This window comes from Hordeum vulgare, chromosome 7H (assembly GCF_904849725.1).
Source record: "Hordeum vulgare subsp. vulgare chromosome 7H, MorexV3_pseudomolecules_assembly, whole genome shotgun sequence".
NCBI classification, from domain to species: Eukaryota; Viridiplantae; Streptophyta; class Magnoliopsida; order Poales; family Poaceae; genus Hordeum; species Hordeum vulgare.
In genome coordinates, this window is record NC_058524.1 from 582208951 (window position 1) to 582281039 (window position 72089).

Sequence of the window (72089 nt, forward strand, 5' to 3'; positions counted from 1 at the left end):
AACTATCGCCTAGCGTGCTAGATGAAATGGAAGAGTTGGTGCCGGAGTTGATCTGCAAATTAGAAAAGATCTTTCCACCAGGCTTCTTTAATCCAATGCAACATTTGATTTTGCATCTCCCGACCGAGGCAAGAATGGGGGGGGCGTTCAAAATCGATGGTGCTACTCAACTGAGAGGATGCAGAAGACGCTTCGAGCTAAGTGTAAAAATAAACGTAGAATTGAAGCATCGATGGCCGAGGCATTCATTACTGAGGAGGCGGCAAACTTCGTGACAGCACACTACGAAGCCAAAAATCATCATTTGCATAACCCGAAGCCTCGGTACAATGATGGCAATCCAAAAAAAAGTTCGATCCAACCTCAGCCTATTCAAAGGTAAGCTCGCACCATCCGGTGCTTCGAAAGGGAAATCATTGGATGTCGAAGAATGGCGGACCATTTCATTGTATATCTTCACCAACCTAACATAAGTGCGGCCATACATCGAGTAAGTTCTCGGTAATTTATTGTTCCGCAACTTCTAATTGCTTTGAACTACTCTTATTCCCGGATATTTGATATAGTCGATACGTCGCCGAATTCTCGGATGGAGCGGTCATCGAAAAGGATTCCGTCGAAGAGTATGAGCTTCTTGCAAAGCATGGAGGCGACTATCCCGGTTTCATCTGTTGGTTCAAACAAAGGGTAATTAATTACCATTAAGGGCCCATTTGATTTCTTGGTGTAATTTGCGGCTAATGCATCCATTCTTTCGTATTAAACTTGTAGGCTGATGCAGAGTCTATGGACGCCGAGTTGAGACAAGTCGCTAATGGTTTTGACTATAAGGTCCATTCATTTGACAAATACAACATCAATGGGTATCACTTTCGTACCTTTGGCAAAGAGCTATCTATGCCCGACCTAAAGACTACAAATTGTTCTGTCTCTGCTATCGGCGAAGGAGACACCGAGTATTATGGAAGAGTTGAAGCAATTTATGAACTTCTATTCTATGGTGAAAACCCACCGTCCGTCGTAGTCTTCAAATGTTATTGGTTTGAGCCGAGGGAGACTAGAAGGACTCATGAACATATATGACTAGTAGAAATCAACCAAAACACCCACTTAGATGTTCCCGATGTCTATATTACGGCTCAACAGGCGACACAAGTTTTCTGTCTACCGTGGGCCTGCCAAACTGATCCAAATCTCAAAGGTTGGGATGTCGTTTATGAAGTGCCACCACATTTTAGACCACCTACCCTCAATGAAGAGGATTACGAACCTCACATTAACCCAGACACATATGAAGGAGAATTCTTCCAAGAAACACGTATGTCCAAGAAACGTTTCAAGAACCGCTCTACTTCACCCCAGAACATTGAAGTAGACAGCGACAGTGAATCCGTCTTAACCCCTTAGCCCGAACAGGAAGAGCTGGAAGAAGAAGAGGTTACTGCTGCGGATGACCTGTCACTTCTTGACCGATTACATAATGGTGGCCTTCCACATGTTCTTCGTGATAGTGATGATGATGATGCATTTATTGATGATAGTGATGATCATGATGCATTTATTGACCCCGAAGCATATATAGACGAGCACGATTGTTATTAGTTCATGTCAGGTATTCAACTATTATACTATATATAAATTTTGAGTTCATGTTAGGTATTCAATTTTTATTAGTCATGTTGGTATTTATGACGATGATACACTTAAATTATATACATTTTATTACTCATGTTGGTATTTATGTTGTACTAATTTCATTTACTCTTTGTCATGACAGGTGTTCAAAGATGGTGGGAAAGGGTCGAAAGCACTCCGCGGCTCCTTCTTCGTCGGCGGGTGATGGGATGGGTACTTCCATTCCTGCCTCGCCTCTTCGGAGAGCGTTGCTCTCTACTCTGCAAGGAGCGCCCCCCGTGAGAGGAGGTCGACCCCCCGCGAAGCCGAGAGGTACTAAAGGTACACGTTGTATTCATGTTGGTATTTATGTTGTACTCATGTTGTATGCATATTGGTATTTATATACATTTTATTACTCATGTTGGTATTTATGTTGTACTAAAGGTACACGTGGCCGCGGGAGAGGTAGGGCGGTGGCTGCCACGCCTTCTGAGGTGGCGGCTACACGGTCTCTGCCACCACCCCAAGCTAATTCACCTGAGCACGGGACTTCTAGGGTGGATTCGTCTGAGGTGGAGGCTACACGGTCTCCGGTTCATGAGCCTCGGGTCGACGAGCCTTCGACCCACGAGACTCGTGTCCCAGAGGCTTCCTTCCAGGCGACTCCGGAGCAAAGCAGGGATGAGGGGACGTCCCAAGAGACCCAGTGGGATGCTGGTAGCGACGAGGAGCTGGGTGAGGGGGCTACCGTCTACCAGCGTGGTAGTTCGGGGCTCCCGCTCGTGCCAGCGACCCCCGAGCAGAGGTGGTCGATTAGGCCAAATGGGGACAAGTAAGTTAATTTACTCTTATTTAACCTTTTGCCTTCACGTTTTCTCAAATATCTAATGTTTTGGCTTTAATTTGTCATACTGTAGGGGTTGGATTGTTGCCAAGGGTGTCCGCAAGCCCAACAGCGTCCTTGGTGTTCTTTGCCGAAAAACTTCCCAGGGTTTGTTAGGTTGCCCGGTCGGGAGCGAGAGGTAGGAATGACCTGGGAGCACTACTTGGGTGCCCCGGCCCCGCCGGAGGTGGAGATCGATGGTGTTTTGTGCGACACGAGGGCGGACATGGTGATCCGAAAGTTCTGGGTAATTTCTCCTTCACACAATTATAAATCAAACCATAGCTATTTATTGTACTAATTGGTGTTGTCTCGTTTGCAGACCTACTACAGGTGTGAGGAGGGATACGAGGAGGACGCGGCAAAGGTTATCGAAATCGAATGTCGCCGCCTACTTCAAAACTTTCGACACGAGGCTCGGGTGCAGGATGTTCGAGACTACTATGCCACGCGGCGTATTAGGATTGACAAGGCGAAGTGCCGTGATGCTAAGATGGAGAAGGAGCATTACATGAAGGTAATTGCATATTATTAAGGCTTTGTAGTTAGTTTCCTTGATTTGGTTCTTACGCGCTCAAATTTCTCTTTATTAACTTAGGTGCCCCCGAGATGGTGTGTGGATAAGATGGATTGTTGGGAGGCCTTGGTGGATCAGTGGTGCTCCGAAACGTGGGAGGCCAGCCACAACAACGCCAAGGAGAGGCGTGGAAAAATGGTTGGCGTGCCACACCATCAAGGGAGCGTCAACTTAATCCAATTTGGCGAGAACTGGGTATGTGGTTTGCTTCATGCCTCATGCAATTCATTCTTAATGCTATCTTGAGCCCTTTACTAATACAATTTTCCTCTCTCTCTCTTTTAGGCGCGTCACAATAAGACGGAGGCGCCACCGATGTACGACCTGTATGCGATGGCCCATACTGCCTCATACAAGAAGGTCAAGGCATTCTCTGAGTCTGACCTCGAGCATCCAAAAAACTTCACCAACATCTCCTCCCACCACAAGCTCGTGAAGTACAGAGATCACGGGAAGGCGAGGAAAGGGGAGGACTTTAACCCGAGCGAGGGGCCTATTGATCCAGAGCTGGTGATGATAGCTGGCAACGGGAGGCCCCATGGCCAATCGCCATTGGAGACGGCCTTATACGTTGTCCTAGCACTCTCTGGCAGATAAAGGCACGCCAAACGAGCTCTTGTCCGGAGATAACACGTCGTCCACGGCCAGTCGAGCTCGCCATCGAGGTTAGTTTAATGGACTCAACTATCTTTCCGCATTATGTTGTGCGTTGGAACCAATATGATTACATTGCTAACAATGAGTTGTGTTGTAGGCTGCTATTCAGAAAGAGAGAGAGGCAATGCACGCGGCTATGGCGGAGAAGGATAAGGAAATTAGGGAGCTGGAGGAGAGGACGACTGCATTGGTGGAGGCGGAGACGGCACAGAATGATGCGTCTAACAGGGCCATATACGAGCTCTTCGTGGTAAGTTTCTTCTTCATGTTATTTCAAATCTTGCATTTGAATGTCCGTTTCATTAATAAATAAAAAATTTGACTTGTCGAAACCAAATGTACAGTCTATGTGCGAGAAGAGCGGCCAAGTCCCTCCGTCGATGCCAGTCATTAACGTGGCGGGGACGGTGAGTTTCATTTCAGTGCAGTGACCTTAAGAGTGTCCTCATGCTAACTACACATTGCAAACGATGTTTGGTGCAGAATATCTCCCGAAACGCATCGCACGACCCTTCTACAGTCGAGCCTTCTCCAGGGCAGCCTTCTCCAGGTGAAACAAGCCAGAGCCACCGTGCTTCACCGCTGTGATGACGATAATGGTATGTTATTTCTAGTGTTTTAATAAAAAATAGCTAGACTTCCATCTAAATGACATAATTAGCTTAGTTAGCTCCAAGAAAGGCTAAATTGGCTAATTATCCTACGAAATGACATAATTAGCTTAGTTAGCTCCAAAATGACCTATTTAATAAAAAATGACCTATAGTTAGCTAAGTTCTCTCCTAAATGACATAATAAGGCTTATGTAGCTGCAAGATGACCTATTCCCCCTAACTTAGGTATTAAATGGCCTATAATTAGCCTAGCTAGATCCAAAATGGCTTAATAAGCATAGTTTGCTCCGGAATGACCTATTTTACCCAAGTTAGCTCCAGAACAACCTATAGTTAGCTAGGGTTCCACCTAGATGACATAATTAGCTTAGTTAGCTCCTAAATGGTCTATTTAATAAAACATGACCTATACTTAGCTAATTATCCTCGAAATGACATAATTAGCTCCAAAAAGGCATTCTAAGCCAATTTAGCCCGAAGAAGGGGACAAGAGGAGAAGAAAGAGGTAAAGTGAAAGGAAGGAAGAAGAAAAAGAAGAGAAGAAGAAGAAGAAGAAGCAGGAGGATAAGAAGAAGGAGAATAAGGAGGAGGAGAAGGAGAAGGAGCTCCTCCTTCTCCTTCTTCTTCCTCCTTCTTCCTCCTTCTCCTTCTCCTTCTTCTTTTCTTCTTCTTCTCCTCTTCCTTCTCCTCCTCCTCCTCCTCCTTTTACATCTTCTTCTCTTTATCTTCTTCTACGTAGCTTAGACTCATCCAAGAAAGGCTAAATTGGCTAATTATCCTAATAAATGACATAATTAGCTTAGTTAGCTCCAAAATGACCTATTTAATAAAAAAATGACCTATAGTTAACTACGTTCTCTCCTAAATGACATAATAAGGCTTACGTAGGTGCAAGATGACCTATTCCCCCTAACTTAGGTATTAAATGGCCTATAATTAGCCCAGCTAGATGCAAAATGGCTTAATAAGCATAGTTTGCTCCGGAATGACCTATTTACCCAAGTTAGCTCCGAAACGACCTATAGTTAGCTAGGGTTCCACCTAGATGACATAATTAGCTTAGTTAGATCCTAAATGGTCTATTTAATAAAACATGACCTATACTTAGCTAATTATCCTCGAAATGACATAATTAGCTCCAAAAAGGCATTCTAAGCCAATTTAGCCTGAAGAAGGGGACAAGAGGAGAAGAAAGAGGAAAAATGAAAGGAAGGAAGAAGAAGAAGAAGAGGAGAAGAAGAAGGAGGAGAAGAAGAAGGAGAAGAAGGAGGAGAAGAAGGAGAAGGAGCTCCTCCTTCTCCTTCTTCTTCCTCCTTCTTCCTCCTTCTCCTTATCCTTCTTCTTTTCTTCTTCTTCTCCTCTTCCTTCTCCTCCTCCTCCTCCTCCTTCTTTTACTTCTTCTTCTCTTTCTCTTCTTCTACGTAACTTAGACTCATCCAAGAAAGGCTAAATTGGCTAATTATCCTACAAAATGACATAATTAGCTTAGTTAGCTCCAAAATGACCTATTTAATAAAAAATGACCTATAGTTAGCTAAGTTCTCTCCTAAATGACATAATAAGGCTTACGTAGCTGCAAGATGACCTATTCCCCCTAACTTAGGTATTAAATGGCCTATAATTAGCCTAGCTAGATCCAAAATGGCTTAATAAGCATAGTTTGCTCCGGAATGACCTATTTTACCCAAGTTAGCTCTGGAACGACCTATAGTTAGCTAGGGTTCCACCTAGATGACATAATTAGCTTAGTTAGCTCCTAAATGGTCTATTTAATAAAACATGACCTATACTTAGCTAATTATACTCGAAATGACATAATTAGCTCCAAAAAGGCATTCTAAGCCAATTTAGCCTGAAGAAGGGGACAAGAGGAGACGAAAGAGGAAAAATGAAAGGAAGGAAGAAGAAGAGAAGAATAAGAAGGAGAAGGAGGAGGATAAGAAGAAGGAGGAGAAGAAGGAGAAGGAGCTCCTCCTTCTCCTTCTTCTTCCTCCTTCTTCCTCCTTCTCCTTCTCCTTCTTCTTTTCTCTTCTTCTCCTCTTCCTTTTCCTCCTCCTCCTCCTCCTCCTTGTTTTACTTCTTCTTCTCTTTCTCTTCTTCTACGTAGCTTAGACTCATCCAAGAAAGGCTAAATTGGCTAATTATCCTATGAAATGACATAATTACTTAGTAAGCTCCAAAATGACCTATTTAATAAAAAATGAGCTACAGTTAGCTAAGTTCTCTCCTAAATGACATAATAAGGCTTACGTAGCTGCAAGATGACCTATTCTCCCTAACTTAGGTATTAAATGACCTATAATTAGCCTAGCTAGATCCAAAATGGCTTAATAAGCATAGTTTGCTCTCGAATGACCTATTTTACCCAAGTTAGCTCTGGAACGACCTATAGTTAGCTAGGGTTCCACCTACATGACATAATTAGCTTAGTTAGCTCCTAAATGGTCTATTTAATAAAACATGACCTATACTTAGCTAATTATCCTCGAAATGACATAATTAGCTCCAAAAAGGCATTCTAAGCCAATTTAGCCCGAAGAAGGGGACAAGAGGAGAAGAAAGAGGAAAAATGAAAGGAAGGAAGAAGAAGAAGAAGAGAAGAAGAAGAAGGAGAATGAGGAGGATAAGAAGAAGGAGAAGAAGGAGGAGAAGAAGGAGAAGGAGCTCCTCCTTCTCCTTCTTCTTCCTCCTTCTTCCTCCTTCTCCTTCTCCTTCTTCTTTTATTCTTCTTCTCCTCTTCCTTCTCCTCCTCCTCCTCCTCCTTCTTTTACTTCTTCTTCTCTTTCTCTTCTTCTACGTAGCTTAGACTCATCCAAGAAAGGCAAAATTGGCTAATTATCCTACGAAATGACATAATTAGCTTAGTTAGCTCCAAAATGACCTATTTAATAAAAAATGACCTATAGTTAGCTAAGTTCTCTCCTAAATGACATAATAAGGCTTACGTAGCTGCAATATGACCTATTCCCCCCTAACTTAGGTATTAAATGGCCTATAATTAGCCTAGCTAGATCCAAAATGGCTTAATAAGCATAGTTTGCTCCGGAATGACCTATTTTACCCAAGTTAGCTCCGGAACGACCTATAGTTAGCTAGGGTTCCACCTAGATGACATAATTAGCTTAGTTAGCTCCTAAATGGTCTATTTAATAAAACATGACCTATACTTAGCTAATTATCCTCGAAATGACATAATTAGCTCCAAAAAGGCATTCTAAGCCAATTTAGCCCGAAGAAGGGGACAAGAGGAGAAGAAAGAGGAAAAATGAAAGGAACAAAGAAGAAGAAGAAGAGAATAAGAAGAATGAGAAGGAGGATGATAAGAAGAAGGAGAAGAAGGAGGAGAAGAAGGAGAAGGAGCTCCTCCTTCTCCTTCTTGTTCCTCCTTCTTCCTCCTTCTCCTTCTCCTTCTTCTTTTCTTCTTCTCCTCCTCTTCCTTCTCCTCCTCCTCCTCCTCCTTCTTTTACTTCTTCTTCTCTTTCTCTTCTTCTGCGTAGCTTAGACTCATCCAAGAAAGGCTAAATTGGCTAATTATCCTACGAAATGACATAATTAGCTTAGTTAGCTCCAAAATGACCTATTTAATAAAAAATGACCTATAGTTAGCTAAGTTCTCTCCTAAATGACATAGTAAGGCTTACGTAGCTGCAAGATGACCTATTCCCCCTAACTTAGGTATTAAATGACCTATAATTAGCCTAGCTAGATCCAAAATGGCTAAATAAGCTTAGTTTGCTCCGGAATGACCTATTTTACCCAAGTTAGCTCCGAAACGACCTATAGTTAGCTAGGGCTCCACCTAAATGACATAATTAGCTTAGTTAGCTCCTAAATGGTCTATTCTTAGCTAATTTCTCTCCGAAATAACCTATATATACACTTCTTCATCTTGTATTATTCTTCTAACTTTCTTATTTGTCATTTTGCAGATTACCTTCGCTTCACGGGAAGCTTGGATTATATTGATGGAATGCTTGAATTTGATTTCTTGTACCATGGATTGTATTGAAACTATTGTAGTATATGGATATATATGAAACTTTGTATGCATGTGGATGAAACTCGTGTAATATATGGTTTGGTACGGATGCAACTTGCATAATATGTATGCACTATGGATGAGAGTTATTTCAATATGGTTATGAGTACGGAAAGAAATTTATTTATGTCAAATATATATATATATATATATATATCCTGATTATTGTTACAAATGCTGGATATAATAAAAAATAAATAAAAAAGGGGCTGGTTCCCCCCTTTGACGTCTGCCCCCACATGGCAAAGGGGGGATGGCAGACGACAAAGGGGGGAATCTGCCCCCCCCTCTCTCCCCTCTTTGCCGTCTGCCCCCACATGGCAAAGGGGTGTAGGAAGACGGCAAAGGGGGGGAATCTGCCCCCTCTTTGCCGTCTGCCTCCACATGGCAAAGGGGGCGGGCAGACGACAAAGGGGGGAATCAGCCCCCTCTCTCTCCCCTCTTTGCCGTGTGCCCCCGCATGGCAAAGGGGGGATGGCAGACGACAAAGAGAGGAGGCCTGCCGTTAACACTTAATGGGGCCGTTGCACTATGTGCCGTTCCATTTTGTTTGCCGTCTACCCCCTCAAAGATTCTTTGTCGTCCGCTTTACAAAAGCAGACGGCAAAGAACCTATTCACCGGATTTTTTTTGCCATCTAGTTTGCCCTCTGCTGACCGACGGCAAAGCATTTGCCATCCGTGGTTCCCCCCTTTGCCATTCGCCATGGCAGACGACAAATTTCTGAATTTCAGTAGTGGCACCCCCGATTTAGGACACCCTCATCCGGCTTTCCTTCATTCTTTTCCTTTTTGAGAAATACATATGTGCTTTTCAGAAAAGCAAATGTATGTTACCACGAGATGTAAGTTTATGCATCTCGTGAAAAAATCATTTTTTTCTCTTTCTAAGTATGCTTCTAGCGGAAAAAAAAGACAATTGTTTCCTTTTTAAATAAGCACTTCTCGTGAAATCAAATCTTTACCTCCACGAGAAGCAAACCTATGCTTCTTGTAAAAGCATAAAAAATCACACAAAAATAAATTCATGATTTTTTTCTTTTTCTCTCGTCAAAACAAGTATGTGCCTCCTTAAGAAGCAAATTGGTGCTTCTCATACAAGCACAAAAAATCTCAAAAGAAATAATGATTTTTTTCTCTTTCCCAAGAAGTAGAGCTCGCTTCTTACGGGGAAAAGATATATGTGCCTCAAATACGATCTTCTCATGGAAGCAAAGGAAAATACATGCAAAAAAATCGCGATTTGCTTTTTTTTGTGAGAAACACTATGTGCTTTTCATGAAAACAAAGGAAAACTATTAAAATCAACTGACTCATTTGTCACAAACATAAACCGCACACAACACTTGTCACATGTCTCTGGGACTATCCACCGCTTTCACCTCCTTCACCTACCTTATCTTTTCGCTTTGCATCTCTCCTCCACACATCTTTCCCATCCCCCAACTCTGTTCGTCCCAGCTCGAAGAGTAGCTCCCATGGCAACATCATTGTTGTGAACCAAAAACGGAATGACAAAATGCACCAACAGCTGCATCACCGTCACAGACGATGGCAGTGAAGCCCCGCACGCCACCATCGTGGTGCTGTAACCCTGCATGCGGCGACGTTCGACACACTGCCGCAACGGAACACACAGGCTAGAGGGCGGCCACTCGTTTAATGGTGCCGACGATGTGGTGCGATGCTCGTCGGCGACCATGGGTGCTAAAACGTAACAACACGTCCATGGTCGCGGTCTGCGACGCAACAACTCGTTCACGACGTCGTGCTGTGATGCAAACTCGTTCAACGTTCCTTCATGCTGATGGTGGTGCATCTGCCGAGTTGCTGCTTGGTGCGTTGACTGGATTCAAGGGGTGGCGAGGGTTGGATCCGATGACTCAGGACCAGCCTATTGATTTGTAGCAGCGGTCGAAAACAAATGTGTGTCTTCACGTGAAGCGTCTCCTAGGCAATATATGAGAAGAAAAAAGTCTATTTTAAACCCTCAATTGGTAGAGGTCCCACGAAATGAACCCTCAAATCAAAATCCCGGTCGATTGTACCCTAAACTATGCAATCCCGGTCTAAATCAAACCCTAGCAAAATTTTAACCGGGATTTATCTCATAGGCTGGCCCGCTTTAGTTTTTTCCGTTTAAAAATAAAAAATTCAAAGGACTTACACCACGATTATGCATGATTAGGCCGACCAGAAAAAAACGAAAGGAAAAAACCAGGAAAAAAATTAAATGAAAGGAAAAAGAACGGGAACATTTTATGAAATTTCAAAACAAAACTCGGGAAATGCAAATATTTTTAAACTCCCCAGTAAAATTTGATAAAATATATTTCTAAACCTGGCCGCTCTACTGTAGCGAATATGAATCACTTAATGTAGCGAACTAGAATAAGTTGCTGCAACAATATTTTTTGTTTGAAAAAAGTGTGCTTTTTTGAAGTATACATTTTGGAAATGTGCAAACATTTTCTGAATTTCTAACAAATTTAAAAAATCAAAAAAAGTTCCCGAATTTATAAAAAATTATGTGTTGAACAACTTTTGCATATGCATTGAACAATTTTATTAAACTACTAGTGATTTATTCTCACAATTTCATCACGTTTTTTCAAAATTAGTTTATTTTTTCAAATGCATGAACTTTTTGCCAAATTCGTGAACATTTTCTTATTTCCGTGAACTATTTCAAATTTCTAAAAAAAACAATCCCGGTCATCCTTTACAATCCCGGTCTGATAAACAGTCCTAGGGTTCGATTTAGACCGAGATTGCATACTTCAGGGTGCAATCGACCGGGATTTTGATTTTGGGGTTCATTTCGTCGAACCCCTGCGAATTCAGGGTTGAAAATGAACTTTTTCCATATGAGAAACACAACGTGCCGCAACAGATGAGAAATAGCTTCGCAGAGGCCTAGCAGTCCAGCAGCCCAACAGCCGAACGGCCCACCCAAGTACGCAACCGAGCGAAAAACAGTGCAGCGCGCAGCCGCACCCCCGCTCCCTCCCTCCAATCTAACCTAGCCGCCACAACCCCCACCCGCGCGGCCTCCTGCCGGCCGTCGTCTCCCCCCTCGACGACGCGGCCCATCCAACCGTTGGATCGGAATATTCCGCCTCCCGCGCGGGACGCCACCGCCCCCTCGCCCCGCCCCGCCTCGCCAGAAGCTAGGGTTCGCTCTCTCCTCCCCGTCTCCACGCCGCCGCCAACGCCGACGGCGATGGCCCAGCGCTGGCGCTCCAGGGCGCGGCGCGACCCGGACCTGGACGACGCCGGCACCCCCTCTCCTGCACGGCGCCCCGCGCCCGTGCCCGTCAGCGACGACGAGGACGAGGCGGGCAACGAGGACCTCACCCTCGAGATCGTCGCGCGGGCGCGGCGGCGCGAGGCCGCGGGAGGCCAGCCCGGGTTCGCCGAGGTGCTCTCCCTGTCCTCCGACGAGGAGGTGGACGAGGACGCGGTCGTGGAGCTCGGCGAGGCCGACCCCAGCAGGAGGAAGGAGAAGAAGAAGAAGAAGCAGCGGCGCAAGGAGAGGAGGAAGAAGCAGCGCAAGGAGGACGCCGCCCCCGCCCCCGAGGAGGAGGTAATTGTTGTTTGGCCTAAGCTTAGCTCGTGATTATGCAGTATCATTGTGTTTACATTAGCAATCGAAATATCGAACACACGCATGATAGAGGCTTTAGTAACGATGTCCGGTAGAATAACTTTTGACTTGGTAACGATGTCCTATAGAATCGCTTTTAATTGTTTGCCTTTGCAACGTTTGGATCTAGAGGAGCATGCCCGTTGCATCTTCTTTGCTAATGCTGCATTGTTGCTAGGATCATTTGGTTAACTATATGCTTTACCAGGAGTCGACGGTCGGCAGTACCCAATTTCCTTCTTTGGAAACGGTATAAAAGGCAGTATTCTGTTTCCTACACAGAAGGCACACATACTTTTGGTTTCGTACAAATCAAAGTGATGCAATGTTTTTGTTTTTATCCGTTATAAAAGTAAGTAAAGCATGTGCACGCTAAAACATTCGTGAATTGAATAGTGGATTGAAAACCTTGGCTTGTGTAGTGCAACAGATTTTATCTTGGTGGATCGACATCTGTGTTTGATGTTCCTTTGTTGTGAACAAATATGATAGTCTTCCTGGAGCTGCGGTTTATGAATGCATCTGTCCCTTTCAGCCTCAGGTTGCTGGAGCCCAGGAAGGACAAACCGGGACAGCAGAATCAGTGCTCATCCAAAATGGCGTTGATGTCCCTGTATCCGACAACACAGTTCTGCGGAAGCTTCTTGTAAGTGCAAGTGGGTTTTTCCTTGCAGTGAATTTCCTTGTACATGGATAACTGTGGTAAAGTTGATAGTTATTTTGCTTCTGCTCATGACCAGCGTATACCAAGATACTTTGATCCTGGGGAAACTATATTGGAGACTTGCTTTAACTGTGGTGAAGAAGGTCATGTAGCGGTGAACTGCCCAATGGAGAAGCGGAAGAAGCCTTGCTTCGTTTGTGGATTGTTCGGACACAATGCGAAGCAGTGCACGCAGGTTGGTCTCTCTAGCTCGGACGAATTATCGCTCCGTGACTTGGGTATGTCCACTCATACCCTTGATGAGCTCACTGTATATGGTTTCATTTGCCAGAGATTGTTTCCTTGCTTTTTTATGTGTCTGTCTCGTTTAGGGTGCCATCATCTCATTTAGGTTGCCACCATGCAAATTAAGACCTTGATTAACCTGTCATTCAATATAACTTAGACGACAAGTTGTTGGGTACTTGATCGTACCCATTTGCTGTATTCCAACTTCAACATTAAATGCAAAACGCCAAAAACATTAGAAGAACGTATTCTGTTCAAATCCAGTCTTCAGTTAATCTTAATTTAAACAACTCATTTCTACCCATCATGCATGTTCATATTTTGCTTCAAGTAGTCTATGCTTTCCAGATCTATTTGTTCACTGTTGTTCTTGTGTCATACGCATCATACCATTTGAAGGGGAGTGATACCCGTGTTTTATATCCTGTGATTTCTTTGGAGAGATCTTCCTTTCAGACTGATCCATGCATGCAGGCATATTCATAGTTTACAATTTCATTTTTTGTTAAATCTGAATGCTTGATGTAATTTTTTGGCATGCAGATATTCCAGTAGTACAGTCTGCATTGCCTGTGTCCTGGGTTGCACATGTAGATTATTCTGGGATCACATCCTAAATAGCCTTAATCTGCAAATGCTTCTTGCCAGTGGTTGTGATGGTCGTGGGTTGCACATGTAGATTATTCTGGGATCACATCCTAAATAGCCTTAATCTGCAAATGCTTCTTGCCAGTGGTTGTGATGGTCAGGAATCAATTATCTCTTAATTCTTTTTGTAGGGTCAAGAGTGTTTCATCTGCAAAAAAGGAGGTCATATGGCGAAAGACTGCCCTGACAAGCACACAAAGAATACTCAGCAGTGCACCGCATTATGCTTGAGATGCGGAGAAACAGGCCATGATATGTTTGGATGTTCCAATGATTATCCACCGGATGATGTCAAGGTGAGTTCTTTGTCGCCATAATTATCTTCTCAAATTTTCATCTTGCTGCCTCAGATGAGTGTTCATATGCTGGTTACTTGCTTCTTTATGCAAGAAACGAAGTGCTGCTTTGGGTTTTCAGAATATGCTTATGAAAGCCTGAAAGATGTTCTTTCTCCAAAATTTTGATCTAAAGAAAAAAGGCATATAAATGTATTGTGCCTTGAGCTGGTTGATTATGTTGGTAGGATACACTTGTTTACCCTGTTAACTGTGCGGCTCATAAATTATGTTAAATTTGTAATTTGATTAATCGGATCATTTTTATGTTAGGCTTTTCCTGCCATTCTATGCTAATCCAGTCCCTTGATCCGTACATGTAAAAAAATTCCATTTAATAACACACAATACAAGATAAATTATTCTGTATATGGTTGAACAGTCTCAGTCAAGCTGCAACTTTGAAGTCGCTGAAGTCTAGTCATGGAAATTGCAAATTTGCCCCCCTCCCTCCTAACTATCCATCTTGGTTGACCATGCAGGAAATAAAATGCTATGTGTGCAAGCAGAATGGTCACCTCTGTTGTACCGACTTCGCTGATAGTTGTTCAAAAGAAGTTACTTGTTATAACTGTGCCCAATCTGGTCATACTGGTTTGGTAAGTTTTAATCTTTCTATCCTCATGTGTATCTGTCTGTTTCTTTTCATACCAGTTGATTACTAACCAACATTTGATCATAGGGATGTGCCAAGCAACGTAGGGAGACGAGTGTTGCGACAACTCCGACCTTGTGCTACAAATGTGGCGAAGATGGTCACTTTGCACGTGGTTGCACAAATAGTGCTAAGGTAAGCATCTCATGATTTCCTCTGCTGATAAGAATGGCCTGGGTATTCATCTTGTGCACGCTATTATTTTTGCAGCCCGGTCGGTTCAAGGGCGAGTTGTCATCGCATAGTCGTCGAAAGGACAGATGGAAAAACGACTCTGGCCCTAGATCAGCTCCTCATGGTTCTCACAAAAGAAAAAGCCCCCTATTCGATGATAGATGGGAGACACCTCATGGTAGTGGTAAATCCAGAGCCAGGGGTGGTTGGATTCCCGAGGACCATGACGATCTGCCATCTAAGAAGTACAAAGGCAATGGGTGGGACTCCCAGTCTACTCCTAAGAAGCACTACAATAATCACCACCAGCGCTCCTCAGGCGGTGACTATTCAAGTCCTCAAGGACAAGATTTTTCATGGCACAATGCACAGTATTCGACAAGTGCGAGGAAACATGGGTCTTCTTCATCGTCAAGATTTGCCAGCAACACCCATCACCGCTTTGAAAGAAGTTAGGCTGGAGCTTACCTTTGGTTTTGTTGTTCATTTGACAGTAGGTCCCTTAGGGATGTACTCTGCCTGTAATACCCGGTTCCCTGAAAGAGCTGTTTTCTGTATCTTCAGAGCTGTATACGTTTTGTCCATTCCTGGTCTGGGCATGTTTTGTGTTGCACTTCCAATGCCTGTCCACTGCAAACACGGCATGTCACTCTGCACTCTGCGCCGCTACACAGCGTAAGTTTCTTGTCTACTAATGCAAGAGTGCTATATTATTTTTGACAACCCAATGATTTTCTGCCACTGTATCTGGACATTTTTGCAGTGTTCTATAAAGTCGAGCAACTACCATGGTACTCCATCTGTAAACTAATATAAGAGCATTTAGATCATTAAAGTAGTGATCTAAACGCTTTTATATTAATTTACAGAGGGAAAAGTAGTGATCTAAACGTTTTTATATTAATGTACAGAGGGAGTACTTCGTACAACGCGAGTTGAAATATAAGACAATGTACTTTCGCATGTGGGTGCAAATAAACAAGGGTACAGTTCCATAGTAGATCCAGGCAAGCGTAAGCGTCAATGAGCCTGGGCAAGTCATAACCATTAAAAGCATCTCTAGCAAAGGTGCTATAGTCTTGATCTGCAAAATCCGTTTACAGTTCGTCCTAATTGATTTTCTGGCCACCTTTTGCCCGATGCAGAACATATACCATAAATCACTCGCAAAATTTAAAACTGAATATAAACATGTTCCCGCTACATTTTAGATAGTATGGACCTCCCCGGAGTTCACACACACATATAATTCACACATTATACACAAACAGACTAAATCCTAGACAGAGTGCGTCGATGGCTCATGGCTTCACACCGAGGTGGTACGTGGGTTTGTAGATGGCATAGGAGAGCTCGTACTGCGCGTGCGCCGCCTCGAAGCGTGCGGTGGCGTCCTCTTCATCGACGTCCAAAACCTCCTTCGTGGCGAATCGTACAACCTCCGCCTCACGGAGACATTACTAGTAAAAATCATACAGACAACCACCTAATAGTAGCACGAGCAGGAGGGCCGCGATGCGGTTAGTTAGCAGCAATGCGTGGCAACAGGCTGTGCTGCAGGTAATATATAGCAGGAGCACGGTCAACGTGATCCCGCACTACTACTAAGTGGTCCCCATCATGCCCCAGGACAGACCACGCCAATAGCGTGGGATCTAAAACCTGCGCTGCAGCCGACGAGATAGCAGAAGCGTGGGTGCCAGAGGCCGCGCTACTGCTACGGATACACGGACCCAACTGGTGGGCCCTGTTAAACATGATGTAACGTCATGTAATAGGATAGATTTCACGGCTGCGGTTAGGAGGTTGTTGATACCCTAATGAGGTTTATCTTCTTCAACCGTAGCTGGCTCTATCTCCTCCTTCTATTCATTGATTCTCAAGTTGTAATCCCAACCGAGTGTATGTCACTATCCAGGAAGGTGCGCCCGTGCTATATAACACACAACGGGTCCCTCTAACGAGGTAAGACGTTTACCGCAAATCTCACATGGTACCAAAGCCTCCTCTTCCAATCTCTAGCTCCAAAACCCTGAACCAAGCACTAGCCATGTCTTCCTCCGGTGCTTCCCAGCCGAGCCTCAACGGGCAGGTCACGAAGAAGCTCTCCCGCTCGAACTACGTGTTGTGGCGTGCCCAAATCACGCCGCAGCTAAGGGGTGCCGATGTCTTCGGCTACGTCTATGGCACCTCACCGGAGCCGGCCAAGTTTCTCGTTGCCAAAGACAAGGACGACAAGGAAACCGCTGAGCCCAACCCTCCCCACCCAATCTGGGTCCGGGAGGATCAGCAGGTGCTTGGTTACCTACTGAACAACCTCACCAAAGAGGTTCTCATCACGATGACCGCAGTCACCTCAACGCACACGCTCTGGGGGGTGCTGGCAAGCATGGTCTCGTCACAGTCCTTGAGCCATGTCACAACATCTGCACTGCCTTGATTAATGCGCAGAAGGCAACCAATTGGTGGTCACCTACTTCGCCTTCATGTGCGGCCTCGTTGACGAGCTCGCAGCCGCAGGCAAGCCGATCGAGGATGATGAGCTGATCTCCTACCTCTTCCATGGGCTGGACATGGACTACTAGTCGCTCACCTCTGCCCTCGACGCCCTCTACGCCATGCTCAACAACTTTGACCAACGCATCACCCAGTTTCAAAACTCGGACGACGGCTTTAGGTCCTCCGGAAACGCGGCGACTCACGGACGTCTTGGCTTTTCCTCCCGTTCCCGTGGCTCTCCTCGCTCTAAGGGCAAGCCCGACAACACCAACTCCCGCAATAGCCACCCCTCCACCAACAACACGGGTCGCGGTGGTGGCTCCAACAACTCCTGCCCGGATCCTGTGCGATGCCAAATCTTTGGCAAACCTTGGCACATCGCCAAGGACTGTTGGTATCGCTTTGACGAAGATGAAGCCTCCTCTGAAGATGATGCGAAGGTTGTTGCTGCTGCCGATGGATCCTATGGCGTCGAAACAAACCGGTACCTTGACAGTGGTGCCACGAACCATCTCACTGGTGGACTTGAAAAGGTAACTCTCCGAGAGAAATACCAAGGGAAGGACCAGATTCACACAACCAGCGGTGCAGGTATGCGATTCTGTCACATTGATCATTCCGTCATTCGTACCCCTTCTCGTAGTCCATCTTAGGAAAATTCTGCATGTCCCTAGTGCACACAAAATCTTCTCTCCGTTCATCGCATCACCATTGATAACCATGTTTTCATTGAGTTTCATCCATTTTTATTTTTGATAAAGGACCAGGCCACGAAGAAAGTACTCTATCAAGGTAGATGTGTTCGAGGTCTTTACCCGATGATTCCGGAGCTTAGAAGATACAATAAACAAGCTTGTGGTGTGATACATCTCCAACGTATCTATAATTTTTGATGGTTTCATGCTATTATCTTGTCAAACTTGGGATGTTTTGCATGCCTTTTATATATTTTTTGGGACTAACTTATTAACTCAGTGCCAAGTGCCAGATCCTGTTTTTCCCATGTTTTTGACCCCTTCCACAGGAGGATTTTGAATGGAGTCCAAACGGAATGAAACTGCCAATTTTTTTCCGGAACAAAAAAAGATCGGGAAGCCGGAGAATCAGGGGAGGGGGCCACGAGGGACCCCACAAGCCCTCATGGCGCGGCCAGGGGGCGCCCCCTGGCTTGTGGGTCCCTGAGCCTCCTTTGCCCTAGGTTTTGCGCCTATATATTCCTAAAATCCCATAAAAAATCAGGAGATCATCGAAAGTACTTTTCCGCCGCCGCAAGCTTCTGTCTCCGCAAGATCCCATCTGGGGCACGTTCTGGTGCCCTGCCGGAGGGGGGATTCGGATACGGAGGGCTTCTTCATCAAGACCATGACCTCTCCGATGATGCTTGAGTAGTTAACCATAGACCTACGGGTCCATAGCTAGTAGCTAGATGGCTTCTTCTCTCTCTTGGATCTTCAATACATAGTTCTCCATGATCTTCATGGAGATCTATCTGATGTAATCTACTTTTGCGGTGTGTTTGTCGAGATCCGATGAATTGTGGATTTATGATCAAATTATCTTTGAATCTTATTTGAGTTTCTTCTGATCTCTCTTATGCATGATTTAATATTCTTGTAATTCTCTTCGAGTTGTGGGTTTTGTTTGGCCAACTAGATCTATGATTCTTGCAATGGGAGAAATGCTTGGTTTTGGGTTCATACCGTGCGGTGACCTCATCCAGTGACAGAAGGGGTAGCGAGGCACGCATCGTGTTGTTGCCATCAAGGGTAAAAAGATGGGGTTTTCATCATTGGTTTGAGTTTATCCCTCTACATCATGTCATCTTGCTTAAGGCGTTACTCTGTTCGTCATGAACTCAATACACTAGATGCATGCTGGATAGCGGTCGATGTGTGGAGTAATAGTAGTAGATGCAGAAAGTATCGGTCTACTTGTCTCGGACGTGATGCCTATATGTATAATCATTGCCTTAGATATCGTCATGACTTTGCGCGGTTCTATCAATTGCTCGACAGTAATTTGTTCACCCACCGTGATATTTGCTATTTTGAGAGAAGCCTCTAGTGAACACTATGGCCCCCGGGTCTACTCCACACCATATTTTCAGCCTTACACTCTTTCTTCGTTGCACTTTCCGCCTTCAGATCTCACTTTGCAATCAATCTTGAAGGGATTGGCAACCCCTTTATAGCGTTGGGTGCAAGCTCTTTTGTGTTTGCGCAGGTACTCTGGACTTGACGAGATTCTCGTACTGGATTGATACCTTGGTTCTCAAATTGAGGGAAATACTTACTGCTCCTGTGCTGCATCACCCTTTCCTCTTCAAGGGAAAAACCGACGCAAGCAAGAGAAGTAGCAAGAAGAATTCCTGGCGTTGCCGGGGAAGGACTTTTGTTCCCGTAGCAGAAGAATTTCTGGCGTTGTTGCCGGGGAGGATCAAGTCAAGAACTCATCCAAGTAGGTGTCGCAAACTCATCTCTTGCATTTACTTTGTTTGCCAGTTGCCTCTCGTTTTCCTCTCCCCCACTTCACAATTTGCCTTTTTCATTTGCCTTTTCGTTCACCCTTTTTCTCGCTTGCTCTTTGTTCGCTTGTGTGCTTGCTTGCTTGCCGAAGTCACCATGAATGAAAACACCAAACTTTGTGACTTCTTGAATACTAATAATAATGATTTTATTAGTACTCCGATTGCTCCCGCCACTAGTGCGGAGTCATACGAAATCAATGCCGCTTTGCTGAATCTTTGCTGAATCTTGTTATGAAAGAGAAATTCTCCGGCCTTCCTACTATAGATTTCAAGGAATTCAATTATGATAGTTGCTCCTTGATCGAATGCATCTCCTTGATGCAATCCATGTTAAACTCTCCACACGCTTATAGCCAAAACAAGGCCTTTACCGATCATATCGTCGAAGCTATGATATAATCTCTTGAAGAGAAACTTTAATTGGAAGTCTCTATCCCTAGAAAGCTTCATGAGAGTGGGAACCTACTATCAAAATCAAAATAAAAAACTATGAATGCAATGCTTCGTGTGATTTGGGTGCTAGTGTTTCCGCGATTCCAAAGTCTTTATGTGATGTTCTGGGTTTTAATGAGATTGAAGAGTGTTCTCTTAATTTGCATCTTGCGGATTCTATTGTCAAGAAACCCATGGGAAGGATCAATTATGTTCTTATTATTGCAAATAGGAACTATGTACCTGTGGATTTCATTGTGCTTGACATTGATTGCAATCCTACATGTCGTATTATTCTTGGTAGACCCTTCCTAAGGACTATCGGTGCTATCATCGATATGAAGGAAGGGAATATTAGATTTCAATTTCCTTTAAAGAAGGGCATGGAGCACTTTCCTAGAAAGAAAATAAGATTACCTTATGAATCCATGATGAGGGTCACTTATGGGTTGAGCACCAAAGACGACGATACGTGATTCTATCGCTTTTATGCCTAGCTAAGGGCGTTAAACAATAGCGCTTGTTGGGAGGCAACCCAATGAATTTATCTTTTTCTTTCTGTTTTGTTGCGTCCACACCATTATAGTTCTGTTGTGATTGTGTTTTTTGTGTTTCTTTTTGTGTTTGAGCCAAGCAAATCCTTTATGACTAGTCTTGGTGATGGTTGTTTGATCCTACTGGAAAAAGACAGAAACTTTTCGCTCACGAGATGATTTTTCATTTTTATTCAAAAAGAGATTTTGAGTTGATTCCTTTTGCTTCTGGTTGATATGCCTTTTTCCCAGGCAGTCGTAATTTTCAGAATTTTTGAGGTACCAGAAGTATACGAAGTATACAGATTGCTACTGACTGGTCTGTTTTTGACAGATTCTGTTTCTGTTGAGTTGGTTGCCTGTTTTGATGAATCTATGGTTAGTATCGGGGGGGTACTAGCCATGGAAAAGTTAGAATACAGTAGACCAACAACAATATAGATAGAATTCAAGTTTGCTACAGTACCAAAAGAAGTGGTAGTTTGCTTTCTTGTGCTAATGTTATCACAAGTTTCTGTTTAAGTTTTGTGTTGTGAAGTTTTCAAGTTTTGGGTGATGTTCTCATGGACAAAGAGATAGGAGTGGAAATAGCTCAAGCTTGGGGATGCCCAAGGCATCCCAAGCCAAATTCAAGGACACCAAAAAGCCTAAGCTTGGGGATGCCCCGGGAAGGCATCCCCTCTTTCGTCTCCAATCCATCGGTAAGATTACTTGGAGCTATATTTTTATTCACCACATGATATGTGTTTTGCTTGGAGCGTCTTGTATCGTAGGAGTCTTTTATTTTTGTTGTGTCACAATCATCCTTGCTACACACCTTTTTGAGAGAGAGAGAGAGAGACATTGACTCATCATGATTTTGCTAGAATGCTCATAGTGCTTCACTTATATCTTTTGAGCTAGATACTTTTGCTCTATGTGCTTCACTTATATCTTTTAGAGCACGGCGGTGCGTGAGTTGGTAGTTGGCTTATGCTATGAAAGTAGTCCCAAAGGTGATAGGTACCCAAAGAGGATGCAAAAACCTCCATCTTCATGTGCATTGAGTAGAAAGAGAAGTCTTGATTCCTCTCAATTAGTTTTGAGACGTGGATTTGGTAATATTAAGAGCTATGTTAGTAGGGTGTTGTGAATCTAGAAATACTTGTGTTGAAGTTAGTGATTGTCGTAGCATGCACGTATGGTGAACCTCTATGTTAGGAAGTCGGAGCATAATTGATCTATTGATTGTCATCCTTTGTGTTGAGGTCGGGATCGCGCGATGGTTAACACCTACCAACCCTTCCCCTAGGAGTATGCGTTTAGCACTTTGTTTCGATTACTAATAAAAACTTTCGCAACAAGTATGTGAGTTCTTCATGACTAATGTGAGTCCATGGTATAGATGCACTTTCACCTTCCACCATTGCTAGCCTCTTTAGTGCCGCGTAACTTTCGCCGGTGCACAAACACACCATATGCCTTCCTCAAAACAGCCATCATACCTACCTACTATGGCATTTTCATAGCAATTCCGAGATATATTGCCATGCAACTCCCACCGTTCCGTCTCATGACTTGTGTCGTCACTCTCATATTGCCATTGCATGATCGTAAGATAGCTAGCGAGATGTTTTCAACATCATACGCCAAGCTAGATCGATGCACATCCCGGTACACTGCCGGAGGCATTTCCTATAGAGTCATCATCGTTCTAAGCTTTGAGCTGTGAGTAAATGAAAGTGTGATGATCATCATTAGAGCATTGTCCCATGTGAGGAAATAATAAAAAAATAAGAGAAAAAAGAGGCCCAAGAGCCCAATCAAATAAAAAAAAAAGAAAAAGAGAGAAGGGACAATGCTACTATCTTTTTCCACACTTGTGCTTCATAATAGCACCATGTTCTTCATGATTGAGAGCTTCTTGCTTTGTCACTACCATATGCTAGTGGGAATCTTCATTATATAACTTGGCTTGTATATTCCAATGATGGGCTTCCTCAAAATTGCCCTAGGTCTTCGTGAGCAAGCAAGTTGGATGCACACCCACTAGTTTTCCTTTTGAGCTTTCACATACTTATTGCTCTAGTGCATCTCTTGTATGGCAATCCCTACTCATTCACATTGATATCTATTAATGGGCATCTCCATAGCCCTTTGGTACGCCGAATCAATGTGACCAACTCCTCCTTTTTGTCTCACAACCACCACCAACCTCTATTCCACCTATAGTGCTATATCCATGGCTCGCACTCATGTATTGCGTGATAGTTATAAAAAGTTTGAGAAAGTAAGAGTGCAAAAACAATTACTTGGCCAATACCGGGGTTATGCATGATTTACATTAGTTGTGTGAGGACGATGGAGCATAGCCAGACTATACGATTTTGTAGGGATAACTTTCCTTGGCCTTGTTATTTTGAAAGTTCATGATTACTTTACAAGTTTGCTTGAAGTATTATTGTTTTCATGTCAATAGCAAACTATTGTTTCGAATCTTACGGATCTGAACATTCATGTCATGTGAAAGAAGTTGCAAAGGACAACTATGCCAGGTAGCATTCCACATCAAAAATTCAGTCTTTATCACTTCCCTACTCGAGGACGAGCAGGAGTTAAGCTTGGGGATGCTTGATACGTCTCCAACGTATCTATAATTTTTATGGTTTCATGCTATTATCTTGTCAAACTTTGGATGTTTTGCATGCCTTTTATATATTTTTGGGACTAACTTATTAACTCAGTGCCAAGTGCCAGTTCCTGTGTTTTCCATGTTTTTGACCCCTTTCAAAGGAGGATTTTGAATGGAGTCCAAACGGAATGAAACTGCCAAAAAGATTTTTTTCGAAACAGAAAAAGATCGGAGAGCCGGAGAATCAGGGCAGGAGGCCACCAGGGACCCCACAAGCCCTCACGGCGTGGCCAGGGGGCCCACGGCCCCCTGGCTTGTGGGCTCCCTGAGGCTCCTTTGCCCTAGGTTTTGCGCCTATATATTCCCTAAAAATCCATAAAAAATCAGGAGATCATCGAAAGTACTTTTCCGCCGCCGCAAGCTTCTGTCTCCGCAAGATCCCATCTGGGCCATGTTCCGGTGCCCTGCCGGAGGGGGGATTCGGATACGGAGGGCTTCTTAATCAACACCATGACCTCTCCCATGATGCGTGAGTAGTTCACCATAGACCTACGGGTCCATAGCTAGTAACTAGATGGCTTCTTCTCTCTCTTGGATCTTCAATACAAAGTTCTCCATGATCTTCATGGAGATCTATCCTATGTAATCTTCTTTTGCGGTGTGTTTGTCGAGATCCGATGAATTGTGGATTTATGATCAGATTATCTATGAATCTTATTTGAGTTTCTTCTGATCTCTCTTATGCATGATTTCATATCCTTGTAATTCTCTTCGAGTTGTGGGTTTTGTTTGGCCAACTAGATCTATGATTCTTGCAATGGGAGAAGTGCTTGGTTTTGGGTTCATACCGTGCGGTGACCTCACCCGGTGACAGAAGGGGTAGCGAGGCACGCATCGTGTTGTTGCCATCAAGGGTAAAAAGATGGGGTTTTCATCATTGGTTTGAGTTTATCCCTCTACATCATGTCATCTTGCTTAAGGCGTTACTCTGTTTGTCATGAACTCAATACACTAGATGCATGCTGGATAGCGGTCGATGTGTGGAGTAATAGTAGTAGATGCAGAAAGTATCAGTCTACTTGTCTCGGACGTGATGCCTATATGTATGATCATTGCCTTAGATATCGTCATGACTTTGCGCGGTTCTATCAATTGCTCGACAGTAATTTGTTCACCCACCGGGATATTTGCTATTTTGAGAGAAGCCTCTAGTGAACACTATGGTCCCCGGGTCTACTCCACACCATATTTTCAGCCTTACACTTTTTCTTCGTTGCACTTTCCGCCTTCAGATCTCACTTTGCAAACAATCTTGAAGGGATTGACAACCCCTTTATAGCGTTGGGTGCAAGCTCTTTTGTGTTTGCGTAGGTACTCTCGACTTGACGAGATTCTCCTACTGGATTGATACCTTGCTTCTCAAACTGAGGGAAATACTTACTGCTCCTGTGCTGCATCACCCTTTCCTCTTCAAGGGAAAAACCGACGCAAGCTAGAGAAGTAGCAAGAAGAATTCCTGGCGTTGCCGGGGAAGGACTTTTGTTGCCGTAGGAGAAGAATTTTTGGCGCCGTTGCCGGGGAGGATCAAGTCAAGAACTCATCCAAGTAGGTGTCACAAACTCATCTCTTGCATTTACTTTGTTTGCCAGTTGCCTCTCGTTTTCCTCTCCCCCACTTCACAATTTGCCTTTTCCGTTTGCCTTTTTCGTTCACCCTTTTCTCGCTTGCTCTTTGTTCGCTTGTGTGCTTGCTTGCTTGCCGAAGTCACCGTGAATGAAAACACCAAACTTTGTGACTTCTCAAATACTAATAATAATGATTTTATTAGTACTTCGATTGCTCCCGCCACTAGTGCGGAGTCATACGAAATCAATGCCGCTTTATTGAATCTTGTTATGAAAGAGCAATTCTTCGGCCTTCCTAGTGAAGATGTCGCATTCCATCTCAATACCTTCATTGAGCTTTGCGATATGCAAAAGAAGAAAGATGTGGATAATGACGTGATTAAATTGAAGCTTTTTCCTTTCTCGTTGTGAGATCGCGCAAAAACTTGGTTTTCTTCTTTGCCCAAAAATAGTATCGATTCTTGGGATAAGTGCAAAGATGCTTATATATCCAAGTATTTTCCGCCAGCTAATATCATCTCTCTCCGTAATGATATCATGAATTTCAAGCAACTTGATCATGAACATGTTGCACAATCTTGGGAGAGAATGAAATTGATGATTATAAATTGTCCCGCTCATGGCTTGAGTCTTTGGATGATTATACAAATCTTCTACGCTGGCTTGAATTTCGCTTCTAGAAATATCTTGGACTCCGTCTCAGGTGGAACGTTCATGGAAATCACGTTAGGGGAAGCAACAAAGCTCCTAGACAATATCATGACGAACTACTCTTAGTGGCACACTGAAAGGTCACCTACTAGTAAGAAGGTACACGCTATAGAAGAAATTAACTCGTTGAGTGCTAAGATGGATGAGTTAATGAATTTGGTTGCTAGTAGAAGTCCTCCTTTAGATCCTAATGATATGCCCTTGTATTCTTTGATTGAGAGTAGCAACGCTAGCTTGAACGTTAATTTTGTTGGTAGGAATAATTTTGGCAACAACAATGCTTTTAGAGGAAACTATGTTCCTAGGCCTTTTCCTAGTAACTCCTCTAATAACTTTGGCAACTCCTACAACAATACTCATGAAAATTACAATAGATTACCCTCTGATCTAGAGAGTAATATCAAATAGTTCATCAACTCTCAAAAGATTTTCAATGCGTCCATAGAGGAAAAACTACTCACAATTGACGATTTGGCTAAGAGCGTTGATAGAATGTCTAGTGATGTTGATGCTTTGAAAGTTAGATGTGCTCCTCCCAAGATCAACATGGATGAAACTTTGAAAGCTATGCGTGTTTCCATGATTGAGAGCAAAGAAAGAACCGCCCAAATTCGTGCTAGACATGAATGGCTTAGAATGGCTTAAAAAGGCGTGTTCTAGTGTATCCCCTGCCATGCAAGAATTTATGTCTTGGATAAGATTTGTTTTAGTACTGAAAAAACTATGAAGGTAAAGAGAGTTCACTTGAGGACCGAGCATAGTTATACTTTTGCCGTAAAGTTGTACAATGGAGACACCTACTCCTATTCTGAATGCACAAATTGGCAAGCACTATACAAGGCTTATGCATTTGAGCCTAATATGCTTATCACCTTTGATATTCGTCCGGAAGATGAAATTGAAGGTAATATCGACATCTGGGTCGATGTGCAGACGCCTCCAGTTCTACCATTATGTGAGTTTCTCAACCATATTTATTAAGTAATTTATATTGTTTATTTAAAAATAGTTGACAACTTATTTCCATTGACAGCTTATTTTCGTTCTTCAAAAAATGTACGAAAGATGGTAGACAGAACCTATTACTAAAATGATGAAGCAGAATTAACTTGTAAGGAGAAATATCATCTTGTCGCATTTATCAATGATCTTGAGAATTACAATACCTATCAGCAAACTCCCCCACATTATGGTCAATACGTGCCAATAGTGCACGTGGTGAACTACGGTAACATGCATGGAGATTGCATGGTAAGATTTTCTATTATTACGACATCCATGCATTTTTTGCATAAATTCTTGTAGAACTAAACTACATTGCTAGCTACAAAGTTAATACTATGTTTTTCAACAGAAACTCCCACAAGATTGTGTGCCTCATCTGATGTTACCAAGAGGTCGCGTTGATGTTATGAGCATACGACCAGCACGGCCAGGTCAGCCTAGGTATCTGCATCACTCCTGTCCATACCGGATTTCTAAAACCGATGAAGTGAAAATCAAAGATTGGAAAAAATGTATGGTCAATCGTAGAGAGCTACTTGGAAGCAACATTGTGCGTAGGCCAAGAATGGGAGACAAGATGATTTCCATTCTCCATAATGAAGAGTCGGGGCCTATCTTGTTTTATGATATTCTACCTAAGAGAGGGTAGAGTAGGTCATATGAGAGAGGAGTAGGTCCTAGGTACAATGTGTTATTATGTGCTACAATGTGTTATAGTTGATGACGATGAGGAGGAGGAGTTGTGATTATGACTAGTGACCAACTTTTGTTATATGATGTCTCATTGACGAAAATGATGATTAAATAGTGTTGGTGGTAATGACTATGATGATTATTAGCTATAGTGATGCAAGAGTTTTTATATTAATATGATGATGATGTTGATCATGATTATCATGATGATTTGTTATTATGATCATGATTAGTTATTATATCATTGGGGGAAGGAAAGCGGATTAGATTCATGTGTGGATGAATCTTCGACGTTGGGTTCATTAGCCCAGATGTCGTAAATGAATGGTCGGTACACCACAATACCTAAGAGATCGAGGATAACTTGCTAAAGTCGTTACTTCTACATCACGGAGAAAGACAGGACACTTTTCTCTATTAGCTAGCTAACACAATATGAAACTCCTAAATTAACCCTCCCAAACCCCCAACCCCCCCCCCCCATTCAAAAAAAACTCCACCTCCTGATCCCGGATGGTATTTCCAACCGAGACTATAGGCCCTCCTGCCTGGGCTCCCCGCAGAGGCCACGTGGAGGCCCTTCTGTCCCGGTTGGTAAAGGAACCAGGACTAAAGGTTTTGGGCTTTAGTCCCGACCCTTTAGTCCCGGTTCCGAAACCGGGGCTAATGGGCCTCTGGAACCGGGACAAATGTGCCATTTTCTACTAGTGTCTTTTTATAGCTGCCAATTTTTTTTGTAAAACATTTAGAATTAACGAGTTGTTGGAGTTTTTTTTCTCTTATGCCCGTTCATGCCCTAAAAACGACAAATGCCTAAAAATAAGGGCAACGCTACACGTCCGTCGGTGGATAATCTAAAAAGATCCACCATCTCAGAAGTAGTTAGATCTAGTTCGTCCAATTGTTTGGCCATGTCCTCGTTATCGTAACAAAATTAATGTTGCAGAACTGTTTGCAACAAAGCACATGTTGTAGAAACATTTAATATGGATTGTGTCATAGATTTTCTTTTCATCTTCAGTTTTTTGCAACATATATGATGTTACGGAAAACTGTTGCAACATGAATGATGTTACACAAATTAGAGGTAAAAAATAGTGTAGAACAGGAGTTTGGGAAGAACACGAGAGACACCTACCCTCAAAGGATTCAGATTTAGATCCCGCAACATAGGAGGTGTTGCGGCGCGTAAAATGCAACAAGTGCTAACTTGCCCAACCGTAAGCTAGCTGAACCCACATGAAACACGCATCGCACGGACGAAAGACGATTGCACTCAAGGGATCCAGATTCAGATCCTGCAACATAGAAGGTGTTGTGGTGGGTAAACTGCAACGAGCACTAAGTTGCACAACTGCAAACTAGGTGAGGCATTTACCCTCAAAGGATTTAGATTCAAATCCTACAACATAAGATGTGTTGCGGTGCGCAAACTGCAACAATCATTAAGTTGCACAACCGCGAGCTATGTGCGTCCAAATATGCCCGCATGCAATCCGTCGGCTGGAGCAAAACGTTTCCTTAAAAATAAGGGTGTTATTGGAGATGCTCTAACTTACGCCTTTTAACATGTTATATACAAATGATAACTTCCTCCAAACGAAAAGAGAAAAAAAAAGATATTACCAATTCTAAATTTCTAATTCACAGGATACACACAAAACTATGCACATACACACACCAGGCCTGCTCACCGATGTCATACACACACCGGACGCCAAAATCGCCGAATGCAGCAAAAACGGAAAAAATACATACATGGACAGAAAGCTACAACAACCAACACCCAGGGTCCATAGTGACAATTGCCTCATAGGGTACTGGATACATACATGACAAAGCTATGTATGTATATATGGGCAGTGGAGGTTCAGACGGTGTTCCACTTGATCTCGAGCTGCAGCTTGCCGTTCCTGGAGTTGATGAGGTGGTACTTCTCGTTGATCCGCCCGTTGTTCACCACGTCCACCAGGTTTATGTTGACATGCCCCAGCGACTCCTGCAAACCAGACCAAACACACATATACAAGCTCCTCCGGCGTCAGAGACTGAGAGGGAGCGGTGAGCGGCAAGGACAAAGACAAACTGTTAGGAAAAACTGGGAGCAGCAAACCTGGTTGCGGAACGGGAGGAGCCTGCGGCGTCTGCTTCTGATCTCGATGTGGATCTTCTCGTCCATGGGGGCCTCGTCCACCACGAACTGGAACTCCTCGTTCCACCTCGGATCTCGAGCCTTCCTCATCACCTGCAAGCAAGGCACATACACACATACATCCGTGAGTCAGTAGCCGGCGATATAATCAGTGACTGGGTTTTGGTAGATGGGCTGCGAGTTTATATTCAGAGACACTTCCTAGATTAAAACGGACTTCTGCATTCAGATGAGTCTGTTTTAATCCATTATACCTGTTTCCTCTGAAGTTTTTTATTCACACTTGTTTACAAAGACAAGTCGCCATTAGCAAATGTGGCGCACTTTTTCGGTTAATTGTCAGACACTTGGTACACCATGGACAGGATCTGGACCTTTTTATTTCATGACACTCAACTTATTCTACGACCTGCTCTACATCTGCAGTCTGAAGGCTACTGTACTTTTGAATCCAGACATGGTTAACATATTTGTAGGGTTATCTGCAACTTGAAAGTCTCACAACTGTCAACAATCATCAGCCTAGCACTTGTCAGTTACTACTACTATCGCAAGGTTTCACTTGCAGAACGAATAACTGATAACAGAGGCCTGGCTAAAAAGTCTGGCAACCTCCCTCGCAAAAATAGAATAACAATCCAGTTTCTGCAAGTTAACATGCAGTGCTAGTCCTAAGAATTACCACTCTTCTTCCATCCAGCTCTACATAATGATATATTGCTCTGTTCTGGCTAAACAAATTAAGCTATCATTTTCTGTTTAAGAACTGTTCCACTTGTTACGATCCTCGTAAAAATGCTACTAGTTGTAATGGTACGTAGTTGCTCTAGGAAGCAATTGATGTATTAAATCATCTAACTCAAGAATAGCAAGTATGACACATAAAACACAATGGATGTTTTGAGAGGGTGGTAGCCTTGTCTACCAACTGGATCTAATAACAAGATCTAAGGTAGGTTTGAACTTAAGAAGCAGCTTTGCTAGGTTTGACAATGGTCATTCAAAATAAAATAATTCATGGAAGTAGCAGAAAAAACTAACCTTGGTTTCCCTCTTTTCGCCCCTAAAAAGAACGACGGCATATGGATTGGTGTGACGCTTCCCTTCGACATCTTCTGCATTTTCGACCGAAACTAACAACACCCCACCACCATCCGGGACATCCCTTTTCAGACTGATATTGCCTTCACCATCTGAAATCAGAGGACTCGTGTTGTTTTCCTCTCTAAAAGGATCAAATGTCAGTTCCACGACGAGCTTTCCTCTATTCTTCTTGTTTTGCTGATCATTTGGGTTCATGCTTCTGAGAAGGTCTAGTGTGAATAACTTGCTCTCGCAAGGAGTAAGCAAACGGAGGGGAATTACTTGCACGCCCATTTTATCGTGCATTTTGACCTGCACAATTGGAACGGCAGAACTTGTTGGTATGTGATATCTCTGGCCAATTCCAAAAGCAGAAAAAACATAGAAGATGGACCATGTTTCAGAATGACAAGGGAACTTCTCTTCAGCTCTATAGTGTGAGGTTTTAAGAAATACTTTAAAAAAGACAGAAGGTAATTAAAGTTGCATACAGCATGCTAAACCTTTTCCCAATCAAACATCTGGAGCTCGAGGACTTGCGTCTCAGGATCCTTGACTACGAGCCTGAAATGTTCATTCCATTCAGGATTCAGGTTGCTCATCTTAACAGAGGTTTTCTTCGAGGGCAGTCTCTCGCCACTCAGACGAAGCTTGACATAGGGATCAGATTTTCCAAGCAAGTCCATCTTGGGAAGATTCATGGCACGAATTACCTTGACCTGCAATATTCCCACTGGTTTCTTTGTAGCACCACTGCAGCATGATTCAGAACTTTGTATCAATAACTAATGCTCAAGTCCAAATTACACGAAGAAAGCCCATAACCAAAAATAAGGCCTGGTTCAATTGTAAGAAATTGTACAAGCACAATTGAATAAAGATAAGTATATATCTCTGCTTATGCCAGATCCAAGGGTCGCTGTTATTAGCAATTTTGATACTAAACTTTCACCCATCCAGATACAATGTTATTTCCAAATATATGGGATATAGGTTTTAAGAATAATGTGTGTGGAATATAATGGCTGGCTCATATATCAGTGTGGCTGATGATAATCAACCGGGCTTAGAATTCACATTTATCTTGATATGGAAGCAGGATATCGATATGCAACTTAGTCTGTTTTAGCGCCGACACTGTTGACTTTATATCAGCAGAAGGATATTCAACTTGATATATATCAAACTTTAAAGATGGTAGGTAATTGTTAAGATATCATTAGAGAATATCACCTTGCTCCATCTAAAATGGGAACTTCTATAACCTTAGGCCAATGATACAGGATTGCAATTTGCTTTGATATTTGGTCCTGCGAGAGAGAAACAATATAGGTAACTAACTAAGTCCAAAAGGTGCCAAGTATATATACCAACAGCAATGAGGTAGGAATTATGAAATTATTCCTGAACTTTTAAATTCAGTGTCCACCCAGTAAGTAAGTTATCTAAGGGAGTTGAAGAGGAACTACCTGGACAAACCGATACAAGCCAGGAATCGCCATGACATCTCCACCCAGCAATTTCAACCCAAAGTCAACATCCGGCTTCATAATTACAGCAGTTGAGTCAGTTTCTAGTGAAATTGTTACGAACCTAGTTGATTGCTGCTTGCAAACATGATAGAAGTTGTGTGCACATCTGCGCAGTAGAGAAGCAGATTTATACCTTCTCCATCAGTGAAACACACAAGCTGGCAAAGCAGGGGAAGCTTGGCACAAGTGGCTTCAGAGTCACTCGTGGTGTCAACATCATATGCAAATCCAAAAGCTGAAAATAGCAATATGATCACGTCAGAGGTGTGTACAGTGAAAGGTACCTAAACACGTTATCTGCAGTAGTTTGCATAATACAGCAAAGGGACAAAACTAACCTCGACGGACAATTTGAAAGAATGCACCTTCACATTCACAATTACATTTGCTATGCTAGCCCACCGAATCACAGGTTGGATTACCAGTTCTTTTTCTCGCATTTCAAAAACTTTAATTCCTGTTTGTTCAAACAAGGAAATGCAAAGGGAGATCATCGGACCAAACATCTCAATTTTTTTTACATGATGATCAAAAGCCTTTCAGAATACAAAAGGTTGGAACTGAAGTAAAACAATCCTTTTATTTCCGGTTCGAAAATGTATAGCAACAGAACTACAGAAGTATCGAATGCATATCCCAGATTCAAATTCTAGAAACAATTTGGTTTATCCCATCATCAAAATGCGACTGCAGTGAGGGATGAGAGCACATTACCAATTTGAATTATCGTGTTAATTTGATCTACACGTACGTTTAGTTGAGGTTTATGAGAATGAAAGGCCATTGTACTTTTGTGTAGTGATGGTAGGTATCATTTGAGAAGTAATATTGTTGTCCCACTGAACGGATTGCATCAGAACACTAAAGTGGTTCAAGAAAAAATACAGACCTTGGAGTGTAGGTGGAAGAGCGCCAAGTGTTAAATTTCCAAATTCAATTGATTCTATACCATATTTTCCAACATACTGATCACATATTGGCTTTGCTACAGTTCTTATTATTTTGCATATTGCCTGTTATAAACAGAGCAGAACTATTAGGCTGATTACGGTTGTAACCAAAATTTATACATCACACAAAGCAATGATGCAATGAATAACATTCTAAAACATTTGTTAAAAGAACCTTATCCAGGAAAGGCCACATATCACAAATAAACTTGTTCATCCAATCAATCTGCAAAAATAAATGAAATGACATATTGATCAACCACTTGCATTACTTTTGATGACAAAACAGAGGTTGGATTACAGAAAATATAAAACTGAAACAATAAACGATAAATAAATGACGCAGAAGTGTACCGAGTACCAACCCGTTCATAGTCTGGATACTTCACCCATAATGGAATGTCATGTACCATCGTCTGTAATGTCTCATTATCTAAATCTCGCAGAGGTCTAACGACAGGATCCTGCAAAATCAGTCATGAAAAATAAGATTGGAACACAATGTTGATAACATTGCATTTGTATCAATAAGACAAACTGTTGATCGACACCAATACACTGTAGCTAACTACAGAACAGTCTCATCAGTTTCGTAGTGAAACTGGGCTGCCTGCTGTTTTGGTGTGAAAGATGCATGTAATTCCATTTCAAATGAACAGCTAATAAATGGAACATCTGTCATATGTGGCCAATCACACAAATTACTTTGGCAGCATGCTCCTTAAGTGTGTTGGGGCCTTTAGGGTCGATACTGTCATACTGAACATAATTTCATTCAGCAATAGTATGATGGAAAATCGAAAATCCATTTCTGAGCCGAGGCTCATCTACACCCACGTTGCATAAACAAATCAAAACAAATATTAAAAAAAAGGTAGATAATTTGATGTGTAAGGTTCACTCTAATTTTTGAATCATTTGGATATCTGAGCAGTTGTCGCCAAAAAGACAAATTCAGGATCTCTAAAAAAGTTTACTGTTCATGCACTGTTTTGATCCGATTTGTCTTTTTTTCTAAGAGCTTCTCAGATATCCAAATGATTTAAAAAATTGAGCGGACCTCACGCATCAAAGTATCTATCACGAAAAAATTGTTTTTTTGAATTTCTTTAGTATTTATTTTGATTTTTCTTTTGACCAGATGCAGATGAGCCTGAGCACTCAAATACCCTAGATCCACTGAAACCTAACAAAAAGGGAATCTCAAATCGCGCAGCAGGAGAAAAGAAGGACACTAAAATCGCTTTCCATCGTCGCGCCCGCCAAGCTCCACGGGCACTGGCGCGGTCACGAGTTGCTGGCCGTCTATTCCGTAATGCCTATGCCGGCGTGATCGAGGCTGCACGCGTCGGCGAATTGGATGCGCCGCTCTTATAGATGCCATCGCCGGTATGGACGAATATCGGAGGATGGATGGAGTGTGGCGGGGCTGTTTTTGTTGGAGCATCGCACTCGGGGCTCAGAGGGAAGGAGTGGCCTTGCGTGTTCAGGAAGCGGTGGTTGGTGGGCTATCCCTACTCAAATTGAATCCCTACTACCCGAGGCCTTGTGTTTTCCTTCCATTGCTACTCGTGGCGTGCCGGAGAAGACGATCATCGGAGGTCTGGAAGCGATTTGGGGGGGGGGGGGGGGGTGAGGAGGAGGTGAGGTGGCAAATGCGTGTGACATGTCAAAACACGCAAACAAGTTACTGTCCACGTCATCAAAACCATGGCCGAAAACCCCTTGAAGGTGAAATGGCCCAATAGTATCCTTGAAAATGAAATGGACCAATTACCCCAATAGAAAGAGAGTTTTAATAAAATATTATGAAAGATACTCCCTCTTGTCGAGAATTTCAGTGTTTTGACCTTTTTATGAAAGTTGAGCTAGATATGATCCTGATTCGAAACTTTTTCAAGATCTAACCTTTTTCCTACCATCGTGGTTCATGACGGTAGTGTATAACTTGCCTACCGCCAAGGCCCCTGATGGTAGGGATGCATATCCTACCATAAAAAATGAAGTATCAGATAGAGTGCTTGTACGCACCTACCGTCGGGGCCCTGGACGGTAGGGGTGCACATCCTACCATGATAAGTTTCTAAGTATCAGATAGATCAGTGTGTGTATGCAGTACGCATCTATCGCCGGGGCACATGACGATAGAGGTGCACATCCTACCATGATAAGTTTCTAAGTATCAGATAGATCAGTGTGTACGCATCTATTGCCAGGGCCCATGGCGATAGGGTTGCACAGGCTACCGCCAACTCGTTTGGCGATATGGTTGCGCTGCACCGACGTGAATAAGTTGCCTATCGTCAAGGGGCTTGGCTGTAGGCATGTATACCCTTTCGCCATCACTCTGCCGGTAGAAAAAGAGTCAGATCCTTATTTTTTTTCTAAACCCGTGTCAAACCTCGCTCAACTTTTGTAAAAGGGTCAAAACACTAAAATTGTCCCCCTCTGGTACTACCTTCAGAAATCGGAACTTACATTAAGGGTAAAAACAGGTGCTATGACCTCTGACTTTGCCTTTACTTGACGCGGTGGATTTGATTCTTTCTGTTCTTTTCTAACGAAGCAAGCAACCCAACTTTCACTTATTCTCTGTCAGCGAAAAGGTTTCAACAATGTGGGCTGGATTTCTGTGGCGAATCCCCAAGTTCTCCTCATCCTTTTGCTCTATCGCAATCAACCAGCTACGACGGGGATTTCGAACCGACGTGCATAGATTGGTCACATCTGTTCTAGAGTCTCAATCAACGTCAGGTCGCCGTCCTCCTCCTCCACCGCGCCGGAACTCGACAGCCGAGCCAAAACTTGCAGCGCAACGGTCCCGTCATCGACTCATCGTCAGAGAAAGGGGCCTGTCTGATGTCTAGTGTCTACCTGGCTGGCTGGCTGCAGGTCCAGCCTGGAGAATAAGGCAAAGTCGGAACCGGATACGCAAGCGGGCGGGCGGCAAGCTATGCCCGGATCGAGCTGGAGAATTGTACGTTTGCCAACCAGCAGAAAGGGACGACGACGACGCGCCTGGTCAGAGCAGGAGGAAGCACCTCGGCCAAGGCAGGCACGGGGCTTTTTGAGCACGGCACGGCACGAACTGAAACTAGACTGGAGTACCGGACGCCGGCCGTATCCCGCCACGTCGCACGCATGGCGTCCCTGTCAAATCCATGGGAGCCGGTGACCACTGACCAGCATGCATGCACGGACTCGATCCATCGGTGTGCTGTGCATGCGTTGCCTGGTGGTTGGCATGAAAGGATTGCTCGGGGTGTTCCAGGTGCACTGATTGACCGCGTGGTTGGCGACGTACGGAACTCACCTGGAGACGGCGGCGAGGCGCGAAGAAGCGGAGGTAGACGAGGCAGGCGGCGGCGAGCCCGAGGGGAAGGCCGAGGACGAAGCCGACGAGGCCGCCCAAGAGTCCCATCGCCGTCCACGCACACGCATGGAGGTCACGATCGAGCCGGCGCCTGCCAGCGCCTGTCGGCAACGGATCGCCGGCCAGGAGGCTCGCTCTTCCTTGTCCTCGGAGACGTCGAACGGCGCGCAAGGCGAGCGTGGTTTCCCGCGTTTAACTGGGGTGGAGGAGCGGGAGGAGAGCGGGATGCTCTAGCGCACGCAGGAAATGATGGCGCGCGTGGGATTTCGTATGGGTTTTGCGGGCGCGCGCCGGCCAGCCGCCTCCTTGCCGCGGGCGTTACTACCAAAGCACGAATGACCGCTCAAAACTCAAAACAACAAGCTGGGCCCACTATAAGAATGGGATGCTTAGGTCCTGTTTGGTTCATAAGTCCTAGGATTTTTTTAGTCCCAACTTATATAAGTCCTAAGAGGGTGTTTGTTTTCAGGGACTATTGGTTTAGGGACTTAAAAAAGTCCCTATAAGTCCCACCTAAATCAAACACAAGGGACTTATTGGGACTTATTGTGGTGATTTGGGACTTATCAAATAAGACTCTCAGGGAGGAGCTTATTGGGACTTATCCCGGGCCGGACCTACCCCGCGTCGCTCCAGGCTCGTTCCCCGCACGCCGCCCCGCCTCTCGGTCCAATCGCCGCCGCCGCCCCACCTCTCGCCCCGTCGCGGCCCCGCCTCTCGCCCAGTCGCCGCACCGTCGCCGCCCCGCCTCTCGCCCCGTCGCCGCCCCGTCGTCGCCCCGCCTCTCGCCCCGTCGCCGTCCCGCCTCTCGCCCCGGTCGCCGCCCCGCCTCAGTTCGTTCTGCCTCGGTTCGCCGCCTCGCCTCAGTTCGTTCTGCCTCGGTTCGCCGCCCCGTCGTCGCCCCGCCTCGGTTCGTTCTGCCTCAGTTCGTTGCAGCGGTGCCTCCAATCGCCGGACAGGCCCTCTCCTGAGCCTCGTTGCAGCGGTGCTTATCCTGTGTGCCGTACGCGTTGGCTGATGACGATCCATGTGAACAAGTGTATTATTAGGTGTAACATGGACTTATAAGTCCCTGTAAACAAACAGGTAGGGACTCGGGACTTATAAGTCACTGTAAACAAACAGGCAGGGACTTATGACTTATAAGTTGAGACTTAAAAAAATCCTAGGACTTATGAAACAAACAGGGCCTAAGTCCCTAAAAAGTTCCTACCTGTTTGGTTCCTAGGACTTAACATGGACTAAAAGACCATATTACAACTATAAGTCCCTATAAGACTCTTTTTGAGAGTCTTATTTCATAAGTCTCAAATGTCCACTTTAAGTCTCTATAAATCCCTTCTGTTTGGTTTAGATGGAATTTAAAGGGACTTATAAGTTCTAAGTCCCTAATAAGTCCATGTAACCAAACACCCCCTTAGACCATGGTTAATAGTATAACCAACTACTGACTATAAGCCATCTTATAGTTCATCTTATAGCTAGCTTGTACAATAGTTAGTTATAAAAAAGTACTACTTTTATCATATATGACTCACCTTTCATTTCTCACAAAGCACTAGGAGCACGTGATAGAGCTAGCTCTTCACGAAGAGCCTGTTTTCCTTCTTTCTTCTTTTATTTCTCATCCAACTCAGTAAAAATATAGTACTTTCCGTACCTTATTGTGCTTGCTCTTATTTGTTGTGGGATGAATTGTGTCATTTTCTTTTTCAAGCTTCATTACATTTTTTAAGTTTTGAATCTTTTTGAAAAATAAACATAGGTAAAGACTGCACATAACTAAAAAAAGTCATGGTGTGTTTTTTATAATTCATGAATGATCTTTTTTTTCTTTGAAAAGGGACAAATTTATACTTATTCCTTAGGTATATTATTTTTATTTAAGAGAGAAAAAAACTAGCATTAGTTTTCTTTTGTTCTCGAGATTTAGCTCTAGTTGTCTTTTTAATTTCACTCCAGAGGGGCAAGTCGTCAAGTTATTATACTCTAGTATATATTTGTTGAGAATCTTGTCTAACTTATTATGTAACATAACTTCACTGTAAAAGCTTTTGTTTATGGCTTATCTTAACTTTTTTTTATGGAATGACTTTTGTTAACTTAACATGATGGATCTGATTCTTTCCAACCATCATATAAAAAGCGATCAATTCAAAAAAAAGATCTTGAGAACCACTTTTTATTATCTAATAAAAAATCGTTTCAACAATGTACGGTGGATTCCTACGGCAAACCAAGCTGGATTTTCCATCTATCACCTTTTGAGCGTAATCCACTCCCTCCTTTTCAGTTCAGTACTACGTCATCTAATTTTTTGAATTTTTCAGTTTGTATGGCCCGCAGTAACTCTTGGTTCTTTATTGGCTTGCTCATCTTGGCAATACGCAAGTACTCCATTAATTCCAACTGCATTATCTTTCCATTGCTAAAAAAACTGCATTATCTTTTCTAGTAGTACTACTAGTATAAGAACTGCATTATCCCCATAAAATCCAAATGCATTAAATTTTAAAAAATTTTGCGGGGGAACTGCATTAATTTTTTATTAACATCGTATGGAGTACCAAAGTAAAGGGCCTAGCTATATCTTTGCTGGCAGCTGGTGAGAATTGATGACGAATCATCCGGCCGGGAAGCAAGCAATTGCAAGCATGCAAGCATAGCCAGATCGACCGAGGAATATGGCAAAACGGGAATCGGATACGCAACCTGGAAAAATGGTACTACGTCGCCAACTATTCTAAAAGCGAGCATGGGTGGTGTCGTGTGCCTGGTCAGAGCAGGAGAAAACCACCTGGGCTAAGGCATGGACCTTCCATCGAGCACCGCACGACCCCGTCCCCCCCGCCCCCGCGTCACATGATTTGGCGATATCCCACCGGACTAGAAACTGTGGTGTGGTGGCATACGTACTATTCAAGACGTCACCGTCAACCCAAATCCGATGGCGATGGCAGGATGGGAGCCGGCGACCGGCATGCACGCACGTACGGCCTCGATCGGAGGGCCACGACTCGGCATGATAGTGAATCGCAACAATTCAATTCGCGCTGGCCAGCGCGTGTGGTGTGGGATTGATTGCTTGTGGTATGCATGGTTGCAGCTTGCAAGTTGCTGAACGATATGGTATGATGATCGGTTAGATGAGCTAGCTAGCGAATCCGGCGATCGACGGAACGGAACGGAACTCACCTGGAGGCGGCGGCGGGGCGCGAAGAAGCGGAGGTAGACGAGGTAGGCGGCGGCGAGGCCGAGGGGGAGGCCGACCACGAAGCCGAGGACGCCGCCCACGAGTCCCATCGTCGTCCAAGCTGCACCCGCATATGGAGAGCCCCAGTCCACGGCCGGTCACGAGGCGCGCGAGCGTCGGAGACGGCCGGCGGTGCGGTGCGGTGCGCGCCTCGACGGCGCCGCCCGCGCTCCTCCTCGGAGGCGTCGAACGGGGACAAGAGCGCAAAGGTCACGAGGTCTCCAGCAAGGCAGCAAGGTAGCTAAAACCAACCAACTGCTATAGCCTATAGGTAGCGCCGAGCCGGGTTTGTTTATGGGACGGGCGGGGGCGGGGGCGGGGGCGGGCGGAGAGTGGGATGCGCGCGGCGGGGGATAGGAGGGATGAAATGGATTTTGTGGATTTTGTGTGTGCTGGCGTGTTGCGGGCGCGCGCCGGGCGGCCGCGGGTGCCACCAAGTTCCAAGTTCCAACCGCGCAGACGCTAGGATGCAAAACTACAGAGTTCGAATGAAAGTTCGACTTTTTCTTCTAAGCAGTGTTCACACAAGATGCCATATGCAGCGTCACGGTTTATATCCAGCTCTGGCCCACGGCTCGAGAAAAAGAAAGGGATAGATATGACTATAAGCCACTCCACAGATTATTTTGGTGCAGTATTCACGGTCTGTTTTGCCTCTTTTTGAAAGACCGAAATAACGAGGGAACGTTCACTCCAAAGGAGTCTGGGCGCGACGGAAGATATGGTAAGGCGCTGTGTTTTTGCGACCCGCAAAAGTCGTTTACAGTCCGACGAAGCGAGGTTTTATGAAACGAAATCTTGCACTGCAGAACAGACCCCGTATATGAAACTACATAATTTGAAGAAAAAAAAGCATTCCCAGATGAAATTGCAACCACATTCAGTTACGGTTTATCACATACTACATGATCATATGTACTACATTCCATTATGCACAACTACTACAAGGGGTAGAGCTAAGCTAACCTTATCGGAGCTCACCGGAGCTAATAACTACCCTACCGCAGTACTCAAAATTGAGCTCATCGGAGCTCGTGCGACAGTAGATGCGACAGCGCTCAGTCGTCGTTGGAGGAGGAGAGTTCGACGTAGATGCGCTCCTGCGCAGCGGCTTCGCGGCGCCACTCCTCCACCTTGTCGCCGAAGGCGAGGGGCGACGCGAAACCTTCCTCATAGAGCACGGTGTCGATCTCCTCGTCCCTCCAACGGTGCTGTCGGTCCTCTTCTGCCTCCCGCTCAGTGCGCGCTAGCAGCGCGGGCAAAAGGCTATCCGCCTCCTCCGGTCCGACGACGCCCCCCGGCACGTCGCTCCAGCCCCGCCCCGGCCTCCGGCTCCATTTTAACCGACGGGAGCTCCTCTAGCTCCCTCTTCACCGGAGGGAGAGAGGAGCGCGAGCGCGAGCTCGACGCCTCGGAGGAGCTGCCGGAGAAGAGACGGTCGAGCGCGCGGTCGTACTTCCCTGTCTCACGACGGCGGCGGCGTTAGGGCCCACTTCGTGTACCATTTTTCAAAAGGTTAACTTATCTTTTTAAAAAGAAGTTCTTGTGTGAAAATTGTTCTTCAAATACGAAATATGTTTTTGCTTTTTCAAAAACATTCATAACTTCAAAAAATGTTCGAGATTTTTGAAAAATGTTTGGTATTTAAAAAAATATAAAAAATTTCTGCTATTCACAATTCCAAAAAATGTTCTAAATATAAAACTTCTGTTCAATTATTAAACTAAGTTCATGTTCAAAATTTCTTCTTAAATATAGTAATTTGTTCTTGCTTTTAAAAAATGTTCCAAATTTTTAAAAATTGTTGTTTTTCAAACATTGTTCATATATTCAAAAGGATTTATGAAAAAATTCTGGATTTATAAATAATGGATCTTCAAACTCAAAAAAAGTTTTTTCTTTTTAAACAATGTCCCAAATTTAAAAAACAATCCGTTTTTCATAAACATTCATAAATTCAAAAAACATTTGGGATTTTTGAAAAAGGTCGGTATCTTAAATAATGTTCGGTATGTTAAGAAAATGTTATGTATTTTCAAAACATGTTCGAAATATCATAGTTTGTTTACTTTTTAAACTAAGGTGGTGTTCAGAAATTGTTGTCAAATTGTGAAATATGTTCTTTGTTTTAAAAAAGGTTCCAAATTTCAAAATATCATTCTTCAAACATTGTTCATAAATTCAAAAATTGCTATGGATTTTCAATAATTCTTCTTTATATTTAAAAAATGTTTTTGCTTCGAATTCAAAAATATAGAAAATTGAAAGAAAGAAAAATAGAAAATGAAGTATGCAGAACAGGAAAAGGAGAAACAGAAAAAAAAGGAAATTCTGAGACTTTTTTGAGACAAAAATATGCTGGGCTTGTCGAACATCCTGTGCGTGCGAGCAACTCCCCTTTTTACATTTTTGAAAATATTTTGAGAATGAGATTATTTTTAAAAACATTTTCGACCATTCTTTTGGAAAACGTTCATCTTTTTTCAAATAATGTACCTTTTTGCAAACCGGAATATTTTTGAAAAGTTGTGCAGTTTTTTAATACGAGATATTTTTGGAAACACGAACATTTCTGAAAAGTTGTGAATAATTATTCTAGCGGGAACGTTAATTGAACTTCTGTACACTTTTTGAAACGGAACATTTTTTCAACTTTCGTACATTTTCTGAAAAGGAAACCTTTTTTAGAAAATGAAGAACATTTTCTAAAATCGCTGAACATTCTTAAATCATGCATACTTTCAGTATTGGTGGACAAAATTTGAACAAGTTTTCCATTTGTGAATAATTTAAATAAACAAAAGATTTTTCATAAAACAGTAATTTGTATACAAATGTCAAAAATATAACATTTTTCAAATTTCAGAACATTTTCTTGAAATATACGAAATGTTATAATAACAATTTCAGATTTTTTCTAAATTTACAGAGCATTTTTGTTCAAATTCCGGAACATTTTATAAAAAATCTGGTACAATTTTTCAAATTCTGGAACATTTTATAAAATATCTGGTACAAATGTTTCAAATTCCAAAACATTTTTTCAAATTCCGACAGATTTTCAAAAATTCTAAAACATTTATTTTGTATTGCTGAAGTTTTTCGAAATTCCAAAACATTTTTTAAAATTCCGGAACATTTTTCAAATTTCCAGAACAATTTTCATATTGCGGAAACATTTTTCAAATTCAGGAACATTTTTTAAATTCTGGAACATTATTTGAAATTCCAAAACACTTTTGTATATTCTAGAACATTTTCTCAAATTTCCATACATTTTTCAAGTTCCAGAACAGTTTTAAAATTCCGGAACATTTGTATAAATTCCAGAATATTCTTTTCAAATTTTCGAACATTTTTTAAATTCCGGAATATTTTTTCAAATTTTTGAACATTTTTTGAAACTCGGGACCATTTTTTAAAAATCCAAAACATTTTTGAAACATAAACGAAAAAAAGAAAAAAAACAATAAAGAAAAACCAGTTTAGGAAATCGTCTAGAAAGTTCCCAAAACCGAAAAAACGACTGGAAAAGGCTAATATGTTCCCAAAACAGATAAAACCAGCTGGAAATCTATGAAAGGTTCCTTTTTTTTTAGGAAAGACTCCTTTGCTTTATTGATCAATAGTAAGGTTTACAGGTATAAGAAGAGTGTCAACAGGTTGCAGGAGCCAAACATGGCGTCCTTCCCCTAAATGCAAAGCATGTCTAGCTAAACTATGAGCTTCTGTGTTCGACAAACATCCTTCGTGACTGAAAGAGATGGTTTGGAAATCGTTGCTCCCATCCTTGATTTCCCTGATAATTGGAGCTGTAATGCCATTCGTTCCTGAATTGATATCCTTGATTGCTTGAAGACAATCCGATGCTATAGCGATCTTCTGAAGGAGTAGATCCCTATCGAGGGCAAGGGCCTCGCGACATGCCAACGTCTCCAAGATTTTGGGGTCAGTTAGTCCATGGAATACTATAGCTGACGACCCAAGGTAATTACCCTGTCCATCGCGACATACCGCACTCACCGCTCCAATCGGGGGCATACGACAGGTTGCCCCATCGACATTGATCTTAGCGCAGCCCGAAGGAGGTGGATTCCATCTTCTCGCAGGACCATGTGTGGTGGGTTGTTGCCTGACCGTCTTTAGATTCATCAAATCGATAGCTTCGATCTCTTCTATATATCTGTAGACAAAAAGATGGGTTGACAACGGGCTTTGGTGTTCCCCTTCATGAATAAGCCGCCTCCGAGCTGCCCAGGTCGCCCACAGGGTCACTGTCATCCTGAGTAATTCCTTCGCAAACACTGATGAAAACATGCTAAACATCCAGGACTTCGCATCCGGTTCCGTCGTCGCCAACATATGTTCAAGCAGCTCTGGTTCCGCCAGAGCCCATACGCGTCGTGCCATCGTGCAGTTTAGAAGGGAGTGGTGCCAGGAGTCTTCCGCACCGCAGATAGAACAACACGGGGATGCAGCCATATGTCGATGGTGGCGAACATCCGATGTGGGTAGTGAAGTTTGCGCCAACCGCCACAAGAAGAATTTGATTTTTGAAGGCACTCGGATCCGCCAAAGAGCCTCCCAACCCTTCTTCTCTCGACTGGAATCTGCACGGCCTCCGCGTCCCTCCAGCCAAGCCTCACGTCGAAGCTTCATTGTGATGAGCATCCGATAACACGATTGGACCATGAATTCTCCTTTAGTTTCCTGAGACCAAGCCCAATAGTCGTCGTATTGTCGGGTGCAAACAGGAATGTTCAGGATAACGTGAGCATCAATTGGCAAGAAAGTTGTGTTGATCAGTTCTGTGTTCCATCTTGCAGATGTGTTGTCAATAAGCTCTGAAACAAGTTCTGGCCGGTTCGGATTTAGGCATGCAATTGGTCTCATGGACGCCTCTTTGGGGAGCCAGTTTTGGTTCCAAATATTTGTCCCATTGCCATCACCGATCCTTTTGATAAGTCCTATTTTGAGAGTCTCCTTCCCCTCCACTATGGCCCTCCAAATCTGCGACGGATTATGACCTACTTCAGCATTAAGAAACTCGGTAGCAGGGAAGTATCTTGCTTTCAGAATTCTGGCACTTAGGGTTTCCGGGGATTGCAAAATGCGCCATGCTTGGCTCGCAAGAAGAGCAAGATTGCAAAGCTCAATATCCCTAAAACCCAGACCTCCTTCATATTTGGGTCGGGTCATCACATCCCACGATACCCAACTGTTGTAAATATGCCCTAGAGGCAATAATAAATTAGTTATTATATTTCTTAGTTCATGATAATCGTTTATTATCCATGCTATAATTGTATTGATTGGAAACACAATACTTGTGTGGATACATAGACAAAACACTGTCCCTAGTAAGCCTCTAGTTGACTAGCTCGTTGATCAAAGATGGTCAAGGTTTCCTGGTCATAGGCAAGTGTTGTCACTTGATAACGGGATCACATCATTAGGAGAATCATGTGATGGACTAGACCCAAACTAATAGACGTAGCATGTTGATCGTGTCATTTTGTTGCTACTGTTTTCTGTGTGTCAAGTATTTGTTCCTATGACCATGAGATCATATAACTCACGGACACCGAAGGAATGCTTTGTGTGTATCAAACGTCGCAACGTAACTGGGTGACTATAAAGATGCTCTACAGGTATCTCTGAAGGTGTTCATTGAGTTAGTATAGATCGAGACTGGGATTTGTCACTCCGTGTGACGGAGAGGTATCTCGGGGCCCACTCGGTAATACAACATCACACACAAGCCTTGCAAGCAATGTAACTTAATGTAAGTTGCGGGATCTTGTATTACGGAACGAGTAAAGAGACTTGCCGGTAAACGAGATTGAAATAGGTATGCGGATACTAACGATCGAATCTCGGGCAAGTAACATACCGAAGGACAAAGGGAATGACATACGAGATTATACGAATCCTTGGCACTGAGGTTCAAACGATAAGATCTTCGTAGAATATGTAGGATCCAATATGGGCATCCAGGTCCCGCTATTGGATATTGACCGAGGAGTCTCTCGGGTCATGTCTACATAGTTCTCGAACCCGCAGGGTCTGCACACTTAAGGTTCGACGTTGTTTTATGCGTATTTGAGTTATATGGTTGGTTACCGAATGTTGTTCGGAGTCCCGGATGAGATCACGGACGTCACGAGGGTTTCCGGAATGGTCCGGAAACGAAGATTGATATATAGGATGACCTCATTTGGTTACCGGAAGGTTTTCGTGCATTACCGGAAAAGTTTCGGGCTCATCGGTAGTGTACCGGGAGTGCCGGGAGGGGTGCCGGGGACCATCGGGAGGGGTGTCACGCCCCAAGGGGTCTCATGGGCTATGGGAAGAGATAAACCAGCCCCTAGTGGGCTGGAATAAGTTCCCACTAAGGCCCATAAGGTTTGAGAAGGAAAAAACACAAGGTGGAAAGAGTTTCCAAGTGGGAAGGTGGAATCCTACTCCAAGTAGGATTGGAGTAGGACTCCTCCACCTCCAATTTCGGCCAAACCTTTAGGTTTTGAGGCTGCCTCCTCCCCTCCCTCCCATCTATATATACGGAGGTTTTAGGGCTGATTTGAGACGACTTTTCCACGGCAGCCCGACCACATACCTCCACGGTTTTTCCTCTAGATCGCGTTTCTACGGAGCTCGGGCGGAGCCCTGCTGAGACAAGGTCATCACCAACCTCCGGAGCGCCGTCACGCTGCCGGAGAACTCTTCTACCTCTCCGTCTCTCTTGCTGGATCAAGAAGGCCGAGATCATCGTCGAGCTGTACGTGTGCTGAACGCGGAGGTGCCGTCCGTTCGGTACTAGATCGTGGGACTGATCGCGGGATTGTTCGCGGGGCGGATCGAGGGACGTGAGGACGTTCCACTACATCAACCGCGTTCACTAACGCTTCTGCTGTATGATCTACAAGGGTACGTAGATCACTCATCCCCTCTCGTAGATGGACATCACCATGATAGGTCTTCGTGCGCGTAGGAAATTTTTTGTTTCCCATGCAACGTTCCCCAACACCAACATGTTTTCCTTTCACCATTTTTGCTGCCCCACCAAAATTTGCGGATGATAGAGTTGATATGTAGACATAGGCCCCGGGGAAGTTTAAAACATGCCATTGAAAATACTGGAACAACATGTGCTACAGATTTAATTAACACTTCTTTTCCTCCCGAAGAGAGGATTTTTTCCATCCACCCTTTCACTTTGTTCCATACCCGCTCCTTTAGGTATTTGAAAGACCCCTTTTTGCTGCTGCCCACATATGTAGGCATGCCCAGGTACTTTTCATTGAAACTTTCATTCGGAACGTGTAGTGTAGTCTTCACAAGCTCTCTTACCTCGTGTGTGCATCCTTTGCTAAAGAACACAGAAGACTTGGCATGGTTAATTCTCTGTTCCGATGCCATACAATAGGATTCCAACAGGGATGATACCAGAGTAGCACCCTCACTACTAGCCCTGAAAAACAGCAGGCTATCATCTGCAAAAAGTAAGTGACTAACCGGTGGAGCAGTTTCAGTCACTTTGATTCCCTTCATAGGCGATGACTCATTCTGACTTTTTATGAGGCACGAAAGGCCCTCTGCTGCTAACAAGAAAAGATAAGGAGATAGCGGATCTCCTTGTCGAATTCCTCTTGTAGGTGTGAATTGTTCAAGTTTCTTTCCATTGAATAAGACAGAGAATTTAACTGAACTCACCATTCTCATTATCGTACCCACCCAACCTGGTTTGAAACCCAGCTTGGTCATGATAGCTTGCAAATAACTCCATTTTAGATGATCATATGCTTTCATCATGTCAAGTTTCAGCGCACAAAACCCATTCTCCTTGGATCTGTTTCTTTTCATAAAATGAAGGCATTCATAGGCAGAGATAATACTATCAGTGATTAACCTTCCTCCCACAAAGGCTGACTGCTCTTCGGATATGATCTCTGGCAGGAAGGTTTCAATATGTTTGCTAGGACTTTGGATGCAATCTTATAGATAACATTGCACAAGCTTATAGGGCAAAACTGGGAAAGTTGCGTGGGACTTGTTACCTTTGGTATTAGAACCAGAATAGTATCATTCAGATCATTCACCGCTTCCTCCCCACTCAGGATTTTCAGAATGATCATAGTGATCTCATCGCCACAAATGTCCCAATGACTCTGGAAGAAATGCGTCGGGTACCCATCAGAGCCTGGCGCCTTAGTAGGCGCCATCTGAAAAAGAGCGTGCTTAACTTCCTCTTTTGAGTAATCATTTGTCAATTTCTGATTCATTATTGGTGTAACCTTCCGAGGAACACTCTGCAACACCTCATCCATGTTCTGTGTTCCCTCCGTCATGAAAAGACCGCGGTAGAAATCAGTCACCATGACCACCATATCATCGGGGTTCTCCACTGTGGTACCGTCTTCCCTCGTGAGAGATTTTATTTGATTTTTCCGTCTGCGCTTGCTTGCTCGTAAATGGAAAAACTTTGTATTCTTATCCCCTTCGGCCAGCCATGATATGCGCGCTCTCTGACGCCGCATAACCTCCACGCGGTGATATAACTCTGTCAATCGGCCCCTAATTTTCACTTCCAAGCATGTAGGTTCCAGTCGGCCCGGATCAGCCCTAAGTTTTGCAAGCTCAATAGTCAATTTTTTGATCTGTGTGCGAACGTTTCCAAAGGTGTTTTTGTCCCAATGTTCTAAACCCTTTGTCATAGCATCAATTTTCCTCCGTAGATCTGCTACTGTCAAAGCCCCCGGCCCCTGCTAGTGTTGTTGAATTTCCTCCTTGAAACCATCATGGGATTCCCACATCATCTCATACCTAAAAGGTTTATGTTGTCGCAGCTGGCCAATGTTTTGCACTCTCAGCTGGAGTAGGATCGGTATATGATCTGATGTAGCAGCAACTTTATGTGTGAGTTCCGCTTGAGGGAAGATGCTGCACCATTCCCCGCATGCCAATGCTCTATCCAGTCTGACCCAAGTGTGCGTGCCGCTGGATACTCGTCTTTCAAAGGTCCACTTCGTCCCCGAGAAGCCCAAATCATTCAGGCCACATACGTCAATGGCTTCTCTGAACCCATGCACCCGCGTTAAACTCCGGTGACTAGCTCCTTCATACTCATCAAGCCGCAGTACCTCGTTGAAATCCCCGATACATAGCCAAGGGCGATCATTCACAGAAGCAAGGGATCGGAGAAGGTCCCAGGTTTTCCCTTGGTCGCAGACTTTTGCCTCCCCGTAGACGACCGACAACCTCCATTGTGGTGTATTTGGGGTAGACAGCAAGGCATCAATGTGATAGTCAGAGTAACCCACAATTTCTAGGTTTATTGATTTGTTCCAAAAAATTCCAAGACCTCCACTTCTTCCAGAGCTACTTACAGCAAAAGATAAATCATAACCCAACGTGTTTGCTAAGCTTTCCACTCGCTCCCTAGGGAGTTGTGTTTCAACAATGCAAAGCACTAACGGAGTATACTGCTTCGCTAAGCCACAAAGCTCATGAACTGTCGCGGGTCTGCCAGCCCCATGGCAGTTCCAGCATAGTATACTCATTGAGCCCGGCGGTGCTCCTCGGAGGAGCCCTCCAATTTGCTCATTGAAGACATCGTTTTGGAGGGTGACGTTCCCTTCTTTAGTTTCTTTTTGTCGCGGGGAGAAACATAAGAATGCGGGGGGTGGTGGAACTTGCTCGGTCACAGGAGGTCCATATGATATAGTAGTGTCATCCTTCTCTGCTCTCCTTGGTCTGACCGGCTCGGTTTGTGCATTGATATCATCAGAAAGATTGAGTCTTTTCTTTGCCCCAGTCCCGTTCGGGGCTGGTTGTTCCGTACCTTCCTCCTGAGCCTGGTGATCAGTTTTCATAGGGCTCGAAGCTGTATCATCTATGTTGTCATCAGACATCCCATCCTCTTGTGATGAGCGCTTCCGGGCTCCACTTGCCGTCTCATTGGAGTTTCTGTTTCCACGAGCTACCCCTCCTCTACCACGATGTCCTCCCCTATTGCGAGGAGGGTTTGCATAGCTGTTTTGGCTGAATTGGTTCGCCTGGTAGGGCCTTATTTTGGCCACCATCCACTGTCCATATTCAACCTCTTCGGGGCCATGAATACCATTGCCGCATTCTTCCAAAGTATGCCCCATGATCCCACAAACCTCGCAGAAGTACCCCAGCTTTTCATATTTGACAGGGAGTAAGAGGGTCCCCTCCCCTCTGATGGCTAATGGGGTAACATGAACCAGGGGATCAGCTACCTTGATTTTGACTCGAACCCTAACATAGTTACCTTCAAAGGCCCTAGTTGGATTCATCTCGACACTCTTGACATTGTCGATGCGCCGAGCTAGTTGATCAAGCACTGTCTCCCTACGATACAGTTCAGGGGTGTCGTGAATCTGAGCCCAAACATGCACCCGATCTAGCACGACTTCGTGCGGCTTACCCCGTCCATCATATTCCTCGATAATGACCATGAGTCCCCTAAATATCCAGGGCCTTGGTGCATGACCCTATTCCAGTCCCCCACGCAGAACATCTGAACTATGAACAGGTTATCATCAGCCTCGCGAATCGAGGGTTCATACGCCAAACGCCAGACAAACTTCATCGTTGACTTGAAAGATTCTGCATTGAAGGGCTTCCTCGTATTCACCTTTGCTACAACAAGCCAACATGTTTCCTCTGCGAACTTGGAGATCTCCTTGTCTCCAACTACAACCTCATCTAGTTCTGAGTCCTTCAGCTTCATGTTTTTCATTGCCGATTCCAAGTTGATTGAAGTTTTACCCTTCCACCCCCCACGGGCCACGCCCTGAGAAGCGCCCGCAGTGGATGAAGAAGCCATCGGGGATCACTCTGATGACTGCGATCGCGGTACGAGAAGGGGTAGCTCGGATCCGTTGACGATCCCTATAAGCAACCTCAACGACGGCAATGGCCGCCGGAGTAGTAGAACCCTAAACCCTAGCCGCGGCAGAGTCGCCCTATCTATGAAAGGTTCCTAAACCGGAATCACTGCAACAGGTGAACGGGCCGTCCCAACTTAGCTCCTCGATCGGCAACCTAGGCGAAAGGTCAACAATTTGACAATTCAACAATTCCCATATCGGAAAAGCTTATTCCCCGCTCTCTACGTCGTCCTGTTGGGGCTTCGCACAAGCGCACCTAGGGAACGTTCGGGAATGGCCTAGCCCATTTATAGCTCAACGTTTCCAGCGGATCTTTTTCGGTTTTCAGAAACTTCTAGAAGGTTCCCTAAACCTTATTTTATTTTACTTGTTTTCACTTATTATTTTCTATTGTTTTTAGAAACTTCTAGAAGGTTCCCTAAACCTAATTTTATTTTATTCGTTTTCCTTTATTTTATCTGTTGTTTTCGGAAAATTCTTTAAATTCGTTCCTAGCCCATTTATAGCTCAACTTTCCCAGCTTTTTTCTCAGTTTTTGGAAACTTCTAGAAGGTTTCCTAAACGTTATTTTCTATTGTTTTCGGAAAATTCTTTAAGTTTGGAAAATATTTTTGCCTTCTAAAAATTTTTCTGCCTTTTCTTGAATTTAAAATTTGTTCATGTTTTAAAACTTGTGCACAATTTGAAAAATGTCTGACGTTTCAAAAAATGTTAGTGTTCAAAAATTGTTCGCAGATTCAAAAAATGTTCACATTTTGAAAAATGTTCTCATATTGAATTTTTTGTTTTGAAATTTTAAAAAATGTTCATGTTTAAAAAAAATTCATGCATTTTCATAAAACCAATCATAATTTTAAAAGTTTGTTCACGAATTAAGAATATATTCCGTTCTTTTAAAATTATTCGCGCTTCCAAATTTGTCGAGGATTTTTCAAAATTGTTCTCGGTTTGAAAATTGTACGGGGTTTCTGAAAATTTCTTTCTCAAGATTCAGAAAATGTTAGAGTTTAAAAAATTGTTCGTGCTTCCAAATTTGATCGGGGTTTTCAAAATTATTCTCTGGTTCAAAATTTTGTTTTCAAGATTGCAAAAATGTTCTCGCTTTAGAAGATTGTTTGCGATTCCTAATTTGTTCATAATTTCTGAAAACTGTTCTCAGTTTCTAAACTTTTCTCAAAATTGAAAAAAGATTCATGCTTTCAAATTTGTTTTGGGTTTTCCATAATTGTTCTCCTTTTCAAAATTTTGTTCTCAAGATTCAAAAAATGTTCGTGCTTTAAAAAATTGTTCGCGCTTCCAACTTTGTTCAAGATTTTTCAAAATTTTCTCAATTTCAAAATTTGTTCTCAAATTTCAGAAAACTGTTTATGATTTGAAAGTTTGTTTGTGCTTTCTAATTTGTTTGGTGTTTTCAAAATTGTTTTCTTTTTTAAAATTTTGTTCTTAAGATTCGAAAAATATTCGTTATTTATGCTTCCAAATTTGTTCATGATTTTTCAAAATTGTCGTTCAAATGCGGAAAATGTCTTTGCTTTAAATATAAAAATAAAAAGAAAGAGGAAAGAAAAACGAACCAAAAAAGGAAATAAACGGAATACTAAAAAAAAAAGCGTATCTGGGCTGGCCCAGTCGGGCGCCCCCTCTGCAGCGGAGTTTTCCATATCGGCTGCTCTTTGCGGCAGGGAGTTGTGCGCCGCACATCGGGGGTGCCCCGACTGGGTTGGCCTAGCTTTTTTTCCTGTTACTTTTTTATTTTTCTGCTTATTTCCTTTTTATTTCAGCTTATCTTTCTTTCCTTTTTTTTGAAGCAATTTTTTTTCCAATTTGAAACAATTTATGAAAATCTAGAAAATTTTGTGAATTTATGAACGAAATTTGAAAAACGATAATTGTTTTCAAATTGGAACATTTTTATAAGCAAGAAACTCAAAAGTAGTTAAGAAATCGAATGTAATTTTGATATTTTGATTATTTTTCTATAATACCGAACATTTTTGGAAATATAAAGATTTTTTTTGAAAATACTGATTAAGTTTATAGAATACCGAAATTTGTTTGGAAAATTCAGAACATTTTTATAAGTCATGAATGTTTTTGAAAACGGCAATATTTGAAATTTAGAACAATTTTTTAGAAAGTGAAAATATTTTCCGAATTCGAAGAACTTTTGTTGAAAATTCCAACATTTTTTTAAAATCCAAAACATAATTTGATATCCAGAACATTTTCTTGAAAAGCAAAAACATTTTTTGAATTTCAAGTTTTTTCTGAAAATACTAAACATTTTTCGAAAATCTAGAACATTTTTGAAAACCCAGGACATTTTTAAAATAGTAAAAACATTTTTAGAATTTGGAAAAACCTTTCTTGAAAATACAGAATATTTTTTGAAGTTCTTTTGGAAAATCCAAAACATTTTTGAAAATCCAGAACATTTTTTGAAACAGAAATAGATAAAAAAAGGAGAATAAAAAAACCCGGTTCAAGGAACCTTTTAGAAGTGTTCTAATAACAGAACAGTTAGAAATGCTCTAAGGTGGTGAAAGCTTAGAAGTTATAGCAGTGCAGAACAGCAAGAAGGGCGTGGCGGAGTCAAGTCGCAGGCGCTGGGGTGGAGTTTTAAGGTGGTGGAAGCTTAGAAGTTATGGCAGTGGGGAACAACAAAATGGCAATCGGCCCTTTCCAAAGTTGTTCCTAGTTACTTAGCACCACCCCACTATATGAAAATGCAAGATAGACATTTTAATATTCAGAGAGGGAATCGCCCTTTCAGATGCACCAATGGTAACCCCTCCAATCGACATAAAGAACTCTCCTGCATGCTCTGGCTCTATATCTACAAACTAGTTTTTCCAAGCCATGTCGTGCATTACACTTCTATGGATTTGTTAGTGTAATCAAAGCACGATTCCAACCATGGCTATTCATACATTCAGTTTAAAAAGGTGTAAGCACGAGCTTGTCTTGTGGAATCCAATGGAAGAGCCGTGCCCGGTCAACAACTCAAGATGCGTAGTAGTACTAGGACTGTAAGAGTAACATGCATGCAGATGTCAACCCTGTAACTTGGTGTGGTAGCTTGGCTAGCACCTAGCGCTGGGTGCCTATAAAGAAGCATCCCCGGCTCCTTCCATGCAGTACACCAGTAGTTACAGTTCTCTCATCTTTCTTCTCATCTTTGCTTGCCGTGTCCACGGCGCCATGGCTTCACAAGGTGCAGCCGCTATTACTCTGAACCTGGCCGCCGTTGCTGCTGTTCTTGCCCTGCTGGTCATACCTTCCTTGGCACGCTGTTCGTCCCTTGGTCCGATACCACCTCCGCCAGCGCAGGCGCCCACGCCACCACCCGAGGCCATACCACCACCACCACCACCGGAGGCGATACCACCACCACCACCACTGATGGCGATACCGCCAGCGCCTGCGCCGGGTACGGAGCTAGGACGACCACGGCTCGGATGCGGTGAGTGTCACCAACAGTGCTTCCCGGCGTGCCGAGCCTCCCATTCCATGGACTGCAAGGAGGAATGCGACAACGATACTAGCCGCTGCGAGCAGTGCAGGACCCCCGAGATCGAGAAGTGCACGGCCGTCTGCACGGGCAGCTGTGACTGCATTGCTGAAGCTAAAAAATCATGTACCGCCGAATGCTCCTACAAAGCATGCAGCAACTGCAGCTACGGCAGTGGCAAGAGTTGCAAGAACAACTGCGACAGCTACTGCTTGAGCAACTGCTGGGGACCATAGCCTATAGTAGCTAGTGTTGAGTGCTGACCGGCCGGACTATCCGGCTATACATGTACTCCATGCTCAACTGTGTCTGCTTAATTATTCACGTAGTAGTTGTTGAAAAAACTAGATTAGTTCTTCTCAACAATAGACATTGTGGTATAGAGGAAGTAATATGTATGCATGTATCCACGGGAGAATATGATAGCTAATAATAATACTTTCTTCGTTTTTATTTACTCTAAATATTAGATTTGACTGAAATCAAACCTTGTAAAATTTGACCAAATTTATAGAAAAAATATTAATATTTACCATTACAAATCTATATGATGTGATAATACATTCAATAATGAATGTAATTGTATTGATGTTATTTTATATGTTAATATTTTTGTCTATAAACTCTGTCAAAGTTCACAGATCTTGACTTTGATCAAAGCTAATACATGGAGTAAACAAAAACGGAGGGGGTACATATACAATCAAGTACAATGGCAATGCTAGATCCATTCTGATTGTACCTTCTTTGCTTTCTGATGAGTAGATCCATTGCCCAACTAAACTCACAAGGTTTTGGCTAAGCAGTATATGGAATTAATTGTTATAAAGGCACGGTGTCCCAACCCACTTGCTGCATTGTGTTCTTAAATATGTGTCAGTTCCTTTCCGACACTTGCAAGTTATGTTGATGCGTTGTTTGATTTCCTAGCTGAGATTATCCTTGGCATACAACCATACGCCCATAGACGCAACCATGGCTACAAAAATAAACCCCAACTACACTATCAAGCTTTGCACCATGGTACTAAACTAAAACTGGGCATACCCCGGGCTGGACTGGGCCGGTCTTCGGGCCGGGCATGAGAAAGCGTGAACTAAAAATCCCAAGCCCGAGCCAAGACCAGCCTGGCCAAAAAATCAAATATGCAGGTCCGAGCCCGGTCCGAATGGACTAAAAAGATGGATTTTGGACCGGGTTGGATCGGGCTTCCATGTAAAATGGTTGTTTTATTAAGCCCGAGTCTGGCCAGAAATGACTACCAGGCCTAGTTTTGATGCCCGAGCCCGGCCCGAACATAAAGCCCGACATGGCCCAGTCCGGGTTTTTTGGGCCAGGCTTGGGCCAGGTCACCAGGCCGGGCTACCTATGCCCAGATTCATACTAGACCTGCCCATGGAAAATTCGGCCCGGTCGGGCTGGCCCGAAAAGCCCGACCCGACCTTGCCCATAGGTCAGGCCTGAGCCTAGATTTTGAGCCTAATGGCTCGGTTAGGCCGGGTTCGGGCTTGTCGGTTTTGCAATTTAGGGAAGAGGCCCAGTGGGATTTTTCACTCACGGGCCAGGCTTGGGCATAAAATTCAGCCTTGACGGTCGGGCCAGGCCACTATCCCGGGCCGGTCCATAGGCCGGGCAAAAAGAGCAACCACCACGGGCCGAAAATTAGCAAATTATGCTAGGAATGACCATATTATTATACATTATGTTTGAATGGTTACTGAATTCCTAAGTAGATTCAATTTTTATTGGAGCTGATTCACACTTACATACTAATGTTGTATATAATCTGCGAGCAAATTCACACCTCATTAATGTCATAATGAAATATATGTTAACCACATTTCTTAATTCAAATTAATGCACAACTTTTATTTTGTAAACGAATGGAATCTTTGGTATACACAAAATTAAACTAGTCACATTCTAAATGAGCTTATAAAATATGAAATCATATGTGTGCTAAAGTAGAGTATGCAATTTTCTATGTTCTTCGATGATTAGAATAACCGTGTCATTTGAAGTAGAAATCATCCACATGTTGCGAGTTTGTTAATGAATCCATGATGGAAGACATAGGAGTATTTGGCATACCCTAGAAGTTTACATAACCGTACCTAGTACACTACAAACCACTATTAATTAATGTATTCTTTTAGATTTTATGCTTTACAAATCTCTATCATGATATTTGAAATACATGGACGGACACACACACATGGAAATACATATTTATACATTATATTGTCAATATAATTTGAAAGAATTAGTTCAAATAGAAAAATTTATATTATACAATTGAATTCTGGAGAAGCAAAATTTAGTGTCATACATTTAAACTTCATATCAAACAGAGAAAACTACAAGAAATATTTAGCAAAAATATTATTGCTATTGACTATGCTAGCTGAGTATTATAAAGGTGTAACAAATAAATATACTGTACCATCAACTAGTATAAATAAGTACAAAAGTTTATTATAGAGATATGTATTTACTACGCCCGAGTCAAAAAGTTGTTTGGACCAGCGCTGGTCTCGATCATTCAGCTACTAGAAGAAAAAGATGATGTTCGAGTCGGTGTAGCAGTGCGACGTTCAGCCCAATCCACTTCTCCACTGCATGATGCTCTCTCATTCTTCACCGATCTCTCAGCTCCGCCGCTCATTGGCATATCGGGTCAACCAAACACATCAACACCCACTGATTCGACTGACATGTGCTCACCAGTACCACACACCGACATGTGGAGTCTGGATCAGGAAAACAAGGAATTCAGAGGAAATCAAGGTGGAACAGATTCATCGACAATTCATCGCTATCAACTGAAGTTTTTAATTCAAAATTTTATATATAAATGAACTAGAATAATTTGTAAAACGAGTATAGTTGTGATAAAATAGCAGTCGAGACATTTTTTTACTAATTTATTCATCAAAACAACCTAAAAAAATTCTAGTAAACCAGCGTCCTTGGAGACCTTACCGGCGTGGGTCTTTTTCAGGCTCATCCGCAACTCCTCACCCGACACGGATGTGCGGAAGCTCCCTCGGCCCAGCATGCAAGTCATGAGACTAGCTTGTCTTGACTTCAACCCAACGGTGGTGGTGCCATGGTGGTGGCCGGCAATCCAAGCTTTGGCTGCCATGAATAGAATAGAGTTCGGTAAAAATGAAAGACTATTTTAGATGCTGAATACTAGGAGGCGGGGGAATAGAATTCTGATATGATTATGGTTTTGCCCCTTGGATCAAGGTAGTCCGTGACCTTTTGAGTTAGTACTTTGTGTGACTAGTGGTGGAGTACCAAATAACGATCAACATTGGATTAGGAGAAATAGACGGCCAATATTAATTTTGGGGTAATGCAAAAGATCTCTTGTTTAACTGGTATTGATGTACTTGCTCTTTGCGTTTTTACTCAACACACAACATTTGAGAAATTCTAGGTTTTGTGCAACATAGTCGAATTTTCCTTCCTACTACGTGTGTTGTTGTCTGTGAAGCTCCCGCTCTAGGACCATAACCTTGAGCACTTGTCAAGCTCACGATGAGTATTTACTATTAGTACCCCGCTTAAAAGAAGGTGCTATTGCATAAGAAGATGCACCCGAGACTACGTCCTCTTGGGTGAAAAAACAAATGAGGATTTTTTATAGTTTGAAAAATGTCTCATCAACATTACCTATATGCTCATGGGCCACTATGCCCGAGCCTGTGTTGGTCATCAATTCCACATGTCTGCCGGTTCGCCGCTTTGACTGGGAAAAGCTAGCTCGAACGACCCTCGCGAGGTCACATATTTTTTAGTTAAGCGGTGGGCTGTTCCTCCACGTATTTACACGTACACTTGGGCTTTCGTTGGCCCTTTTTTTTTTTACAGTAGATAGCATACGAAGCGTTGCCTTGCTCTTCTCTCGGTTTGGTCGTCGGTATGGATGTGGCGGCTGCGGCGGATGACCAATCTGGTAGAGACGTTCGTCGGCGGTCTGCAGCGGCAGCTCCTGTGCCGTTCGGGGGCGTCCGGGCGGGGCTGCCTCGACGCGGCGTCCGTGGCTGCGGCGTTCGTCGCCGCGTCGTCCATAATTCAGTCAACAGGCTTGCTTCTCCAAATTGTGCCTCTTTCGGGTCTCCTTTTTCTTTCGTTGAATCCCTCGAGTCAGTAGATGGATGTTTTTCGGGCGAGATTCCTATACGTTCTTCGCCCGAGTGCTCATCCGCTGCATCTTTTCATGTTGATCGATGTAATGTACGTGCTGATTGTCGTGCTCCTTTGTCTCTTGATTCAGCTGGTGGTCCTCTGCTTTCTTCTTGCACAGAATCGTTCGGTGATGCGTCTTCTGTTGGTATACCTGCTGCTAAAATTGTTTGTTTTTTCTGATTTCATCTAATGTACATACTTTGGTTAAGTTTTTTTTTTTTTGTATTTTTGTGTTTTTTTTTCTTCTGCAGATGGGCCTGTTGATCCTGCAGAAGCACGACGTCATCGTCGAGATATTCGTCAGGGTAAGCGTCCAATACAAGAGATACCATCTAACAAAAGTACTTCCTTGACTTTTTCAGGTGAACCTCTTCTTCTCTCTCTTCTTTTGTGATATTACATATTAGTGTCTCATGCTGTTTTTTTCTGTTTTTTTCATAATTTTGACAGTATTGCCGTCTTCTTCTATTGTTTCCCAAGGCGACTGCTCTACGGCATTGTCTTCATGCTTCAGGCATGTTTCATTGCAGCAACCTATGGATCCTTCTTTGACCTCTGGACCATCATTCATCAACGGTTTTCGGCCTGTTATGTCCGCCCAGCCTACTCCTTTGGGTTTGTTTTGTCCTTTTTTTGTTTCTCATGGATTACTCATATTTATTTAGGTTATTGCATTTTGGTTGATTAATATGCTTCTTGTTTTTCAGTATTTCCGCTACCATATGTTCATCCTATGCAAGCTGGTTTTAATAGAATGAAGAGAAAGTTTCTTTGGAGACATCGATCAGGCAAAACTAAAGGTACATACTTTCTAATTAGCATATTTTCCACTTTATTGTTTTCATACTTTCGTCTACATGGTTATTTGATTAATGGCTACGGTTGTGTTTTCAGTTAAAAAACTTGCGCCTCCATTTTCCACAAATCACATTGATATGCTGAAAGGTAGTTGCTTTTGGCCTTCTTTAAGGGTCTGGTGTTTTTTCATAAAATTAAATTTGTTCAGCTTTCTATTACAGTTTATTTCATTTTATCAGTCATCCTGTTCAAATGTAAAGAAACATATGTACAGCTTGCTTCATACTGTAGTGTTTTCTTTTGTTTAATCAACATGCATATAGTTTACACGTTTAACTCCCCATGTTGTAGTGTTTTGTTTTCTTATGGATAATACAATACAAAATAGGAGTTGCAGTAAATATTCGGTTTTGTTTTCAGTTAATCACATCATTCGTAGACATCATTAACTCCACATGAAGTGCCATCTCATTGCATCTTATGAACATATTAGTATCATTATCAGTATACAAATAAGCAGGTCTGTATTGATGAAAACAATGGAAATATATATTATATTACTTGATAACTTGAACAAAAGACATATGTAAAACTATGGGAATTTTTAAAATATAGCATCCATGTATTAATTCGTAGCAGAACCAGAAACTCATGCATACACTGAATTTTTGAAATCTTGGATGCACGTTCAATCATTTCTTCCTCTCATATGCAGCATAGGTTTTTTTGTGTTCCTAGAACCCACCAATTCATACAACCAGATGTGTACAAATCGACATACTAATGAGCATATGTGCAGTATTTTAATAGTTGTTACATTCTGAATTATCTCTTTTTTGATAGCAGCAACTGTTCGCGGACGTTCGTACTATGGAAGTCCCGAGTATATATGTGGTGCCTGCCATGCTTTATATTGGTTTCAGGAACGTTCTAAAGGTGCTCACGATGGAAAATTAAATTTACCGGTTTACAATGGTTGTTGTTGTGGTGGGAAAGTCTCATTACCTAAATTCCGTGACTGGCCTTTTCCATTGAAAGACTTGGTTAAATTTGATGGCGATGATGCTTCATCTCGATTTCTGAGATTGATTAGACACTACAATTCCATGTTCTGTTTTACTTCCCTTGGTGCTCATGTTGATGAAAGTGTTAATATGGGAAGCAGGCCATATGTGTTCAAAATGGGCGGTTCTGTATATCATCGTATTGGTTCTTTGATACCTATGGATAATGAAGCTCCCAAGTTTGCTCAGTTGTATATAGTGGACTCAGCTGATGAATTGAATTGTAGATTAGATATTTTCGAAGAACAAGGTGGTGCTCTGAGCCAGGCAGATCCTTTTGTTGTATTGGCATTAACCGAGATGCTTGATGAACATAATCCTTATGTACAGTTGTATAGAACGGCTCGCCAAAGGTTGCGGTCTGCTGATGCACCAGATCTTGCAATTCAGTTTTTTGGACATGAAGGTGTTGCTCATGGAGATAGATACTCTGGTCCTACTGTTCCTGAAGTTGCTGCCCTCATTGTTGGTGAGTTGACTCCTGAATGCCATAAATTTGATGTCATAGCAGAAGCTGCTTCTGGAGAATTAGAGCATATATCCTATTTCAATCCATCACTTATGCCTCTTCAATATCCATTATTGTTTCCGTACGGCGATCCAAGTTTTCATGTTGGTATTGCGTATCAACAATGCCAAGCCGCTGGACGAAGACGTCGTTGTCAGAATTCCAGGCGGACTCCTTTTTCATCATCCCGTAAATGTGTTACTATGTTGCAGTATTATGCTTATTATTTTCATTATCGAAGAGGTGAGCCCAATCCATATACTTGTTGTGGACGCCTTAGTCAACAAGCTGCAGTTAACTGTTATTCTTGTGTGGAAGCAAGTCGACTATCTTATCATTTTTTAAAACAAGATGAGCTACGTTCTGAAACTTACCAGGGCATTACGGATGCTATGGGTGAAGGGAATACTACTGGAAAGAATCTAGGTGTCCAAATTATGTTGCATTCCAGCTTTACTGGTGGCCGTCGATATTTTGTGCAAAACTACCATGATGGGATGGCTATTTGTCGAGAGTATGGAGCTCCAGACCTTTTTATTACATTTACATGTAATCCTAAATGGGAAGAAATTCGTGATATGCTTTCTTATGAAAATGGACAACTTCATACTGATCGACCTGATTTAGTTACACGTGTTTTCAGTATGAAATTTAATGATTTCTTAGAAGATGTAAAGAGTGGAGAGCTTTTTGGTCCTATCCAAGCATGTATGCTATCTAGCTATTCAATTCCCTATTAGTTCAGTTTGTTAGCTTTGTAATTCATTACACTAAAGTTTGGTTGTTTATATTTTGCAGATTTATATGTGGTCGAATTCCAAAAGAGAGGGTTACCTCATACACACACATTAATTTGGCTCAAAGGAGATACCCGCCAGCCTTCAACATCTTTTATAGATAGCTTGATATCGGCTGAAATACCTGATCCTATGATTGATCCATTAGGTTATGCTCTTGTGGACGAATTTATGGTTCATGGACCATGTGGAGAACACAATATTAAGTGTCCATGTATGAAAAATGGATTATGTTCCAAATGGTTTCCTAAAGAATATAATGATGAAACACTGGTTGATGAGAAAGGTTTTCCTATTTATCGCAGACGCAATTTAGGTCACTTTGTGGTCAGAAATAGAGGCACTGTCAAGCTAGACAACCGGTGGGTAGTGCCGTATAATATGCGGTTGCTTAAAAGATTTCAGGCACACATAAATGTAGAATGGTGTAACAAAACAAATTTGCTAAAATATTTGTTCAAATATCTTACGAAAGGTTATGATGTTGCTCGATTCAGATTTCAACCAATGTTTCAGTGCAAATCATTTATACCTCCAAGAGAACCAACTGGAAGAAATGAAATTTTAGAATTTATTCATTGCAGGTATTATTCACCTTTTCCATTCATGTTTGGTTGATTTTTTTTCTTACAACAGAAATGCATAATATCTTCCCATTTGCTTTTTATGGCGGCCTGCAGATATTTGTGTGCCTGTGAAGCATTTTGGCGTATGTTTGCTTTCGACATACATGGCCGTGAACCTTCCGTTGAACGCTTAATTGTTCATCTGCCTGGAATGAACAGAGTTATCTTTCATGAGAATGCTAAGCTGGATAAAGTTATCAGAAATCCTAATGCGCACAGAACAATGCTTACTGAATGGTTTTTGACTAATCAGGAAAACGAAGATGCCAAACATTTGACATACTTGAACTTTCCTTCACAGTGGGTTTGGGACAATTCTGATAGAATGTGGACCAGAAGACGAAGGAATCAAAGATTAGGTGGTCGAATTGGGCGGATATATCATGTGCACCCTGACAAGGGAACTTTGTTTTCCTTCGGATGCTACTCATGGTTGTTCCAGGTGCAACATGTTTCAAAGATCTTAAATGTTACAACGGTGTTTTCCATGGCACTTTCAAAGAAGCATGTCAAGCTCGAGGTTTAGTTGGAGATGACAATGAATGGTTCAAGCTTTTTGAAGAAGCAATCGTGTGGGCTACTCCTTTTCAGCTAAGACATCTTTTCATGACAGTGCTTTTGCATTGTGAAGTTACAAATGCAGCTGCACTCTTTAACAGATATTGGCCCAGTATGGCAGAGGATATATCACATAGACTATCTTTAGCCTTTGGCAATATAGCATATAACGTTCCTGAACATCAACTTCGAAACCATCTCCTAGATGAGATGTCTTCTATGTTTAATAAGAATGGCTCATCTCTGGCTGCATTCAATATCACATCTCCAGCTATCCCACTAAACAAGGAATATGTCAACAAATTCTTAGCAGAAGAGATGATGTATGACAAGGCTGTACTTCTTGTGGAGTCTCAAGCTATGCAAGCACAATTAAACAATGACCAAAGAGCAATATATAACGAGATTGTACAAGCTATGAATGCACATGCTGGAGGTGTTTACTTTATTTCAGGACATGGAGGAACAGGGAAGACATTTATATGGAACACCATTATTAAGTCACTCAGATCGGATAGTCGAATTGTTCTTGTTGTTGCTTCTTCTGGTGTTGCTTCATTACTTTTGCCTGGCGGCCGAACTGGACATTCCCGATTTAAGATACCTATCCAAACTGACCATGATACTATGTGTTCTATTTCCATAGGCTCCCATCATGCTACACTAATTGAAAAGGCTGATTTAGTTCTATGGGATGAAGCTCCAATGGTTCACCGTCATTGTTTCGAGGCTGTCGATAGAACTTTTAGAGACATATTATCTGCCAACGATCCCGCAAAAGGTGCCCTCCCATTTGGTGGAAAAATTGTTGTCTTTGGAGGAGATTTTAGACAGATATTGCCAGTTGTAGAAGGAGGTACAAAGAATGATATCATCGGTGCTTCTTTAATCATGTCACCCCTATGGAGGCATGTCAAGGTTTTGAAACTGACGATAAACATGCGCCTTTCTCAGCCTAACCTATCATCTCAGTCACGGACACAGCTATCAGAATTTGCTGATTGGGTTCAAGATATCGGAAATGGACGCCTAGCTGCAACTCCAACTCCTACAAACAGTTCAACTTCTTTGATTAACATTCCAGATGACATGTTGTTGCCAGTTTCATCAGATAGTATTTCTTCTGCTATTGATAGCGTATATGATTCATTCTTTTTTAATTACTCTGATCCTGCTTATTTGGTTCAACGTGCTATTCTGTGTCCCACTAATGCTGTTGTCAATGATATCAATGATGCTGTTTTCGCCCGTGCTCCTGGGAATTCTAAGTCTTTTTTCAGCTATGATGCTATCTCAAAGACAACAGATCATGTAGGCGATGCTGATCTCTTATTTCCACCAGAAGTTTTGCACTCCATAAGCATTAACAATTTTCCGGACCATGAGATAGTTCTTAAGGTTGGAGTTCCTGTCATGCTTTTAAGAAATATGAATCAATCACTTGGTCTATGTAATGGTACACGTTTGTTGGTTACACGAATTGGAGAAAGGTTATTTGAAGGTGAAGTTCTTACTGGGAGCAACAAGGGTCAGCGAGTATGCATCCCGCGGATTGTTCTCAATGCTCCAAGCACAAAATGGCCATTTACCTTGAGACGTTGTCAGATTCCTGTTCGTCTTTGTTATAGCATGACAATAAACAAAAGCCAGGGCCAGACACTTTCTAAATTGTGTATCTATCTTTCGAAACCTATATTTTCCCATGGACAATTATATGTAGCAGTGTCACGCGTTACATCTAGAGAAGGGCTTAAATTTCTCATCAAAGACGATCGTGGGGATACAGTTAGCACAACTCATAATATTGTGTACAGAGAGATAATCAATGCATTATAGCCGAAACATTTCTCCTCTGTCATGGTAAATATTTCCAAACTTTCATCTTTTCCTTACTTCGTTATACCATTTTCTTTCTGAATTCACATTTACCTTATTACCACTGTTTTCTATGTTATTTATATCTTGCAAAATGTGTCAAATAATCTTTACCCAGATTCTTTTTTTTGCTATATACTTTAAATTACCCACTAGCAAAAGTGATCTCTGTTATCTTTTTCAATTATTTTCTATTTTGAAAACATATTTACACCTCCTGTTATTTCAAAAAAACTTATAACTACTGCATATTATTTATGTTCATACAAAACAAAACTTATAACTACTGCATATTATTTACATTTTGCAGAATGCAACTAAGTTTTTGTTCAAAAATCCTCCTATCGCAATGATCTATAAAACTTAATATTGAAGGTAATTTCCTACACTTTGCATAAGTATTTATTACATTTAAAAAAAAATAACAATCTTTGGACTGATGCTTTTAACCCACTTATGTATTTCACAGAATCAGTTGTCAAAGTTTATACACCCACCAGGTGTTCCTTCAGGACTCAAACAGCGACCGTTTCTCTTTTGTGAACTTTACGTGTACAATATTCCAACCCTTTTGTCCTGTCATATTTTGTAACTCATGTAAAAATGATGGACAAGCGTACAAGGATGCTCATCGCTCAAACTTATTGTAAAAGATTTCATCGAAGATTTCATCGAAAAACTATATATATAACTACATATGTATTTCAGCAACGGATGCACTATATCACATTTTTTTCCCCTGAAGTTATCTGACAAACTCTCTCACCCTTTGTTATTCCCAAACTCTTTTTTTTTTGGCCTTGGTGGCTCACAGATTGTCTGACAAACTACCTCAGCTTTTGTTATTCCTAAACCCATTTTTTTATATTAATCTGTTGACATTGCTGCAACTGATACACACCGGAGTGGCACACAGGTTGTCTGACAAACTCTTTCATCTTTTGTTATCTCCAAACCCTTTTTTTTATATTAATTTGTTGACCCTGCTGCAACTGATGCAGACTGACAGTAGAAATAGATATCATGTAACTGATGCACACTGACAGTAAACACAAATATGTATTTATATACTTTTCCTTGTGCCACTGCTATCGCTCAAAAATATCAGTATACTGAAATTTTTCCTTCCATACATTTATTGCATTATTTGTCCTCCATTATACAAAGACCTAACACATATAAAATACAAATTTACTCAACTCTGATCTCTATCTATTGCATAATTTAAATTCTTTATTTTTAATATTTCTTTTCAATTAATAAAAAAATTCAAAACAATTATTCCAATCATATATGTTTTTCCCATTCTATTTTTTTTTCATTGTTCCATTACAAACTTGCGATTTGAAACACAAGGTTATAAGTAAGAGATCACTATATGTAACATACTTCTTATTTATCCAACCTCAAATTTTTTCCTAATTTTGTTCAGCCATTTTGAGCCACAAACGGATAACATAGCTATTATTTATCCAGCGTCTATTTTTCTATGTTCGTTTCAATAAATTATAAAGAAAAAATAACCAGATATTATAAAAAATTATAAAGAAAAAATAACCAAATATTATAAAAAAACATGTAACAAATATTAACTTTTGCTTAAAAGAAATCGACTATAGTTAAAACTTTTGGCTTTTACAATGTTTGTACATATATGCATTATGTTATATTTGTTTTCTTACTGATTTTATTTTTCCAAGAAAACCTTTTGTCCCCCATGTTTCTAGAAGATTAAAAAATAAATGTTCTCAGCAATAAATTAGTTCAAGCAACAAAAAAACACAAAAATGATACCACATCGGCCCCTTTAGGAGATCCAAAAAAAAAAAACACATCCAGCCCATACAAACAACCCAACCGCAGAAAGTCGTGCTCTTGACACGTACTAACCTACCAGGCATGCACATGCCACGTGGTCAGCTCTTCCTAGATCAATCTTACTTATTCCCCACTCGGTCTATCTATCCCCTTCTCCTTACAGTAGTTACCCACTCTACGACGGCTGAGGCCAAGATTATCCAGCATCCCAAGTAAGTTTTCTAGATGCACCATTTTCTTCACCGATTGTGCTAACAGATCCGGCTTTACTCCGCCACTGACGCAATGCTCCTCCAGGAGATTTACCATGGACCGCATGTAATTGTCATCTACGTGTTCCTTGGCCTCCTGTACAAGACGAATCACCGCCGCCGGCGCAGCCACCGCCGCCACTTGCCCCGAGCACGACGCCGTTGTCGTAGTACCCCTGGGGGAGCTCCAGCTTTAGGCGACGCCGGGCGTTCACAGAGAAGAGGAGCTCCTCGCGTAGTGCCGCCCGACAGTCCAACGCGCGAACCCAGGTGTAGTTGAATAGATTGATTCCTTGACAAGTGTTACAAAGGGTTACAAGAGGTATATATGAGGGGAGAGCCACGTCCTATACAAGTGGCTAGTGGCCAATGTGGTCTACCCCTGATCCTATTTACAAGGATATGAGACAAGTGCTCAAGTAATCTAACACCCCCCCCCCCCCGGCAGCCGGAACACCGTTTGGGAGGATGTTCAGGCTGGACCGAAAATCATTGAACACTTGTGATGGTAAACCCTTTGTAAAGACATCCGCAAATTGAGAGCTCGATGGTACGTGGAGAACGCGGACTTCGCCAAGTGCCACACGATCACGTACGAAGTGTAGATCGATCTCAATGTGCTTGGTACATTGATGTTGTACTGGATTTGAAGCAAGGTAGGAGGCACTGATGTTATCACAATACACCACAGTTGCATGTGTAGGCGGCAGACGAAGCTCATGGAGAAGTTGACGTAGCCAGCACAATTCGGCCACACAATTTGCCATGCCACGATACTCAGCTTCAGCACTGGAGCAGGATATCGTCGGCTGGCGTTTGGAGGACCATGAAATGAGGTTGGAGCCCAAGAAAACACAGAAGCCTGAGGTGGACTTGCGAGTATCTGGACAACCTGCCCAATCAGCGTCCGTATATGCAATGAGCTCACAAGAGGGCGACCGGTACAACTGAAGACCATAGTGTGATGTGCCCTGGAGATATCGAAGAATGCGTTTCACGAGTTGCATGTGGGTGTCACGAGGGGCGTGCATGAACAAGCAGACTTGTTGAACAACATAGGCGATATCAGGACGTGTGAGAGTGAGGTACTGTAGGGCGCCGGCCAAGCTTCGGTATTTGGTGGGATTAGAGAGAAGGTGGTCGTCATGTAAAGAGGCCTTGGAGCTAGTGTCGATGGGCGTGGAAACCGGCTTACAGTTGAGCATGTTTGCACGATCAAGAATCTCTAGTGTGTATTGCTGTTGACAGAGGAAGAGGCCGGATGTGTTTGTGGTGACATTCACTCCCAAGAAGTGATGTAGAGAACCGAGATCCGTCATGGAGAACTCGGCCTTGAGGGAGGCGATGACGAAGGAGAGTGTGGCCGAAGAGCTGTCTGTAAGGATGATGTCGTCGACATAAACCAGCAGGTAAGCAATAGAAGTGCCGTGATGCATAATGAAGAGAGAAGAATTGCTTTTGGAGGCATGGAATCCCAAGGAGATGAGGAAGGCTTGGAACCTGAGAAACCACGTGCGTGGAGCTTGCTTGAGACATATAGCGATTTGCGGACAAGGCATACATGGTCGGGGCGCGTGTGATCAACGAAGCCGGAGGGTTGAGAGCAGTAAACCGTCTCGTGGAGATCGCCATGTAGAAAGGCGTTCTTGAAGTCCAGTTGGTGAATTGGCCACGAGTGGGAAGTGGCAATGCTGAGAACCACATGAATGGTAGACGGCTTGACCACCGGACTAAAGGTTTCGCCATAGTCCACGCCTTCTCGTTGAGTGAAACCACAAACAACCCATCTGGCCTTGTAGCGCGCCAAGGATCCGTTATTGTTGAACTTGTGACGAAAGATCCATTTCCCCGTGACGACATTCACACCTGCAGGCTTAGGCACCAAAGACCACGTAAAGTTATCCATTAGGGCATGATATTCATCGAGCATGGCTTGTCGCCAATGAGGGTCTTTGAGAGCGGACTTGTAGGTGGGTGGAATGGGTGAGATGGCGGTAGAGGAAGCAGCCGTTAGGAATAAGCGTTTGGGCATGAGATAACCAGCCTTGGCACGTGTGGACATTCGGTGTGCATTGTTGGGTGGATGTACTGGAATGGCATGTGGCGGGAGATGTGGCGGATGGGGTGTGGCTGGAGCGTAAGGCGAGGCTGACTCTGTGGGGCCCGCGGGTTGTTGGGAGGTAGTGGGCGGCGAATCTAGTGCTGACGCCGAGGAAGTAGCAGATGAGGTGACAGACGAAGCGGGCGCGGCAGGCGAGGTGGATAGGGGAGGCGCGTGATTAGGTGGGGCAGGGGAACCAGGTGGCCCGGGCGGAGGAAACGAGGAGGAGTGGGCGGACGACGCGGGCGAGCCATCTGTGGAAGGACACATAGCAGGGGAGTGCGCGGGCGCCGGTGCGCCGCATGCGGTAGTGGGCGACAATGATGGGTGGGGCCCGGGCGGATCAGGTGGTGCGTGATCCAAGAGATTCGGGTGTGGGGGAGCGGCTGCATGGGGATTGGTTGTGGACGTGGTTGGCGTGTGAACTGGTGGTGTGGCCGGTAGGGAAAGACATGCTCATCAAAAATGACATGGTGCGAGACAATAACCCGACGGGATGTGAGGTCGTAGCAGCGATACCCTTTGTGCTCTAATGGGTAGCCGAGGAATACACAAGGGGAGGAGCGTGGGGAGAGTTTGTTGTCCATAGTGGCATAAAGATTCGGGTAGCAGAGGCAGCCAAAAACGCGTAGGTGAGTATAGTCCGTTTGCACGCCATGGAGTAGGTAGTATGGTGTGTACGGGGTGATGGCACGAGAGGGTCGTCGGTTTAGTAAGTAAGTGGCGGTGTGGAGAGCCTCAACCCAAAAGGGTGGAGTGAGGTTGGCTTGGAGAAGCACCGTGCGTAAGATGTCATTGGTAGTGCGGATGATGCGTTCTGCTTTGCCGTTTTGTGGTGAAGTATGGGGGCAAGAGAACCGATATGCTATGCCATTGGAGGAGAAGAAGGAGCGAAGAGAGTTGTTGATGAATTCACCACCGTTATCACATTGCATGCTTTTGGTGACGACATGAAATTGTGTGTGGACAAATGTGAAGAAGCGCTGGAGGACGGTGGATGTCTCATGTTTGTTACGCAAGGGAAACGTCCAGGAGTAGTGTGTGTAGTCGTCAAGGATGACCAAATAGTATTGAAAACCGGAGAAGCTCACAACAGGGGAAGTCCATAAATCACAGTGAATTAAATCAAAGGCAACATATGTTTTGCTAGATGAAGAAGAAAAGGGAAGACGTGTCTGATGCCCAAGTTGGCAAGCACTACAAGGCGAGTGGGGAGCTTTATTACAATTATGAAGAAAATCACGAGACATAGTAGAAAGGGTAGATGTGTTGGCGTGGCCGAGACGACGACGCCATAGGTCCGAAGTGGTGGCGAGGAGAGCGGACGGCCGAGCTGGTGTGTTGCCGTTGAAAGGGTATAGGTCGCCGGTACTAGCGGAGATCATGAGAACCTGTCGAGTGCGAAATGTTGGAATTATGCCCTAGAGGCAATAATAAATGTATAGTTATTATTATAATTCCTGTATCAAGATAATAGTTTATTATCCATGCTATAATTATATTGAATGAAGACTCATTTACATGTGTGGATACATAGACAAAACATCGTCCCTAGCATGCCTCTAGTAGGCTAGCCAGTTGATCGATGATAATCAGTGTCTTCTGATTATGAACAAGGTGTTGTTGCTTGATAACTGGATCACGTCATTGGGAGAATCACGTGATGGACTAGACCCAAACTGATAGACGTAGCATGTTGATCGTGTCATTTTGTTGCTACTGTTTTCTGCGTGTCAAGTATTTATTCCTATGACCATGAGATCATATAACTCACTGACACCGGAGGAATGCTTTGTGTGTATCAAACGTCGCAACGTAACTGGGTGACTATAAAGATGCTCTACAGGTATCTCCGAAGGTGTTAGTTGAGTTAGTATGGATCAAGACTGGGATTTGTCACTCCGTGTGACAGAGAGGTATCTCGGGGCCCACTCGGTAATACAACATCACACATAAGCCTTGCAAGCAATGTAACTTAGTGTAAGTTGCGGGATCTTGTATTACGGAACGAGTAAAGAGACTTGCCGGTAAACGAGATTGAAATAGGTATGCGGATACTGACGATCGAATCTCGGGCAAGTAACATACCGAAGGACAAAGGGAATGACATACGGGATTATACGAATCCTTGGCACTGAGGTTCAAACGATAAGATCTTCGTAGAATATGTAGGATCCAATATGGGCATCCAGGTCCCGCTATTGGATATTGACCGAGGAGTCTCTCGGGTCATGTCTACATAGTTCTCGAACCCGCAGGGTCTGCACACTTAAGGTTCGGCGTTGTTTTATGCGTATTTGAGTTATATGGTTGGTTACCGAATGTTGTTCGGAGTCCCGGATGAGATCACGGACGTCACGAGGGTTTCCGGAATGGTCCGGAAACGAAGATTGATATATAGGATGACCTCATTTGATTACCGGAAGGTTTTCGGAGTTACCGGGAATGTACCGGGAATGACGAATGGGTTCCGGGAGTTCACCGGGGCGGGGCAACCCACCCCGGGGAAGCCCATAGGCTTTGGGGAGATACACCAGCCCTTAGTGGGCTGGTGGGACAGCCCCAAGGGGGCCTATGCGCCAAGAAAAGAAAATCAAAGGAAAAAAAAAGAGGGAGGAAGTGGGAAGGGAGGGGGACTCCTCCCACCAAACAAAGTCCAACTCGGTTTGGGGGGGGGGGGAGTCCTCCCCCCCTTTGCTCGGCCGACCCCTTGAGGGTCCCTTGGACCCCAAGGCAAGGTCCCCCTCCCTCCTCCTATATATATGGGGCTTTTAGGGCAGATTTGAGACGATTTTCTCACGGCTGCCCGACCACATACCTCCATAGTTTTTCCTCTAGATCGCGTTTCCGCGGAGCTCGGGCGGAGCCCTGCTGAGACAAGATCATCACCAACCTCTGGAGCGCCGTCACGCTGCCGGAGAACTCTTCTACCTCTCCGTCTCTCTTGCTGGATCAAGAAGGCCGAGATCATCGTCGAGCTGTACGTGTGCTGAACGCGGAGGTGCCGTCCATTCAGTACTAGATCGTGGGACTGATCGCGGGATTGTTCGCGGGGCGGATCGAGGGACGTGAGGACGTTCCACTACATCAACCGCGTTCTCTAACGCTTCTGCTGTATGATCTACAAGGGTACGTAGAGCACTCATCCCCTCTCGTAGATGGACATCACCATGATAGGTCTTCGTGCGCGTAGGAAATTTTTGTTTCCCATGCGACGTTCCCCAACACGAAGATCCTTCACAAGAAAACCACAAGGAAAAAATTCAATAGAACATGAGTTATCGGTGGTAAATT

The 72089-nt window shown here is 43.2% G+C and overlaps 2 protein-coding genes across 3 annotated transcripts; one reads left to right on the top strand and one right to left on the bottom strand.

Moving 5' to 3' along the window:
* Positions 1-11410: 11410 nt before the first annotated feature.
* LOC123408827 (zinc finger CCHC domain-containing protein 7-like) lies at positions 11411-15519 on the top strand. Its single transcript, XM_045101871.1, has 7 exons — positions 11411-11972; positions 12568-12678; positions 12773-12931; positions 13764-13928; positions 14450-14566; positions 14650-14757; positions 14833-15519. Exons 1-7 carry the CDS (start codon positions 11610-11612, stop codon positions 15250-15252), a joined length of 1443 nt encoding a protein of 480 aa, XP_044957806.1. The 5' UTR covers positions 11411-11609; the 3' UTR covers positions 15253-15519.
* A 13429-nt stretch (positions 15520-28948) lies between these two features.
* Positions 28949-40037, bottom strand: LOC123412720 (synaptotagmin-3-like). 2 transcript variants are annotated; one of them, XM_045105659.1, is made up of 12 exons: positions 39718-40037; positions 33515-33613; positions 33325-33375; positions 33089-33212; positions 32538-32656; positions 32333-32434; positions 32137-32211; positions 31901-31977; positions 31171-31420; positions 30626-30979; positions 29546-29677; positions 28949-29431 (listed from the first exon to the last, which is right to left on the bottom strand). In XM_045105659.1, the coding sequence occupies exons 1-12, from the start codon at positions 39823-39825 to the stop codon at positions 29303-29305; spliced, it is 1620 nt and encodes a 539-aa protein (XP_044961594.1). In that variant the 5' UTR covers positions 39826-40037; the 3' UTR covers positions 28949-29302. The 2 variants fall into 2 exon arrangements, with proteins under 2 accessions (XP_044961594.1, XP_044961595.1); XM_045105660.1 differs by lacking the exon at positions 39718-40037 and adding an exon at positions 36463-36667.
* Between the last annotated feature and the right edge of the window lie 32052 nt (positions 40038-72089).

Bases quoted from the DNA above. Each gene is read 5' to 3' on its own strand.
- LOC123408827 (XM_045101871.1), top strand. From the start codon at position 11,610: ATGGCCCAGCGCTGGCGCTCCAGGGCGCGGCGCGACCCGGACCTGGAC. The intron at 11,973-12,567 runs GTAATTGTTGTT...TGTCCCTTTCAG, and splicing joins CCCCCGCCCCCGAGGAGGAG to CCTCAGGTTGCTGGAGCCCA. The intron at 12,932-13,763 runs GTTGGTCTCTCT...TTCTTTTTGTAG, and splicing joins ATGCGAAGCAGTGCACGCAG to GGTCAAGAGTGTTTCATCTG.
- LOC123412720 (XM_045105659.1), bottom strand. From the start codon at position 39,825: ATGGGACTCGTGGGCGGCGTCCTCGGCTTCGTGGTCGGCCTCCCCCTC. The intron at 33,614-39,717 runs GTGAGTTCCGTT...CTGATTTTGCAG, and splicing joins CGCCCCGCCGCCGCCTCCAG to GATCCTGTCGTTAGACCTCT. The intron at 32,435-32,537 runs GTTAGTTTTGTC...TGCTATTTTCAG, and splicing joins CTTTCAAATTGTCCGTCGAG to CTTTTGGATTTGCATATGAT.